The sequence below is a fragment of the Rhinatrema bivittatum genome, chromosome 1 (assembly GCF_901001135.1).
Source record: "Rhinatrema bivittatum chromosome 1, aRhiBiv1.1, whole genome shotgun sequence".
In the NCBI taxonomy this organism is placed as follows: Eukaryota; Metazoa; Chordata; class Amphibia; order Gymnophiona; family Rhinatrematidae; genus Rhinatrema; species Rhinatrema bivittatum.
Genome location: NC_042615.1, coordinates 144,819,984 through 144,880,931, shown reverse-complemented (window position 1 = coordinate 144,880,931; position 60,948 = coordinate 144,819,984). Strand labels below are relative to the sequence as shown.

At 44.7% G+C, this 60,948-nt stretch overlaps 2 protein-coding genes across 2 annotated transcripts; both read left to right on the top strand.

The window, feature by feature from the left end:
• Positions 1-920: 920 nt before the first annotated feature.
• Positions 921-20,067, top strand: SLC10A4 (solute carrier family 10 member 4). The gene is given in 4 exon segments (XM_029588066.1): positions 921-1,347; positions 1,350-1,608; positions 4,096-4,306; positions 18,287-20,067. Coding segments are annotated over 4 exon segments (1,161 nt in total). The 5' UTR covers positions 921-1,175; the 3' UTR covers positions 18,806-20,067.
• Positions 20,068-21,163: 1,096 nt separating this feature from the next.
• ZAR1 (zygote arrest 1) lies at positions 21,164-22,965 on the top strand. Its single transcript, XM_029588051.1, has 4 exons — positions 21,164-21,916; positions 22,238-22,330; positions 22,423-22,497; positions 22,642-22,965. Exons 1-4 carry the CDS (start codon positions 21,188-21,190, stop codon positions 22,783-22,785), a joined length of 1,041 nt encoding a protein of 346 aa, XP_029443911.1. The 5' UTR covers positions 21,164-21,187; the 3' UTR covers positions 22,786-22,965.
• Positions 22,966-60,948: the final 37,983 nt, after the last annotated feature.

The following is a 60,948-nucleotide window of genomic DNA, read 5'->3' as shown; positions in this document are numbered from 1 at the left end:
CTTTCAATAAATGTCCTGGTCCTCTGGGATTATTGCTTATTTTAAAAGCCTCCAAACAATGATCTGGGAATTCTTTAATCTTCTTGGCTAATGCCCAACATTCTATTTACCCTAAGTAAAAAAAATTATATATATATTATTATATTATTATTATATTTTATATATATAATTCACTCTGAGAGTTTGAAAACACTACTTACACTGAAACAATTCATTTTTATAATGTATTTTAAATGTGAAAATCCAGGGGGGGGGGGGGGGTGGTGTTAGTAATAAAGCGTCTCCCCCGCCCCGTCAGGTATTTCCTGTTAATACCATGAAGAGTTATGGCCTCACATTTCTAACTCCTCCCATTAGGGCGCCCTTCCCCAGTAAATGACGTCCTTGCTAGTGAGTGCGTTACTATTGTTTAATTTCGTTATCCTTTTGAATGGCTACAGAAAATGAATGATATCATGCAGGAGGGCAAAATCAATCAAATAGAAATCTGGCACGTATCCCAGTTATTGGGTGAAAGAGAGGGGGAGGTGAACGGGCGGCTGTTTCCTCTGCAGTAGCGAATGTCCTGCATGCAGCATAGGGGGATAAGTCAGCCCGCGCCAAAAAACCAAGATCCAATGTCACAACTGAGAGAGCAATAAGGAAAATGTCACCTGCTCGATGAGTTTGGAGAAAAAAAAACAAAAACGTGCGACACAATTAAATAAGTTACCTATTGCTAGTATTTAAAAATCAGCAGCTACTGAATGCATGCATTTCAAAATTAAGAATTGTCCATGTAGAAGTTTTCCAAAAAACAGTTTTGCACAGAAAAGAGAGCGAAATTGTGAGGCTCCCGGGCTATGTTTGTCTAGAGCCCAAGCCTAAGGACTTTGGTTGATTGGAGTTTTTTTTCCATAGGCACTTAATGCGATCTGAAAGTGGGCACCCGGATCCCTCCTGAGTGGGAGCCCAGGACATCCCGCGAGAGAGCGGAGGGAGGCTGTGTTTGCTGCCCCCGCGGAGGAGAGCGGGAGGGGGCAGGGCAGGGAGCCTGGCTCGCTCCTTCCTGAGGGCTGGACCAGCAACTCCTCTCTCTCACCGCGCCCCCCGGCTCCCAGCGCTGGGGCTGGCGAGGAGATAGAGAAGAGGAACTGCGCCAGGAGACGGAGCAGAGCCGCGCGGATCCGCCGGAGATGGAAAACAGCAGCACGAGCCGCGAGAGCCCGGGCTCCCCCGCGCCGCCCTGGGGCTCGGAGCCCGGCACCCACCTCCCAGGCGCGGCCCGCGGGCTCGGGAGCCCGACGGGGGGGCCGCCGCCGCCCTTCTGGGCTTCCCCGCTGAGCCAGGGCATCAGCCTCCTGGTGGGGCCGCCCTGTGCACGGCCATGCTGGGCCTGGGCTGCGCGGTGGAGCTGAGCCAGCTCGGGCAGCACCTGCGGAGACCCGTGGGGCTGCTGCTGGCCCTCATCTCCTCCTTCCTGCTCATGCCCCTGGTGGCCTTCCTGCTGGCCCTCTGCTTCTCGCTGGACGAGGTGGCCGCCGTGGCCGTGCTGCTGTGCGGCTGCTGCCCCGGAGGGAACCTCTCCAACATCCTGTCCGTGCTGGTCAACGGGGACATGAACCTCAGGTAGGGGCCGAGGGGCTGGGATGGGCAGGGATGGCAGAAGAGAGAGAGAGAGAGAGAGAGAAAGCAACAGATGCGAGGATAGAAACTTGCTTGGCTACGGCCAGCCAGGGCATCAGTGGATGGGTGAAGATGCTCCAGCCCTGCGGGCATGGGAGGGAGGGAGAGAGCCTGCCCCACTTCACTTTTCCGCTATGGACTTGCATCTTCGCTCCTATATGCCGGGCCCTTGCGGTCGCTTTTTTTTTTTCTCGACAGATCAAATTCATAAAACGCTGGTGAGAAGAACACCCTAGAAAAGAATTTCTAGTTGGAAAAACAATGCCAGAGGGTCTCTGCTTGTGCTCTTTTATGAAACTGGCAATTCAGTTTCGGAATTCGATTCCCTTTAGAATTAAACGAAAAAAAAAAACAAAAAACCCCAACAGATTTTAGGCATTCCAGTCCCATTTTTCGTATCAATAGCACTTATTTGTTTCAGCTAGGAAACGTGAAACGATATAAATGACTCCCGAGGGCAGGGGAACTCCTCGGGTTACCGGTAAAGCTGCTACCGTCGCCCTAGATGCTGCGTTTTGGTGAAAGTGTAGCCCCTAAATGCAGAAATGCAAATAAATAAATACAATCAAGTTCGCTCCTGCGAAATTCGCTTACTCCCGGTTTGCGGTGGAGTGGGACTTGTTTGCGTGGGCTCTCCATGGACCCGATCACCCGTGATATTTGTCACTTTGATCGGATCGCTCGCTGTCTTGATGAATTTTGTAAAGCCAGACAGCAAGAAGCACATCGGGACTAGGTGAAAACCGTTTCTCTCCCTCATAAAGGAAAACGTGTCCTGCTTTTCGCGATGTATTCTTATATGATTATACCTCTCCTAATGGCCGAGCGATCCTATTTTAATGTTGCCGGTAATCATGAAATTGCAAAAATCAAACCTTAGTCTCCGGTGAAAAAGTATGGCAGGATAACCGGTGACACTGCCATTTGTTCTAATATATGGACCCTAAAATCCGTGCCGGTGCTATAATTTATTAGGACAATTCCCATTCAGATCTAATTTTTTTTCAAAAGCTTTTTTTTTGTTTCACTCTGAGCTTTAAAAACTAGAATCAGGTCTGTCTGGGTGGCTGAGGGTGGGGCAGTGGGTCTCTGACTAGTCTACACTAGAGATGTGAATCGTGTGATCGATCGTCTTAACAATCGATTTCGGCTGGGAGGGGGAGGGAATCGGATCGTCGCAGTTTGGGTTTTTTAAATATCGTGTAAATCGTGTAAATTGAAAACCGGCACACTAAAACATCCCTAAAACCCACCCCAACCCTTTAAAATAAATCCCCCACCCTCCCGAACCCCCCCAAAATGCCTTAAATTACCTGGGATCTAGAGAAAGGGTCCCGGTGTGATCTTTTACTCTCGGACCTCCGTGCGTTGTAGAAATGGCGCCGGCACTACGTTTGACCTGTCATATGACAGGGCAAAGGTTGCGCCAGCGCCATTTTGTTTTTTTGTCCCCCGACGGCAGGCGCGTAGGAGATCGCTCCCGGACCCCCGCTGGACCCCCAGGGACTTTTGGCCAGCTTGGGGGGCCTCCTGACCCCCACAAGACTTGCCAAAAGTCCAGCAGGGGTCCGGGAACGACTTCCTGCATGCGAATCGTTTTTCCGTACGGAAAAACGATTCGCGGCAGGAGCATAGGAGATCGCTCCCGGACCCCCAGGGACTTTTGGCCAGCTTGGGGGGGCAAAATGGCGCCGGCCGTACGGCAACACAATTCGACTGCAGGAGGTCGTTCCGGACCCCCGCTGGACTTTTGGCAAGTCTTGTGGGAGTCAGGAGGCCCCCCCCAAGCTGGCCAAAAGTCCCTGGGGGTCCAGCGGGGGTCCGGGAGCGATCTCCTACCGTGAATCGTTTTTCCATACGGAAAAACGGTTCGCGTGCAGGAAGTCGTTCCCGGACCCCCGCTGGACTTTTGGCAAGTCTTGTGGGGGTCAGGAGGCCCCCCCAAGCTGGCCAAAAGTCCCTGGGGGTCCAGCGGGGGTCCGGGAGCGATCTTCTACGCTCCTGACATCGGGGGACAAAAAAACAAGATGGTGCCGGCGCTACCTTTGACCTGTCATATGACAGGTCAAAGGTAGCGCCGGCGCCATTTCTACAACGCACGGAGGTCCGAGAGTAAAAGATCACACCGGGACCCTTCCTCTGGACCCCAGGTAATTTAAGGCATTTTGGGGGGGTTCGGGAGGGTGGGGGATTTATTTTAAAGGGTCGGGGTGGGTTTTAGGGTTGTTTTAGTGTGCCGGTTTTCCCGCCCTCCCCATTCCCCTCCCCCTTCCCCCGATTTTTTGACGATAAATCGGGGGAATTGTTATTGTATCGCGGCTCTAACGATTTTTGACGATTTAAAATATATCGGACGATATTTTAAATCGTCAAAAAACGATTCACATCCCTAGTCTACACTATAAGCGGATCTGCTTTGCTTTCTTACAGCATCATCATGACCACCTCCTCTACTCTGCTGGCCCTGCTGCTGATGCCCCTGTGTCTGTGGATCTACAGCCGGGCCTGGCTAAACACGCCCCTGGTACAGCTGCTGCCTCTGGGCACCGTGAGCCTGGCCCTCTGCAGTACCCTGCTGCCCATAGGTCTGGGGGTCTTCATTCGCTACCGGTACAGCCGGGCTGCCGACCTCCTGCTCAAGGTAAGACTCCCCCCTCAGGACATATCTGGCATTGAACCCTGCCTTGCCCTTCCCCCACAGTCTCCTGCCTCAGCTTTCAGGGGACTGGAGTCACCCAACCAAATGATGAACTTGACTGTAAGGAAGTAGATGAGGTCAGTCCATACAACTAGGGATATAACCCAGCTGCCAGCAGGAGAGGCTGGACTTAGCTCTATAATTCATTGGACTGTAAGGAAGTAGATGAGGTCAGTCCATGCTGCTAGGGATATAACCCAGCTGCCAGCAGGAGAGGCTTGACTTGGCTCCATAATTCGTTGACTGTAAGGAAATAGATGAGGTCAGTCCACACTGCTAGGGATATAACCCAGCTGCCAGCAGGAGAGGCTTGACTTGGCTCCATAATTCATTGACTGTAAGGAAGTAGATGAGGTCAGTCCACACTGCTAGGGATATAACCCAGCTGCCAGCAGGAGAGGCTTGACTTGGCTCCATAATTCATTGACTGTAAGGAAGTAGATGAGGTCAGTCCATACTGCTAGGGTTATATATAACCCAACTGCCAGCATGAGAGGCTTGACTTGGCTCCATAATTCATTGACTGTAAGGAAGTAGATGAGGTCAGTCCATACTGCTAGGGATATAACCCAGCTGCCAGCAGGAGAGGCTTGACTTGGCTCCATAATTGTTGACTGTAAGGAAATAGATGAGGTCAGTCCACACTGCTAGGGATATAACCCAGCTGCCAGCAGGAGAGGCTTGACTTGGCTCCATAATTCATTGACTGTAAGGAAATAGATGAGGTCAGTCCACACTGCTAGGGATATAACCCAGCTGCCAGCAGGAGAGGCTTGACTTGGCTCCATAATTCATTGACTGTAAGGAAGTAGATGAGGTCAGTCCATACTGCTAGGGTTATAACCCAACTGCCAGCATGAGAGGCTTGACTTGGCTCCATATTGCTGCAGCAGTTTAGATGTTAATATTCCCTGTTTGGAGCAGAAAGAAATCTGTGACTCATAACAACACTGGCAACCCCCAGCAAGTTGACTGTACCTATTTCTGGGCAAATCCTGTTACGGACAGGGTCTTCCTATCCAAATTGCCTTTCATGCCTAAGGGAAAGCAATCCAAAAGCGAAACACAACTTGCACTCCTACAGGTATATCGCCCATTAGTGCACTCCTCGGTATTAGAAAGGTTGGGTCTACTCTACAGTGCCAGACTTGAGAGGGAGGGAGAGCTCTGCCTCTTGCAAAGTGCAATTAAGCACCCGGGGAACAAGCAAAGCCCGCTCCGATTCCACACAGTGCGGGGTGGGGATCACTGAGAAGCCACAAGCGATGCCGACGCGGGAAGCCCTTTCTTTTCAGCGGGGGATTCGGGTATTAGAGCTGCGCAGCGTCACATCGTCTTCTCCGGAGCGGCGGGGGGGGGGGGGGATGTGACGCTATAATTTAAGATATGCCCGGCGCCTGAAAAGATTGCTTCTGCACTTTCTGCTTAATATATAAATATATATATATTTCAAAATGTTTCCTGTCGGTTGAACTTATTTAAAATGAAACTATTATTATTATTATTATTATTTTTTTTACCGGCCGATGTTATAAGCTAGTGTTGTCAAAACCAAACTAAAATTTGGATTTAATGTGTGAGGAAGGAGAAGCTCTTTTTTTTTTTAATCAAACTCCACTCTTGATAAGGCTCAGGGCGTGGACGCCTTAAGGAACAGAGCCGAGGCTGCAATAAAAGGCAGGAGGCGGCGTTACCCCGCGGCGCCGAGAGATTACTCCCCACATTTATCAGGGATCCCAGATGATGCAAAGACTTAGGGTTAGCAAGGAAATGCTATTGCACAGCGCTCAACCCGGGGATTCGTTTTCTTACTACGGTGTCGGCAGGTCCCCCCAAGGTTGGTTTTCTTTTTTTTACATTTCTTCAGAACAGAATTATTTATATTTCCGTGCACCATAAGGAAAAAACCTATCGTGTTGTGATTCACTTTCTTAAGTATAAACAGTAACTTCGGGATAAAACACAAAGCGCTCCCTTTTAGGGCACCCCAGTGTGCATCAGACAGACAGACAAGCAAATAAGGCTAAGGCTCCTCGTCAGATCTTTACACGGCAGACAAGTCATAAACCAGAGAAGCGCACGAGAATGATCGGGAGCTGCAAAGCTGTGCTTGCAGGCTTGAACGTAAGAGAAAATCAAAAGACAAAATGTGTGCTACCATGATACTTAAGAGTGGACTGTAACTGGGAACAAGCCAGGTAAATGGAGATACAAACAAGGAGAATACAGAATAACGAATGTTTGAAAAACAAATACTGCCTTTAATTCAAGAAAGAAAAACGTGAATTTAATTGCTTGTACAATAGTCGCCTAAATAGATGTTACCGTGTTCAAGTCTTACCTTCCAAGAGGCAAGAAAACAGAGAGTGAAACAAAGCTTAATAGGCCTGTAAAGCTGCCCCTCACATTATCTCTGCACTAGGATTACTCCGTGTTTGCCGGAATTTGGATATTGCATTTCATTGCTACCTTTGCAGGCCCAAATTCAAGGTGTTAGGGATTAGCTATAGCAGTAAAAGGAGGATAGCTCTCTGTTCATAAACCAGCAGGATTTAACCATAGCAAGGCTCCCACTATCCTGCAAAACCATGGTAAGGGCCACAGATTTCTGTTCTGTTCTCCTATTTATATCCTGCTCCCCTCCTCCCACCAGGATAGGGCCTGACGTGATTTAAGCATAAAATTAACTATTTACATCAGGCAAACCTAATCCTTATCTCATCCCCACTCTTGTTAGGGGATAAGACAGGTTACAATAATAAATGCAAAGATAACAAAATTAGATACTAAAGGTAATTAAATCAATACCTAAGAAAAGAATCTAGACGTCATCATGGATAATATGCTGAAATCCTCTGCTCCATGTGCAGCAGCAGCCATTAAGGCAAATAGAATTATAGAAATTATGAGGAAAGGAATGGAGAATAAAACAGAGGGTGTCATTATGCCTCTGTATCACTCCATGGTGAGACTGCACCTTGAGTATTGTGTGCCGTTTTGGTCATCACATCTCAAAAAAGACATAGCAGAATTAGGAACCTTACAGAGAAGGAAGACTAAAATAATAAAGGGGTGAGACAATTCCCATATGAAGAAAGGCTAAAGAGGTTAGGACTCCAGTTTAGAGAAGAGACGGCTGAGGGGAGATATGATAGAGATCTATAAAGTAATGAGTGGAATGAAATGAGCAAATGTTAATCAGTTGTTTATTCTTTCACAAAATACAAAGACTAGGGGACATTCAATGACGTTACTAGGTGATACATTTAAGTCAAATAAGAGAAAATATTTTTTTTTACTGAATGCATAATTAAACTTTGGAGTTCGTTGCCACAGGATGTGATGAAAGATGTTAGCGTAGCTGGGTTTAAAAAAGGTTTAGACAAGTTCCTGGAAGAAAAGTCCATAAACCATTTTTAAGGAGGGTTTGGGGAAATCCACGTCTTATCCCTGGGATAAGCAGCATGGAATCTGTGTACCCCTTGGGATCCTGGCAGGTTCTTGTGTCCTGGATTGGCCACTGTTTGTTAAACAGAATACTGGGCTTGATGGACTTTTGGTCTGACCCAGTAAAACAAGTCTTATGTTCCTGTCCCAAAGAGGGCTTATGATTTAAGGAACTAATTTACTGTTTTTTTTCCCTATAGACACAAAAAGGGCAAAAGGCCTTCGTAAATCAGGCTCTAAATTTGTACTCAGGGTAAGGGAGGGTGAAGAGATTTACCCAAGGTCACATCAAGAGAAGAAGCAGGATTTGAACTGTGCCTTCCATGGGTTTCAGCCTTCCGCTCTAACCCCTCAACTATTCCTGGTTAGAGTTAAACAAGTAACAACTGGCAATTCCTACATTCAAATCCTACTTTATCTTCTTTGTTCTTCATTTCAGACAGTTGTAAAAGTGAATGAGGATAGTACGACTAGGAATAACCACTGAAGCTTCTGCTGCAACCACAAGGCTGACTCTAAAGGGATGCAGGGCCTGGGACAAATGTGCCTGAGTAGGCTGAACCCTCCCCCAGAAATTGAAAGGAAGGGGATAAGAGAGTGGGTGGGGTTTCCTCCTCACCTTGCTGACCTGTGCCTTAGATATTGCCCTGAATGTAATCCATTTTGAAGTGGCTTAAAAGGTGGAATATAAATACATATTAATAAAAATAAACAAACTTGGATGCAGCACTAGCCAGGCTAAGCTTGGGTTTTTTTTAGCTACTTGGTTGAGGGTGGTGACCCTTTAAAAGCCAACATCTTCTGGACAGTAGGGCTCTGCTGGCTCTAAAGTTTATTTCCGGCCAGCATCTGGAAGGCTGGCAGAAGGAGCAGGAGCAATGGGGAGACCACAGAGGTAGGGTGGGATTTAAGATTCTGCTGCCCCTGGGCACTTTTGTTGCTTTCACCCTCCTGTAAGGGACTGTTACAGAGTAGCAGAGGGCTGTTCAGTGATGAATGAAATCCAGCAGAGCTGGAAGGCAGCAAATCTTAGCCGGGCTGCTGCCCCTAAATGTTTGCCGCCCTAGGCACAGGCGTAAAGGGTGCCTATTGACAAATCCAGGGCCGCCGCAGGGCTGACAGTGGCCAGGTCAGAAGGAAGGGAGAGAGAGAAAGAGGCAGCAGCACCTGGCCGGCCAGCCGGTCTGGGAGGGGGCACAATGGACAGCCCCTGCCCTCATCAGCTCCAGCCCACTGGCTCTCCTGATGTGATGGCTGGAGGGGTCCAAAGCCTAGGGCCAGGGGAAATTGACCTGGTTTGCCCCCTTGTCCCCCCACCCTCCCCCAAAGGATGGTCCTGTTTACAAGTCATCATGTAGCAACTTTATGCAGCTGTGACATCCACCTGAGAGGTGGCTGCAATGGGATCTCGCTATAAATCCCAGTGATGGCACGCTACAAATCAGTTATCATTGCTATTGCTGCAATTAATCCTTAGCAATACAAAATAGGAGCCGATGAGATGATCAACCTCTTCTTGTCCTAGCATTGATTTCTGATCTGACTGACAGCAGCTTTGTGACGTGCTCGATATATGCAAATGCTGAGCTCTTTGCGATTTACTGTACTTTCTGCCTTCTAGTGCGTATCTTGTTCACTAATTTAATGTCTTTCCTGTGTGCAAGAAATTATGCACAGTCCAAACATCTTTTTAGCAAAGATGTTTGGACTGTGCATAGGTAGTTAAGCTTGAGAAAAAAATGCCAAGGAGCAGATATGTCTAGCTAGTTGCTGCTTATTCAGAAAATAGAGCCAATATTTGCTCCAAAGGATGGTCTTTATTTTCTTCTCTGTAGTGTCTGATCTTTGTTTCATAGCCAATTTTAATGCCTGTGTCCCGGTCTCCTGTTTCCAATATGTCTTTCAACTTTGTATTGCCTAAGGAAGTTTTCTTGTTCAGAATTGGAAAAACCTCTAAAGGCTCTTGTCCATGTCCCCTTTCTTTCATTTTATGAAAGCAAATTCTTCCTAAGGGTGCGCAGAGAAAGCATTTTTCATTTTGCTGTGTCTTCTTTGATTTGTTTTTATTCATTCTCCATTTTGTTTGATATTTTTATCATTTCATTTTGTTTATCAGAAATGAAATAAACACCCCAGGCAAAAGGAAAAGCTAAACACAATAGGAAAAGAGGGACCCTAGCTCCACGCTAACCCCCCCCCCCAGCAGCCCCTGCTTCTCCCACTCTCCCCGGATGCCACTTACCCAGTCTCTGGGATGCCAGGAGTGGAAACAGGACTTGCTCCTGCCCCACCCGCTCTGCTTTCAAAATGGCGGCGACCGGCCTTGAGGCTGGTGCTGTTTTCGTGCTTGGCTGCTTGCGGTAATGCCGTAGGTTTTTGAAAACGGACCCAGTGGGATCTCACTGCTGCCTCATTTCGACTACTCAAAGCCCCAGAGATGAGGTAACGTGGCATCCGGGGATAGAGAGGAAGGCCCGGGAGAGGGGGATGTAATTTAATTTTTTAATGTTGGTGGGGATGGGGTTTTTCATTTCTGAAACTAAAAGAAACAAATTTTGGCAGGGTTTTTATTCATTTCATTTTCTATAAAAAGAAAATGCATTGTTTTTTCATTTGGTTTGAAAACAAATGCAACTCCGTAAATGTTACGTAAATCTTACATAAATCTCCCAAATTACATCAAGCAGGGAATATTCCTACTTTTCACTTCTTATGTGTCCCATTCCAAATGAAGGAACAGTCTCCACAGACAACAGCATCCAAGCCCCATGGACTTATGCTGTCTCATAGCAGAGACCCATAACATTGCATTTAAGCATGCTTGGGACCGATAATGAGGGCAGTGATAAAAGCAGGGTGGAAGTGAGGTAGGGAAAAGAAAGAGGGACTGAATGTAGATCTAGATGTGGAAAGCTATAAGCTCAACCACTCAAAAGAGCAGAGGGACACAAAGGGAGGTGACAAAGCTGATTTGCACAGAAGATGGCTCTGTCAAGCTCCCATGAAAAGGAAGCAAGGTCAACCAGCACGCAGGGCTGGTGCTCCCATTAGGCCTTGCCTAGAGCGCCAAGATTTTGGGGGTGGCAAAATCCTGCCACTGTGATGTCTAGAAGGGAGCTCTACCACAGCCAATGCCATCAAAGAAGTGAGTGCTGTGCTGGAGCCAGGGGAGGGGTGTGAATGGCCAAAGGTTCGCCTAAGGTGCCAAATATGCATGCACCGGCCCTGCCAGCACGTAGCAATTGCAAGGCTTTTGATTCCTTCTCTGATGTAATGGGGGGGGGGGGGGGGGAATGGAAAGTTTCCCAGCATGGGCAGCTGGCTGACTTGGCTTTTATCTCAGCCAAGGACAAAAAGGAGGAGAGATTTTCTGCAGGAGATTCAGCTGGTTTAGCTGGCAGTTGGGAGATGACCTTAGATACAACAATGTAGGCAGCCTCAACCAGACAAGCCAGTGGGAGGCCAAATGGTTCTTATCTGCCAGCATCTACTATGTGATGAATTATATAGAACATGTTTAAGCCCCAGTCCATACTTGTCCTGTACTCAAGGGCAGGCCTCAAACCACATACTGCCTGAACTCAGCTCGGTAGTACATTAGTAAGTTCAATCCTACTAACAACACGGGAAATACTGAAAGTGCTCCTATCCTGTTACTATGGGCAAACAGAAGGAAAGCACACCTACAAAGGACGCTTTCACAAAACAGCTTGTTTTATTATTTTATTTTAAATGCCTGCAGTGCAATCTAAAGCCCTGGCATGTGGTCCACTTTGCTGCTGTGTTTTGAAGGCCCCTTAGATCCTGCTTGCCTGCATTTCAGGTAAAGCTCCAGTTATTCTTTGAGGAAATTATTGAGCACAAAACAGACCACAGCAGCCCTGGCAGCAAGACTGTTTGAAGGGTATTTCTCAGCTTTGCAGACCGAGTCCTTTCTCAGGCGCAACGGTTGTCATCTATGTCCAAGATTTCAACTTTTTCTATGGCATTTATTGCACCCAAACCATCGGAGCCTGATGCATGAACGGTTTTCATGATAGGCACAAAATGAGAATTGATATCTCAGGCTCTTTGGGCTGATCTGCCCCTGATCTTTTGTATTTCAAAAAAATGGACATTTTGTTGTTGTTGGGCCCTTATGGAACTAATCTGAATTTAAACTTTATATTGCTTCTCAGTTCTCCTCCTATTCCCCTACTCCCAATAAATCGTTACTAAATGTAATTATAAAATCTGTCTGAATGGTATCAGTGTCACTCACCCAATGGGCTGGACTCCTAATTGCAGTGCCTGCACGGTACTAACTGAGATTGATGAAATGAAGTTATTTCAAAGCATGTATAGCTTTAAATAGCATGCGCGACTTTCATAAGTTTCTGACAAGCCAATCTACAACTAAGAATGCCTTATGACCAACGATTTATGACTTGTGCTTTTATGACTACTGATGCTTTGTATATAGTTGTTATTGTACGTTATATTTATAGTCTCCACTATTTATTGATCTATTAATTTGCATTCCCTACTCCCCTGGTTATTTGTATTGTTATCGGTTATATGTAAGGGTGCTGCCCAAAGGTTTTTGTTCATTGTGAACTGATGCGATGTGCGAACGGCCATCGGTATATAAGAGACTTTAAATAAATAAATAAATAAATAAATAAATAAATCTTCTTGGTGCCTCCTGCCAGAGACTGCTCCTGTCTCCTTGCCCAGGGAAATATCTTACCTGTTTTTTAGGACTCATTCCCATAGACCACAGCTTGCTTATACCATAGAGGGAAGGCACATTTTCTGCACAATAATTTTCCAAGATGGGCCTTGCATGTCTTTTGTGTGCATTAAGAATGTTACTGTAGATAAGCACCACAATTATCTATCATGGGAGGCACTCATTTCAGAAACAGCGTCTGATATTAAAAAAATGTACTTTTCCCTTCGTTGTTTTTAAATTTTGTATTTCTCAACATTATAAAGATTTGATGGTGAAGATTCAGAGGTTGAAGCAAATCAAACCAGGAAAATGTAATAGAGCCAACTGATAAACTAAAGAATAACGAATCACTGGGTATAGATGGTATACATCCCAGTGTTCTGAAAGAACTAAAAAATGAAATTGCAGACATAGTACTAGTAATCTCTAACTTCAGCTATGGTACCTGAGAATTGGAGGGTGGCCAACATAATGCCCATTATTAAAACGGGTTCAAAGAGGTGATTTAGGAAACTAGAGACCAGTAAACTTGACATTGGTACTGAGCAAAATGGTAGAAGGTACTCTGAAGAACAAAATTACTGGATAGACATAGATTAATGGGGCAGAGCCAACATGGATATAGCAAAGGGGAAATCTGTTAGATTTTTTTGATGGGTTTAATAAAATATGTGGACAAGGGTGAGTCAGTTGATGTAGTTTATCTGGATTTTCAAAAGATGGTTGACAAGTCCCTCATGAGAGGCTGATCAGGAATTGTGGATTGGTAACTGGAGACTAGGATTCAATGGTCATTTCTCTCAATGAAGAAAGGTAAACAGTGGAGTGTGCCAGGGATCTGTACTGGGACCAGTACTTTTTAATATATTTATAAATGATTTGGAAAAGGAAATGATGAGTGAGTTTATCAGATTTTCAGATATCAAAACATTATTCAAAGTAGTTAAATCACAAGCCGATTGTAAGGAACTATAAGAAAACCTTGAAGACTGGGCATCTAAACAGCAGATTAAATTTAATGTGGACAAGTGCAAAGTACTACATATAGGGAAGAATAATTGAAACTATAGATACATGATGCTGGATTATGAAATAGGCATCACCAAACAGAAAAAGGATCTTAGTCATGGTGGACAATTCGTTGAAATCCTTGGCTCAATGTGCAGTGGCAGTCGAAAAAAGCAAATAGAAAGTTAGGCATTATAAGGAAAGCAATGTAAAATAAAAATGTTGAGTACTGTGTTCTGCTCTGATCACCCCACCTCAAAAAACAGATAGTGGAACTGGAAAAAGTGCAGAGAAGGGCGACCAAAATGATAAAGGGAATAGAACAGCTCCCCTGTGAGGAAAGACTAAACAGGTTAGGGCTCTTCAGCCTGGAGAAGAGACAGCTGAGAGATTTCATTAAGGTCCATAAAATCATGACTGTGGTGGAACAGGCATACAGGGAACAGATACTGTATTTACCCTTTCCAATAGTACTAGGTCTAGGGGACACTGCATGAAGCAAATAGGTAGCACATTTAAAATAAACTGGAGGGTGGGAGTTGCCATATTATTGCATAAATCGCTATACTTTCAGCATATTGCTACCACCATTGATCCTGATGATTAAAGGGACTTTACAAGGGCAGCCGCTCACTCTTTGAAACGTTTATGCCCCAAATCAATACGATAAACAATTTTTTCTCTTTCTCTTCACCGGCTGCTGCAAGATGCATCATCTACTTCTCTGGTCCTTGGGGGTGATTTCAATACAGTATGTGATCCCCAGTTGGACCAATCTCATCCTAACCCAGCTGAAAGACCCTCACCCCATAAGGGTCTTCTCTTGCTATGTAAACATTTGAGCCTTTTAGACGTTTGGAGGAGATTACACACATTTCCCGGGCCCATGCCACACAGTCGCATCTGGATTATCTTTTCTTTACACAAAATGTTTTCCCCAAGTGCTGACTGCAGAAATCGGCCCACTAACAATATCTGACCATGCCTTGATTTGAGTGGAGTTTCAATGGGGGACTGGCTTGCAGGGCGTTTTCCCTCGTTTTTGGCTAAAGATGTTTGTTTCCAAGAATTTTTATAGCAGCGATGAGTATGCAGAGCATAATAAAGCACATGTTGACACTCCCACTCTTTTTTGGGATGTGAGCAAGGTGGTGCTCTGAGGTGAGATCATCGCCTATTTAGCTCATAGGCGAAAGGTGCTAGATGCCAGACTCCTGCAGTTGGAACGACAAGTACGTAGTAATCGGCAGCATCTGGGTCAGGGATACTCTGATCAGGCTAGGATGAAATCTCTCACCTCTTTGATAACTTTGAACACTCTCCTACATCAGAGCATGGTCAAATCTATGTTTTATTATAAATTTCAACTTTTCCAATATGGTAGTAAAACAGGGAAATTATTGGCCAGCCTGGTTAAGCATAAACTGGGGGCTAAGTATATTGTGGTCAATTCACACGAGGGACGCAGTGATGCCTTTCTCACCTACTTCCAACAGATTTAGTGGAATATAACATGGTGTGTCTACTATGCCACGTGAAGGACTGGTTATTTAACTCCCAGCATTTCACCCCGCTAGACTTGAAGAGGGAACTGATCCATCCCTTACATCCGGTTTGTCTGCCCCTTTCTCTTTGTGGTAATTTTATTTTTACTTCGCTGTGCAAGGTTTGGACTTTTCTTTGTTCTAGGATAAGCCAATATCCTCATGAATCTGGGCTCCTGCCTTAGGGGGAATTCGGGCTTTACCCCTGGTCCTCAGCTCTCATATTTCTCTCAATGGGAGCAAAAAGGTGTGTCTGCTCTTTCTCAGGTAGTGGACTCCAAGGGAGTCATACACTCTTATCAAGATCTGTCCTCACATTTTGTGCTCTCCCCTAAATCTTTCTTCGCATATCTCCAACTCAGTCTGCTCTCTGCAAAAATCTCATCTTCGGGATGCTTTTATAGATCGATTGGAGGAATTTTTCCAGCTAGAAATTCCGAGGCGGATGGGAATCTCTTGTATCCGTAAATCATTGCTTAACACTGCCATGGAGATCCCTTGTGACGATCTGCATTCGAAGTGGAAGGCGGATATAGCTTCCTTGACTGATTTCTCTATCCTATCTACTATTAAGAGAATACCCGAGCTGACAGAGGATTCTGACCTGCGGGAGATGCAATACAAGTTTTTGCGTAGAGCATACCTGTCTCCAGCCTGGCTGCATAGGCTGGGTTATTTAAACTCTGATCAGTGTAGTAAATGTCAGATGGACAGAGGTTCCCTCGGCCATTGTTTCTGGGGCTGCGGACGTATCCAAACCTTCTGGGGTACGATTTGCAGATACTTATCTCTTGTAGTAGACCAACCAGTGGTTTTCATAACTGAGGGTGCCCTTTTTGATGTAACTTGGAGGACGGGACAAATGACTTTTATTTTGGAAAGCCTGCCTGATTGCAAAAAAGGCACACTGTTGCATTGGTGGGTTCCTGATCCTCCGAGCTTCTGGCTTTGGTGAAACAAGTTACACGCCCTTATGCAGATGGAGAATCAAACCACCGCATGCTCATTTAAATCTAAACAGGTCTTTATTGATATTTGGGGTGTTTATTTACAGCGATTATCCCCCAGAGCCAGAAGTACCCTGATCAATTACCCCTGATTGCACTGGAACCTTCTAAATAATAGTCTGATCCTGTACCTCAGCTGTATTCTTGGTTCAGATATCTGCGTTCAAGGGGCGGGTTGGGTGGGTTACTAGAGTTTGGGATCTTATGGAGGGATGAAATATAAAATGGAAAAAGCTAGCATGACTGTATTTCTTTCTGTAGTTTGACATGCTCCAGAGTCCGGTATGTTAAACATTTGTTCTATTTTTGCAATAAACAGCCTTACATATAAAATAAATTGGATACATTTAGTTTACTCAGTGCACAATTAAATTGTGGAACTTGTTGCTAGAGGAGGTGGTGAAAGCAGTTAGCATAGTTGGGTTTAAAAAGGGTTTGGACAAGTTCCTGGAGGAAAGAAATCCATAAACCATTATTAGCTGTCTTGTGCGGTCTTAACTAATGTTTTTATGTAGGGCACATTGTACTCTGCGCTGAATGCTGTTATGTTGGAAGTAGTGGATTTTAAGACTTTTAAATAAATAAATAAAGCTGCATAGACTTGGTAAAGCCACTGCTTATCCCTGATTATGAGCAAGAAGGATTGAATCTATTCTTTAGGATCCTATTGGGTACTTGTGACCTGGACTGGCCACTGTCGGGGACAGGATGCTGGGCTTGATGGGCCTCTGCTCTGACCCAGTATGGTATTTCTTATGCTCTGTAACAAACCATGAAAGAGCAGGAACTCTAATGCAAATCTAAAGAAACAAGGCAAAGGTTCCCAAATAACTGATTGATTTAAAAATAAATATTCAAAACCTACGAACACAGCATCAGATGTGATATAGGTGCTTTTGATGCAGTCCACCCACTCTTGCCGTGCAGTGGGCTGCAAACAGTGTCAGAGAAACGAACCCGTTTTTCATTCATTTGCCGGTCCCTAAAAAATTGCATAGCGTACCTAACTACCCATAACCTAGTCTTCTAACAAAAATAAAGAGCCACTTAGCTCACCAAACTGTCCATCACAGTCAACTGATTTAAAACTGTTGTGTTTGAAAAATATGCCCAGTCCAGCACAGGTCTATGTTTTGGTGTTCCACCGCCTGCCTCAGGGATACGAATAACTTATTCCAAAAAATTTGAGGAGATGTGGTATAAAAGTTATTCGTATCCCTGAGGCAGGCGTTGGAACCTTTTTTGAACAATTTGAGGAGATGTGGTATAAGGAATTTGTATCCCTGTAAGTATTTAATTAGAATTCATTCGTATTCCGCTGTATATATTTTTTTATAAGAATAGGTTACGGGTAGTTAGGTACACCATGGGATTTTTGTGGACCAGCAAATGAATAAAAAACAGGGTGCATTTCTCTGACACTGTTTGCAGCCCATTGCGTGGCAAGAGAGGGTAGATTGCATCAAAATCACCTGTATCACATCTGATGCTGTGTTTGTAGGTTTTGAATGTTTATTTTTTAAATAAATCAATCAAGAGAATTACAGTTATTTGGGAATCTTTCCTTGTTTTTCTTAAATTTCTTATGTTCTTACAAGTAAACCATACGAAAACACAACGTAACATAAAAAAAAGGAAACTCATATTGCAAGATTGCGCTAAGCCCACATAATCAAAAGCCTCTCTTCTTTTTTTTTTGTAATGTTTTTCTTGTAATTGATTCCAATGGTGTCACTGCAGGACTGCGTTTCATTGTATGGAACTGCAGTGATGTCACTGCAGGGTTATGGATCCTTATATGGAACTACAAATGATGTCACTACAGGATGTGGCTCCTTATATGGAAATGCAGAAATGTCACTGTAGGACAGGCTGACCCCTTATATGGAACTGCAGCAACATTAGAAGCCAAGTTGCCACTATCAATCAGAGAACTACATTAAAAATCTAAAGGACTGCCCTTTTTAAAACAGATGCAATTTCAAAGTCACAGGCTCCTGTTGTGATTACCATGTTCACTTACAGTAATGTTCTTTCAAAAGTAATCCACCATAGCCTCTCTGTAAACTTTGATTCAGACTAGCATTGCTCCCTGCTAGAGGTAAAATAGCCCACAGACAACAAGAACAGGTAAATAGAAAAATGACTCTATTCGAAATACTGGATGATGATTTCAATCTGTATTTTATTTTTTTTTGTTTAGATTTCCCTATGGTCTTTGTTGGTGAGCCTGGTGACCCTCTTCATTCTGACCAGTACTATGCTGGGACCTGAACTTCTGGCAACAATTCCTCCCTCCGTCTATATCGTGGCCCTCCTCATGCCATTGGTGGGCTATGTATTAGGGTATGGCCTGGGGTCTCTGTTCCACCTGCCCCCTAACAGCAAGAGAACAGTATCCCTGGAAACAGGCTGCCAAAATGTCCAGCTGTGCACAGCTATCCTCAAACTTACCTTCCCGCCTCAGATCATAGGCAGTATGTACATGTTTCCCTTACTGTACGCCCTGTTCCAGTCCGCAGAGGCGGGGATCTATGTGCTCGCCTATAAGGTGTACCGAAAAGAGATCCTGCACAAGCAAGAGCCTCTGGAGGAGGAAGAAGACACAGACATCTCTTACAGGAAGCTAAAAGATGAGGAAACAGCAGATGTCTCTTACGGCACAGTCACGGGAGAGGAGCCCAGCCCTGGCGTGATGGAGTCCACAGAAACCGCCCTCTAGAAAGGAGACATCCGCCGAGCGATAGTACGGGCTGCTTAAACCATGTCCAGATCCGCACTCATTTCCTTCACTCGTATGATCGGTTTGCCTTCTTTATCCAGGATAATGGCGCCTCCCGAAGGCAACTTACTGCAAAGTATCAACAGGAGGAGTGGCTACAGGAATGACCCCCCGCACCTTGCAGCATAAATAAGCAAAATGCTGTGCAGGGAAGAGGTTAGAAATCGTAACTCCACCGACACGTTATATCTGGATGTTATCTGGAGGGATCTGATCCTCCCGATGAAGCCTCAAGGCGAAACACGGCGGTGTTGGGGGGACGAATTCTTGTTTTGTATGACTGAATTTATTTGGGATTGATGAAGAAATAAATCACTTACTTGTTGGATCTTTAGAACCCTTGCTGTGAACGGGTGATTTCTAACCTCTTCCCCCGCATAACTTTTTGCTTATTGTACCAATTAAGCAGCCAGAGAAAAGCAGTATTTAAGCAGCCTGCGGGCCCTACTCTGAGCCAGACGTGATGGCAGCTCTGATGGACGACCCTGCAAAGTAAACAGTTGTCAGTTCATTCATAAAGGCAATTCAGAACCCCCTGGCATTAACTCAATTTGAAACCGCACTAAGTCACTGTTTGCAAGTGAAATTTGAGGGTAACAGAGCCCAAGGAAGACCTGAATCCAGTGCTACCGTTCTGCTCTCCCCTAATATACTGTGGTGTCTCACTCTCTAGTGCTCTTCTAGTTCTGGAGAAACTGGAGTGTCAGGGAGTTGTGAGGCATTTTAAAGGACCAAGTAAAAATAAATAAATAAATAAATAAATGAATGAATGAAGTTGCAATTCATAAACTTTGCAGAGCCCCAGAGTTCCCTTCTTCAGATGTTGCATCAGTTCAAATGGAAGGGTCAAGACTGCAGACCCCACGGTGCTCTGCAAGCAAGCTCAAAACCCAGGAATAGCCAAAGAAAGAGCTGTCCTCCAGCAGCTAGGCCATAAACCAGCGTCGGCAAGGGCATTCTCAAGTCTTACGGAAAGTACTAGAAGCCAATAAACGCTTTCTCAAAGAAGCTGCCTTTGCATTCTCCCCCCTGTCTGGACACCAAATTAAACAGAGTCTGTAAATTATATATTGTATTAATTGTAAATAAGACAAATATAACCTGTGTTGTTCAGACTACAAAAACATGGGGAACCTGGCAGTCCTGCTGGGTATTGATAGCTGATTAAAGTGGTTTGAAAGCAAGCTTAAGAATTAAAAGTTAAGTTATACTTGTGGAGTTTCTTGAGTTTTTGGGTTTTTTTTTTCAAATAAGATGCATAAAGTGTTCATCAAAGGCTCAGTGAACTGCAGACATTAACAGAGTAATAGCTGGGGACATTTTAATCACCAGTACTACATACACATATGAAAAGATTCCCGCACACCTTCCTTGGTCACTACTGGGGCTCTTATTCTTGCGTCTCCTCTCTGTAGCTGTTTTATTCCTTGTAGATCTGGGAGTTGTGGGGGAGGGGGAGTTATTGGTGAATTGAAAGACGTGCACCTATAATTATGATCATGACTGTTTTAAAAAAAAGGAAATACAGGTTAACAAGGAACCCCAAACATAATATAAGCCGATACCTTTTCACTACATTTCCTGACCCTTATTTCCGTGCACTCGGGCTAACAGGGAAAGCACGCGGCTGTCATGGGTCCCGGCGGCAGCCGCTGAGGTGCCGCATCCACTTCACATCATCCCGGCGACAGCGCCCTAATTGCTTTTCATTTCTGGGGACGGCATTGGCTTAAGCAACAGGAGCTCGCAAAAATCATTACGCGCTTTCCTTAGGAATGAAGTCAATATCAGAAACAATAAAAAGGAGGGTTCTTTCAATTTCTTTTTTTTCTTTCTTTCTATGATCGGATTGAGAAATGTGTGGTTTTTGGACGACAATAGTCTAACGACTATTTCACTAATTTAGAGAGAAAATGGCAATGACTCTTAGAACACAGAAAGTTAAAAAAAACAAAACTGTGAGCATGAGCGTGACAAACGTCAGTGCTCCGGGTATGTCGTTCCAATCTGCTGCCCCCCGATTGACATAAATAGTTTTGCAAACTAAAACGAATGGGGGTTTATTCGGGGCAGGGGTTTCACTGCATAATTAGTTCCCTGACCTGCTGCTGCCACCAGCCTGCCAGTTCCTCTGCTTTCTATTCTGCAGCTTCCCCTTAAAACAGTTTACTCGCTTCCAGAAGGAAATCAGCTGAGAGGAACCACTCCAAGACTGAAAAATCAGCTGCCTCAACACCCCCTCATTCACACCTCCCCAATTAAGCAGCCTGCGAAAAGCAGTATTTAAGCAGCCTGCGGGGGCCCTGCTCGGAGCCAGACGTGATGGCAGCTCTGATGGACGACCCCATGGACAGTTACATGTATTCCTCCTACAATCCATACGCCTACAGGTATCTGAACCCCAAAAGTAAAGGGGGGAATTGGAGGCAGAGGAGCTACTTCTCCACTTATGGAGACGATTATTTTGATAACTATCAGAGGGCCCAGCTCAAAGCTATCTTGTCCCAGGTGAACCCCAACCTGACACCACGCTTGAGAAAAGCCAACACCAAGGATGTGGGGGTGCAGGTGAACCCCCGGCAGGACGCCTCGGTGCAGTGCTCCCTGGGGCCCCGCACCCTGCTCAGGCGGAGGGGGCGAGGGGCCCTCAGGAGGCCCGAGGAGCAGGACCAGGAGCAGGACCAGGATCTGGGGACCCCAGCCACGGCTCCCCTCAAAGCTGTGCGCTTCCCCCGGACCCTGGCAGTCTACTCGCCCTTGGCCTCCAGGAGACTCACCCCCTTCCTGGAGGAGGAGGAAGAGGAGGAGGAGGAGGAAGAAGAGTGTCAGGAGGAAATCAAGGAGAACAAGCTCCCCGAGAAGGAGAGCGTCCCGCCGGAAGAGGAGAGAGGAGCAGAAGCCAAGGCGGAGGAGAAGCAGCAGCAAGCGCCGCCTCCTGCTCAGGAGAGCAAACCGCAGGCGGAGGGAGAGAGAGAAGAGCCCCCCAAGGCTGAGAAGGAGGCGGAGAAGCAGCAGCAGGGAGCCCCCCAGGAGAGCCGCCCCAGGTTCCAGGTGAGAGCCAGCCCTGGCCAACGGTGGGGACGCCGCTCATGGAGCAGTGCCTGGGGGGAGGGATCAGGGCTGGGGTAACGACTTCCCAGGCCGCAGGCTCTCCCAACTAATTTAGACTTCATGTGCTGGGAGGGAGACTCCAAAGCTGGTCGGGGATGTCGCACTTCCCACCTGACCATGCGGGGTGGGATCTATAACTTATTTTCTGTTACTAGATTGCCAGCTTCTTATCCGATCTTTTACGTGTTGGTTGGGGCTAGGCTGTTCTCCTCCTCCTCCCCGCTGGGACCTGTCTCTAGCGGCGCTTCTTTGCTCTTGCAGTTTCTGGAGCAGAAGTATGGCTATTACCACTGCAAGGACTGCAACCTCCGCTGGGAAAGCGCCTACGTGTGGTGCGTGCAGGGCACCAGCAAGGTAGGAACCGTAGGCCTGATCTCTAGGCCCTTGATCTCTAACCTCCCCCTTCCCCTTCCGGGGTCTTACGCGGCTGCTCTTATTCTTTCTAGGTCTATTTCAGGCAGTTCTGTAGAACTTGCCAAAAATCTTATAATCCGTACCGAGTGGAGGATATCACCTGCCAGGTAAGTCTCTTTTTTTTTTTTTTTAATGCATGCCTGGCGCTGTTGGGTTGCTCTTACTCTCGGCTGTTCCTTGAGCTCTCGCGGTGCATGGCTGGGATTGCCCGCTCTTGCTGGCTGAGCCTGCTCTCTTGCTTCCCTCCCCAGAGCTGCAAGCAGACGAGATGCGTCTGTCCGGTGAAGCTCCGCCACGTGGACCCCAAGAGGCCCCACCGCCAGGATCTCTGCGGGAGGTGCAAAGGCAAACGCCTCTCCTGTGACAGCACTTTCAGTTTCAAATACATCATTTAGCCCAGTCTTCTCTCTTCCCCCCCCCCCCCCCCCCCCCTCTTTTTTTTTTGTTTTGGTTTAACGGATCCTGCTGTACATAGTCTAGCGAAGAGGATGGGAAGTGTGGTTTTTTTTGTTTGGAGAATTAAAAAAAAAATGGCAGTCAGCCTGTCTTAATCAAATAAAGATGCTAAAGCAGTATCTAGTCGTAAAATATTTTCTTAAATCTAAAACGTGACTTGCCTTTACTCTTCCCCAGCCCACAATATGGTCTTTTTTTGAAGATGGGCAGATTGATATTTAAATCAGTCTTGGTCCGAGATCTCTTCTCCCCCCCCCCCCCCCCCCCATTAACAACGAGGTTCACCTCTTTCTTGCTTCACAGGTGTCCTGGCCTTTTCAGAGATGTTAGGGATCACATCAGCACCCAGAATTTCCCTTTATAAAAACAGATGGGGACTCCCCAAAGTCCATCTAGTTTGCTAAATTGCATTTTTTAATGCCATAGACATCAGTGTGTAGGTTCTTTCCAAAAGACTTTAAATACAAATGCACAGCAAAATCATTTTTAAATGATAAAACATCTTTACTTTTGCTTTAATACTAGCATTTTAAAAGTTTGACTTTAACTGCCGCATGAGTAATGGAGGATGTGGAGTTGGTACTGATTTTAATTCACCTATAAACATTTTGCAGGTTTAATGAAGTAGATAATTCCTATTGGGTGTGCATCTTCAAATGGGAAGCAGCTTATCAACCTCATTCATGGGAAATCTTTTTTTAACTGTATTTTGCTATTGTGAGTCACTTTGAGAGCCTTTGGGCAGGCTTGAACTCTTAAACTGTACAATTGCTTGGACTGCTGCTAGAGCTCCCAAGGGAGGTAAGATCTTGGCCAATGAGAGAACTGCATCACAGATGTAGCAAGCTGTCAAAATCAATTCCTGATTGAAATGTAACAGGACTAAGAATTGGGGTGGCAAACTGTCCTTGAGAGCCACAAACGGGTCTGGTTTTCAGGATATCCAACAAATATGTATGCAGGAGACTTGCATGCAGAGTCTAAACTATAAGCAACTTTCATGTTTTGATCATTGTGGATATCCTGAAAACATGGCCTGTTTGCTCTGTGAACTGTACCTGGCCATCCCTTCTCTAGGCTCTCACTACTTAAACACAATCATATTACTGCCACCTTGCTAGCAAGGGCCTCTTGCTAATTTTCATGAAACTTAAGGTTTTTCTGGGAGAGAACCTCAGCTACTCATTCATGGCTTGGACTAACTTATTTTGGGTTTACTTGGTTAAAAATTGCTGCTGGTGTCTTGCTATGGGACTTAGAGGAGCAAAATAAGACATTGGCAGTTCTAGCATTTTTAAGCATGACTAAATGTTTTATAGGTACCTTACTTCTGAAAGATTTCACTGCCTATCATGCTGAAACTATAGCATAAATGCAATTTCAAATCATATTGCTCATCTGAGCAATCTACCTGGTAAGCAAGCTGAGAAATGGTGCAGTGGCATAGAGATGCATGTTCAGGCTGAGGTGATGCTGATGTGCTAAAAATGTGCATCCAGCTGTTCTGTTAACTTTTGGGGCTCCTCAAGACTTAACACCAGCACTGGGGCTGGTGTTTATCTTTGAGGATAAAAATGTGCACACCAGGGGCACACTATTACATAAGAGAATAGCCTCATCAATATGGCACCATGGCATTTGCATGTGATGAGCAATATTGGCTGCATGCTGGTTTGGATGTACTAATCTCCTTATTGCATAAAGGGTTATGGATGCATGAGTTAACCTGTCCTAGCCTAAGTGCATGGTATGGCATCAGCCAACTAGTCAATAGATGTTCGGGATATCCATAATGAAAATCCAGGGGACTTGTACCAGTGTATGTAGACTTCCAATGTATATTCATTGTACATACCTGGAAAACCTTCAGGCTAAGTGTCCTAAGATTTCTATATATATTACAACTTTTTTTATATTTTAATTTGACCTATATTCCAGTTTTCAGGACCTTAAAAGCAGATTATACAAAGCTGGGGTGAGAACCTCTGCTCTAAGCGCTATGAAGAGCATCATAAGTGAGGTAGTCTCAAAGTAGTACCCATTTACCAGATCCATGAAAGACATCTTTTTGGAAACAAGTCAGACCTTTTCTTTTTTTTTTTTTGCCTCTATGAAAAGGGGATACTCTAAGTGCTTGGATTTTTTTAATTAGAGGAAATAGAGTAGCTGCATGGCTGTTGTGCAGCCTCCATGGAGCTGCACCTATGATGCAGGAGTCTGAGCTATTTTCCTGTTTGGGGAGGGAATGTTACCTTTCCATAATATGGATAACTAAGGAGGCTTGCTCTTGTATTTACAGCCTTTGTTCCATATCCATGATTGCCATTAGCACATTTCTAAAGTGCTTCTCATACAGTTCTATATCAAGTCTCAGAGCTTATCCTAGTCAAGAGCCTGCATGACCCAGTCTAGGGGAATTCTTACCTGTAGAGAAGTGGCTAGCCTTTAAAAGCCCCTTTCAGAAATCACAAGCAAGGTGGCAAACATGGAGGCAAGTGGCAGTTGGAGGTCACCAGTTTGGCTAGTTGAAACTTATTACCTCAATAACATGGAATATGAAATGGTGCATAGCCATCAATTCATGCAAATCTTTCATGAGCATTAACCAGTTTCCAGGCTTCCTAGTGCAATAGTTGAGGAGTGGATTGAGAAAACACTGTAAAAACCTATTGATTTCTGGCTCTCCTTCACTACTTGTAAGGATAGTTTGTAGTTGGTCTAAGTTCTTTCCTAGCTGTGTGGCCTGTTCAATATGTATTTGCTACCCTTTTCCTATAAGCTACCACATCCCCTTTCCCCCATCTTGCCACTGGATTTCTTACAAGTACTCACTTTTAACTTTTTATTGTCTTGATATCTTATCCAGCTCAGAGCTATCAGGAAAATAAGGCTTTCCGACCCTGCTGCCAGTCAAGGTATGAGAAATTGTGTCCAATGTAGGCAAGTCTTATCAGGAATCGGTGTTGCTATCCTGCCACCATGACTGGTGCCCTATTATGTGCTTAGTGATTTCTTTTTAGTAAAAGACTTTGAATAAGAGCTTGAGGTCTAAATCTATTAACAGGACACTTTTTTGGCTACCGCTGTAGAAAATGGAGCTATGCTCATGTACACAGCTATAGCACTAAGGCTGTGTAAAGTAGTGCACCAGTTTCAGCATATTGGGCCTTAAAGGGAACAACTCGTTCTCCAGGAGCATCGGTGGTGGACAGGGGAAGGGGAAAAGCTATTCTAAAGCAGCACTCCTGCTGGAGGGCAGTTGGAAGGAAGCCTGAGCTTTACTGCAACCTCTATAACTCAGTTAAGAGGGGTGGAGCTCTAGTTTTAAATATGACATGAGCCTGTAAGTGCCAGTCCTACAGTGCCAGGCCCAATGCTAGCTGAGTCTTAGGCCATTTCTTAGTTTTTTTTTTTATGGTCCAAAAACCACTTTCTCTTATAGCTCCTTTAAAGCACGCATAGTGTGAATTACGTTCATTTGGATGATGAGGGCTGCATTCACATTACAGTACTATTGCTGCATGGTTTTATGAAACAGGACTGCACTGTGTGTGCAACCAGGGCTGGGGCAAGGGCATTAGGTGCCCTAGGCACCTTGTGCCATCCCAGCCCGGACTCCTACCTCCTTGAGCAGTGGAGACGCGAGACCCCACTCCTCTTTGCCCCGTCACTCATGGCTCCAGAGCAGCAGCAGAGAGAGGGAGCGTCGAACCAGCTTGATGCCTTGGCGCTGTCTGAGGGTGGAGGATGTGGAAAACCTCACGGCATCCTTTGACGGCGATGAAAACCTTCTTACCACGTACCCATCCTGCAGGGAGAGGAGGGAGAAGCTCTGTCTAGCCTGCCACCTGTCCTCTCCTCAGCCTGCCACCCAGAGAGAGCGGCTTGTTTTATCAAGGCAAGAGTGGATGGGTTCCAGCACGGTGGTGAATGCTCCAGAACCTGCTCTGACAGGAGTTCAAGGTGGATTGTAAGTGGTAGGAAAGAGGAGTGGGGGATTTGAATCCCCAGTCCTCTCTGCCTTCACTTTATACCCCTAATGGTGGGTGCTCTAGGCCCACGCCTAGCTTGTGTAGTGGTTCTGTTAGCCCTGTCTGCAGCCAGAGATCTCTGCAGATGGATTTTGGTATGTGGCTAGATTGGCTGTCATCTGTAAACAAAAGTAAACTACAAGTGGTCAAAATTACACATGACTCTCAAATATCATATTAAGCAACGTGAATGAGAGCCAATCTTACCTTTTTACTATACAAGAATTCAAAATATCAATGTTCATTAAATACCCCACATAACCATATACTTTTACACCACATCCATCTGTCTACCTTGTAACAATGTTTATATTCTATCACACACAAATGGAAAATGCAAATAAAGTCACAAAAACAGTTTTTGTATGTTGATACAGGTAGAGACAAACTATTCTTGTGGACCAATCCAAATAAAGACAAATTTTTATGCATATAAAACTTAGGCAATACACTTTAAATCACACATACAATTACCCCATACGGGCTACAGACCCCTTATATGAACATAAATGACATATGTAATGTCCTTTTTTTTTGCTTCTCAAAGCATACAAAAATTTGCATAAAGGTGCCTGTTACAGCTATAATCTGGGCACAAACCGTGGTTTGATGTCTCTACTTTCAACTTATACCACTACCTCGGTACTGTGGCCATACTCCACTCTAGCAGTAACATAACTTTAAAAAAATGAAGGAAGTATGGAGTCTCAGGCTTGGTGCTGTCATTACTAGGGGCAGTTAAAGTGGTGGTAAGTTGCTCATGGTCATAGCTGCTGTTCTATGCAGGCTACACCCTGACCCCCCTCTTCCAACATCTAGGTCTAGGCATCTGCAGTGTTTATCCCATGTGCTTTTGAATTCATTTATGGCTTTTGTCCTCACTACCTTTTCTGAGAGGGTGTGCTAACCATCTATTCACCCTCTCCCTAAGGAAATATTTCCTGATGGTCTGTCATCCTCCCTGGAGTTTTGTTTCATGACCCCCCCCCCTAGGTATACACTTTCCTTTCCAATAAAAGTTTCAAAGTTTGCATCAATAATACCTTTTCAGGCCTGTGTTGTATCTCCCCTGCACCTTCTCTCCTTCAGGGTCTACATATGTAGATCCTTTCGCCTCTCCTCTTAAATCTTCTGAAACAGACCCCTCACCATTTTGGTCCCCTTTCTCTGCCCACTTCCATCCTCTCTACCTTATTTTAGATCGTCTCTAGAACTGAACAGTGTGCCACGTGAGGTCTCGTCAAGGACCTTTAGAAGGGCATTAGCACACTTTTTTTTTTTTTTTTTTTTTCTTTTTTTCTTTCTTACTGGCTATCCCTCTGTGCAGTCTGACATCCTGGCTTTGGCTCTGTGGGTTGGGGCTACTGTTGCTATGTGTGGGGCAGGGTGGCATGGGCCCTCGGGCAAGGGCAGCTGAAAGCTGCCAAAGGTGCTGAAGCAGTGCCTGCTTCCAAGCTATTTAAATCATGGTGGCAGTGGCAGTTGCCTGTACTTAAATGCATTGATACTAGGGATGTGCAGCCAGAAAATTTTCGTTGCATTTGTGATGCATATTCTTTGGGGGTCATTTCCGTTGCAGTCGGACGTAGGGAGCCCCGCTACATTAATACGTGAATTCGGTTTCTGGTTCCCATTAATGGGGGAAGGATTTCCAGCCTATTTTTGGCTGCAGAATTGGGGTTTTATTATCAATTTTGATGAAACTTCTGGGGAGCAATCATCAGAACAAAAGAGCTCCAAGGTACTTAGACTGTGGCAAAGTGGCATGAATAGCCTAAGGCACTTAAAAGTGCAAAGGGGTATCAGAAGTGGCAAGAGTGCTTTAACAGAGGCACAAAGCAGCAGCGTGAGTGTCAAAAACACACCACAGCTTCAAAAGAGAGCACCAATAACAGTTGCATGAACCCTTGAAGGCAGCACGACAGGCAAAGTGGCAAGACAAGTGGCATTGACATCCTACAGCACAACGAAGGGGGAACATAGCAAGCAGAAAGACTAGCACCAACACACTGAGGAACCATGATAGTGGCAAGAATACCACAAGATGTTGAATGAGTCATTTGGTGATTGGCAGCAAGGCAGAGTGGCAGAACATTGAGAGGGGCAAGACAGGCTGGCAGAGCTGAGGTAGTCATCTTGCTGTGGTTTGATAAGGGAAAGACAAGGAGACAAGACAAGGCTTAGCATGTGGTGGGCCTGTCAACTGGGTGTACTGTGCACCCGACCAGTCTTGAAACAGGGACCAGGGAGTCTTACACAAGTGCTAGGACCTGAAACATGATGAACTATGCCTGGGTGGAGTGGAGCATCTGTGGGTGCCGATTTTGGTGGTAGTAGCAAATATTCAAACAAGAGCCCCGGGGAGAGTTCCCTTTCCTAAGAGCAGGAAAGGGCTTCCTTGGCATGGGTTGTCCCCTAGAGTGGAGCACGAGCCTTCAAAGCATAGCGACATGGAGCAGGGTCTAACTGTTAGCATGGTCTCACTGTGATTACCACAGTCTAAGTACCTTGGAGATCTTTTATTGTTCTGAACATGAGTCAACAGGTACTAAGAGAGAGGCTGTAACAGTGGGAGAGTTCCCTTTCTTTGAGCAGGAAAGGGCTCCCTGGAATGGATGGGCCACTAGTGTATAATGGTACAAATTGTTAGGATTTAATCATTTACAAACAGATCATGACTTCATAAGCAAGACGGAGGAAGTTCTCTTCTCTGCCCTGAAACTAAAGAAAACTGTTTGTTTTTATTAAGGATCCATGCTGTGAAGGATTACTAGTTTTAATTGCCAGAGACTGAGGTTTCCCTTTGCACCGAGGGTTCAGTCGTTAGGACTGGACGTAAGACCTGGACAAACAAGCACAGCATTCCAGGACAGAGGTCAAACACTTGTAGGAATATAAGGTCTGGACGGACAGGCACAGCAGTCGAGGACAGAGTCAATCCTACCTAGGGACATCAGGCCTGGATGGACAGGCACAGCAATCTAGGTCAAACACTTGTAGGAATTGCAGGAAGACCTTGTGAGCTGGGAAATTGGGCATCCAAATGGCAGATGAAATTTAATGTGGATAAGTGCAAGGTGATGCATATAGGGAAAAATAACCTATGCTATAGTTTACATAATGTTAGGTTCCATATTAGGTGCTACAACCCAAGAAAGATCTAGGCATCATAGTGGATAACACATTGAAATCGTCAGTTCAGTGTGATGTGGCAGTCAAAAAAGCAAACGGGATGTTGGGAATTATTAGAAAGGGAATGGTGAATAAAACAGAAAATGTCATAATGCCTCTGTATCGCTCCATGGTGAGACCGCACCTTGAATACTGTGTACAATTCTGGTTGCCGCATCTCAAAGATATAATTGCGATGGAGAAGGTACAGAGAAGGGCTAACAAAATGATAAGGGGAATGGAACAGCTCCCCTATGAGGAAAGACTAAAGAGGTTAGGACACTTCAGCTTGGAGAAGAGATGGCTGAGGGGGATATGATAGAGGTGTTTAAAATCATGAGAGGTCTAGAACGGGTAGATGTGAATTGGTTATTTACTCTTTCAGATATTAGAAAGACTAGGGGGCACTCCACGAAGTTAGCATGTGGCACATTTAAAACTAATCGGAGAAAGTTCTTTTTTTTACTAAACGCACAATTGAACTCTGGAACTTGTTGCCAGAGGATGGGGTTAGTGCAGTTAGTATAGCTGTGTTTAAAAAAGGATTGGATAAGTTCTTGGAGAAGAAGTCCATTACCTGCTATTAATTAAGTTGACAGAAAATAGCCACTGCTCTTACTAGCAATGGTAACAGGGAATAGACTTAGTTTTTGGGTACTTGCCAGGTTCTTATGGCCTGGATTGGCCACTGTTGGAAACAGGATGCTGGGCTTGATGGACCCTTGGTCTTCCCCAGTATGGCATGTTATGTTCTTAGGAACATAGGGCCTGGACAGACAGGCAAAGCAGTGAAGGACGGAGGTCAATCCCACCTAGGGACATAAGGCCTGGATGGACAGGCAGAGCAGGGTTTTTTTCCTTTATCTTGCTATTTTCAAACATTTCCAGCACTTCATAGTCTATTACACTCAGGTACTGTCGGTATTTCCCTATCCCCAGAGGGCTTACAATCTAAGTCAAACCCTTGTAGGGACATACAGCCTGGGCAGTGGACGGTCAGGCACAGTGTTTTGAGGTCTGGCCCTTGTAGGGACATACAGCCTGGGTAGTGGAAGGTCAGGTACATGTGCTGCAGTGCTTATATTAGCTGGAGCATAGGAGACAGTTGCAGCTGCTGCAAGGCTTTCAATTGCTTTTATTCATCTTGCCATTCACCGGGAAAATTTGGAAACCCAAGCAAAAGCAAACCCCTTTCAAAAACACTAGCATTTCCATCAACTCTGCTGCCAGCCTTGAGCAGTGAGGGCTCATGATATCCCCTGTCATTGAAAAGACACGTTCACTGGGCACACTGGTTGGTGGACATGACAGATATTGCTGAGCCACTTTGGCTAGGTGTGGCCAGACAGTGGACTTGTGTACCCAATTTGCCAGCGGATCTGTCTGCATGTTCTCTATCGGCTCTGAGAGATACTGTGTCACTGACAGCTGTGCTGGTGTCTCCTTTGCTTGGGCAGGCTGAGAGTCACTCATGCCAGCTGCTTTCTCTCTCGCCCGTCGTATAACAGATGAATTTTTATGGGCAGCATGCCTTGGGTGTTCTGAAGTGGAGGAGGAGGTACTATCTGTCACTGACATAGTGCTGCTCCAGCTTGGGCTAGTAGCACAACTCTGTCTTCTGTGCCTGCTGTTTCCACTTTGCTTCAAGCCTAATCTGTCTCTGCCTATGGCGCTCCTGTTCACGGACTTTTGCTAACAGCAGGTCCTTCACCAATAAGAGACAATCATACTGTAGGGTGAGTTTCCCTTTCACATGGGGATCACAGACTGTGGCGAGCATGTATGTGTGGTCTTGTGTTAAAGGCGTTAATCTTTCACCTGCTGCTGCAAAACATCCAGACAATCCAGCACCTCAACTGTCATTCCCTCTTCCTGTTTAAAGGCCTCCAAATGTTCATCCAGGAGATGAACTATAGGGATGATGTCAGCCAAGGTGGCACTTTTGGAACTCAGCTCCTCCGTGACATCCTTGAAGGGCTGCAGGATTTTTACCAGCTGACTCATGCCTAACCAATCATGATGCCCTAGGGTATACTGCACACCTATGTCCATTGTACCAGAAAGTTCATGAAGGGGTTATGCAGCTCCACTAACCTCTCCAGCATCATAAAGGTGGAATTCCACTAGGTGGCAATGTCTTGAATGAGACGCTTGTGAGGCATCTCCACATCAGTCTGTTTTTGTCAGAGAACCTGCCCCGCCTTGACACTTCTGTGGAAGTGCGCTGCTATGTTCCTGCACTTCTGTATTAACCTATGCAGGTATTGATTCTCTTTGTCATTGGAATCCAACCCCAGAGCTGTCTTCACTACCAGGTGCAGAGTGTGTGCAAAAGATCGGATGTTCTTAAAGTGCCCGTTGTTTATTGCCTTAACCATGTTTGCACCATTGTCTGTGACAAAGAACCCTGCCTGAGTTTTCCTGTCTCGCTGGTGTAGTTGCCAGCCCTCCTGCATTTATCTGATGCATGCTAGAATATTGGCTGCGGTATGAGCCTGGTCCATCAGGTGCGTGTGCAGTAAAGCCCACCTCTACCCTGATACTTGTTCAGTAATAAAACTGCTGGCTGCCCCTGCCTCAGCCAGGTCCCACCAGTGTGCTGTCAGAGAGAGGTAAGAGTATGCAGCATTCATGGCGGTCCAGATATCGCAGGAGAAATGCACTCCCCTCTGCCTTAGCTAGCAGCGCTTACATGCAACTGTGACACTTCTTGTACAGGCTGGGGATGACCTTTCTACTAAATGTGGTTCTGGAGGGGACTTTGTAATTTGGAAGTACAACCTTCAGAAAACGCTTGACACCCACATTCTCCACTAATTGCAAGGGCTGGTCATCAAGGGCAATCATTTCCCTAATGAGTAAACCTGCCTTTGCTTGGGTTTCCAAGTTTTCCCTGTGAATGGCAAGATGAATAAAAGCAATTTGAGGCTGCCTGCCTCCTACCCTGGGATAGCGTTACCGCACTCCACCCCATTTCCTCCTTGGTGGGTTGTTGCTTCTGCCGCATGTAAAGGGGGTTGCTGGCCTGCCACCTGACTGCTAGAAGGGGATGAGGCCGTGGGCTGACTCTGCTGCTTTTGAACCACTGCACACTGCTTGGAAGGGGTCCCCCGACTGGTACTGCCACCATCCCCAGATGGCAGTAATCTTGTTGGGTGTTGCCTCTTCATATGATGGTTCATGCCAAAATTAGATAATGTCCCATTTGCTTGCCTCTGCTAATAACCCTGGCACAGTAATTACACTGAGCAAAAGGCAGGTCTTCTGTCACTTTAAAGTGGCTCCAGATCAGAGATGTCTTTTGTGATCCTCCCCTCTCTAAAGCCTTGGGGGTGGAAGCTGCCACTGGAGCTGAGGTAGTGGGTGCACCCTGAGAAGCAATGCCAGGGGACTCAGTCACCCTCTGTACCTGTGCTGACTGCTCTTCCTCCTCCTCATCACTTTCATCTCTCCCCTGCTGCACTGAAGTGGAAGCTAAGACAGGACTAACTGATCCTCCCAAAGATTCTTCACCTATTACTACTTCCGTTTCTGATGAGAATCCCACACAAGAAGATTCATCATCTGAATCAGAAGCAAACAGTGACTGCGCTACCTTGTCAACGCCAAGTGTTAGTCGAGACTTCTGTCCCCCTGCTACTTTTGGGTGTCGATATTTTTGTCTGGCATGACTCTGCCTCCCCTTCCCTCACCTCCAAAACTACAGGGCCAGAAACATGAGGTGGTGATGGCGATGCATCATGGTCAGATTTCATTTTTTTTTGGGATGGAACTGCTAGCCCCTACAAAGAGTTTAGATTGTGACAGGTGCCTTTTTAACTTTACTGGGGGAGTTGCACTAGTGTCTTTTGAAGTGCCTCCTCTGCCAGTCCCAATCACTTGACTACATCTAGCTTTCCCTGACATTATGGATTTAATGTCACTGAGTAGTGCCTACCCACTGTCACAGTGCCTTGCTATGCAGTAATGTAAGGTGTGGTGTGCACACAGACGCTGCTTGCTTGTAAGCACAAAAGAGGCAGACTGGAGATTTCACTGCACAGACCATCCCAATAATAAGGTTAAACTAACCACTACCCACTGAAGCCCAGTGCACAGGGAGACTAAGTGACTTGAATTAAAAAAACTCAGTTTAAAAAAGCTGGAATTTTTGTCACACCAGTAAAATGGATGAAAATATCTCTCCCAGCCAGCCTGCTTCTCTCCCTGGCACAGCGTCTCAGTCAGATCACCTAAATAAACAGCTTGAAACAAACAGAAACAGGACTAGTTGGCACTGGCACTGCAGCAAAATAAAGAATAATTAGCTTTTTCTTTCTCTCTACTAACTAGCCTCCTTACACTGACCCCAACTCCCCACAGCACCGCTGTAAAGAAAATGCATGGTTCTCCTTGTGTTGATCTTTATATAGTGCTGGCTCATCAGTAAAATCCACAGAGAGCACTGAATGACAGTGCGATTGGCTGCATTCAGTGCATTTCCCAGGTCGGCATGGATTTCGGAATGTAGGGCATGGGCTCTGCCATTTTGTGAAATCATAACTAACTAATGGGGGCAAAGAAAAGCGCGCGCCACAGGGCGCACCGAATTAGACAGATAATAAGTTATATGCGTGGGGAGTTGCAATGCGTTTCGCCTCCCCACGTATATAACAAATAGTGCAAGATACGTTGCGGATCGCCAATACGGCGAAAACAAATGCACACCCCTAATTGATACTAGATCTGATGCTTACCAATGGAAATTGTTTCTGATGTTAAACACTTCCCATAGATATATTGGTTGTGGGGGCTCTTTATTTTTTTCTCCTTGCCCTAGATTGTAAGCTCCATGGGTGACTGAGTTTGATGGTGTGGCTCAGTATTAGAGTGTAGGTGATGAAATTCATTCGCAGGTAATGATCCTAGGCTTTAGGCCCAGAGAAGAGTTAGCTAGAGGGGGGAAAGCTAGGGTAAGTAGAGTAAAGGAAAAAGACTACTATAGCTAGAAAGAAGTAGCTGAAAAGTTAAGGAAAAAAGGCTAGCATTCATATTCTGTGTGTGAAAAAAAAAAAAAATATATATATAATATGCAAATGGAAAAAAAACACCTTAAAGCAGAGGGGCAAGGGTATTAGGTTTTTTTATATATATGTAGATAGCATCACTATTGAACAGTAAGACTGATTTGGGGGGGGGAGAGAGAGAGGGGTAGGGGTTGAATAAGGAGAAAGAATTGCTTAAATATCTGTGCCGTGATCATTGTGGAAAGACCAGAGGGCAGGGCCCCTTAAAACAAACACAACTAGCATAGGAAAGCAGGTAATCAATCAACTTTCAGAAAAGTGTGCATTGAGGAGGAACTAGCTAAACTTAAAGTAGATAAAGCAAGGGGGTGGGATACAGGTGAGGATATTAAAGGAGCTTAACTTACTCTGGTAGCTTGTTTTGTTTTTTTTGTTTTTGTTTTTTTTTTTGTTGCTTTAGAAGCTGGTGTAATTCTGGATGATTTGGGGGGGGGGGGTAAGGAGGATGGGCACTATAGGCTTGTTAGTTTACACATGAGAGGTCAGCCTAATGGAATTGCTGTAAAAATAGTCCAACTCTTGGAAAGGGATAGATTACAAGAGCCAAGATGGCATGGTTTTTTGTTTTTGTTTTTTTTTACCAGCGTGAGGTCTAGGGCCCAAGCTTCTAGTAGGTGAACCAGCCCCTGGCCTAGATCTCCTACCTGCTGGGGGCTAGCAAAAGTGCCAGTGCTGGGTCCAAAAAAAAAAAAAGGAAAATGCCTGCTCAGTGTGCCAGCAGAGCCCCTCTGAAGAAAAAAGGGAAGGTGTGTCTGGGGATGGGAGGGCCCAAGCCTCTAGGGCTGAGCTAGAGTTATCTCCTACCCTTGCACCAGCCCTGTAAAGGTCTTGTCAGATAAATCCGATCTTTCTGGCTGGGGAAAAGGCTAAATGTGCTGTGACTTGCCCTTCCCATGGCTCCATGTAAGTGCTCTATAAAGAGATGGGCCCCTAAAGTAAGTGACTGGTTTAAAAATGGGGGGTGTGGGATGTGGTAAATGGGCGAGTGCCGTTACGAGCTGTTTGCTGCCTTGAGTGCACCTTGGCCCACTTCCTTTCAACACTTTGTTATATTGTGGAAGAAGGGTTTTGGAAAGGCTTCTTTTTGTGGATGAAACCAAAATCTGTCACAGTAGACAGGCAGGCACTTGTGGTAAACCTGAGGAAGGATCTAGTGAAATTCAGTGCTGGTACCTACTTTTTTAATGCTAAAAGTGCCAGTGTGTATTTAGGATGCACCCACGCAAGGGAACAGAATCGTAATCGCTGAAATTCTTCTAAACTTGAAACAAGAGTAGGATCTGGGCTTGATTTGTATCTTATTGTAAGATGGCCAAACAGGTGCACAACATAACATAAGAAAATGCCATACTGGGTCAGACCAAGGGTCCATCACGCCCAGCATCCTGTTTCCAACAGTGGCCAATCCAGGCCATAAGAACCTGGCAAGTACCCAAAAACTAAGTCTATCCCATGTTACTGTTGCTAGTAATAGCAGAGGCCATTCCCTAAGTCAACTTAATTAATAGCCGTTAATGGACTTCTCCTCCATGAACTTATCCAATCCTTTTTTAAACCCAGCTACACTAACTGCACTAACCACATCCTCTGGCAAAAAATTCCAGAGTTTAATTGTTTGACATTTTTGGCAATCTATAAGTGCTTGATCTGCGTCAGTATTTGTTATGGGAAATATTAAAGTGGGTCCATTTTAGCATATTTATTTATTTAGCACTTTTATATACCGATATTCCGGTAACAGAGTTACCAATCAAGTCTGTTTACATTACAACAATAACCATGACATGAGAATGTCTTACAATAAACAGGATGAACGAACTTGGATACAACAAAATGGTTTTAACAGAGTAAATAAGATAGGAAATCGGAAATAAATAGTAGGACAAAGGAATCAAGATTTCACTACATCGGGCAAACAATAGGGCGAGAGATTCTCTTGAAGGGGTTACCAAAGACTAAGATCACTGGTGTGAAATCTAATATGATATTGAGTTAGGAGAAGGCTTGGTTGAACAACCAGGTCTTGAGTCTTTTTTTAAAGGTGATTGGGCATTGTATTAGCTTGAGGTCTGGTGGAAGAGAATTCCAATGCTTAGGGCCTGCAGTGGAGAAAGCTTTTTTGCTTAATGATGTTTTGATCTGTGGGGCCTGAAGATTGTCTCTGTATGCATGTCTCACCGGTCTGGAGGAGGGTACGAGGTTGAAGTGGGATCCTAAGCTCCAGGGGGGTGATGTTATGAATCGCTTTGTGGATTGATGATAGAGCTTTGAACAAGATTCTAAATTTGATAGGGAGCCAGTGCAGGTTCTTCAGAATGGGTGTTATATGGTTTCTTTTGTTAGTTTTGGTTAAAATCCTTGCTGTAGCATTTTGTAACATCTGTAAAGGTTTTATAGTGCTCGCGGGGAGGCCGAGTAGTAGTGAATTACAGTAATCAATTTTAGTGAAAATGATTGCTTGTAATACTGATCGGAAATCTTGGAAGTGGAGGAGGGGTCTCAACCTTTTCAAGACTTGTAGTTTGAAGAAGCAGTCCTTTACTGTGTTGATGAAAGATCTGCAGTTCATTTGGTTATCCAGGATGACTCCCAGATTTCTGACTTGGGGGGATAGAATTAATTGAGAAGTGAGGCTTGAGTTAGATAATTGGTGATTCCCTTCTTGGGTGATGAGTAGGTATTCTGTCTTGTTGTGGTTGATAATCAAGTTGAGACTTGAAAGCAGATTGTTGATGGCTTGTAGGCAGGAAATCCAAAAGTCTAGAGTTTTGTGAAGTGTGTCAGTAATTGGAATCAAAATCTGAACGTCGTCAGCGTATAAATAATGGATTAGATTTAGATTGATGATTGATATTATCTGCACCCAAGTGACCTGATGCCTCATGTGCATATTCTCCAGTGCAAACAGCTGCATATTGATCAGCAGTCTGATTATGAATGCTCTCTCCATCTCTTCCCACATGTCTGACAAAATCCTGTATTTCCTGACAGTTTTCAAATCTCTGGCCACAAATCTTTACCCAAAATTGGTTTTCCCTTAATGTGCCAGGCATCTTGATGCCACCTGGCCATCCAATGCAGCAGATCCTTGTACATTGCCCAAGAATCTGTGTATAAATAGCAAGTATTAGCACCAACCTGTTGAGCTAATTGCAGGGCAAGTATTGATCAATTTAACTCAGCCCAATCTCTTCCCTGCTTTTATGCAGCTGCAGAGCAGGGGAATGCACCACAGGTTTCCACCTCCTTTGTCCTTGACTATCAATAACTGCCTTTAGTAAACCAGGCAAGTAACTTTTTTGTTCTGAGGGCACAGTATCAAAGGGTGGGGCCTCTAAGACTGTGATGAGCTGCTGTCAAATACTAGGAGTACCACTGTGATAGTAGGGGTGTTCATGACTTCCTAGGCCCTGCCCAGACTCCACCCCCAGCCTGCCCCTTTTTGCAAAATCCTTTCCAATGTGCGTACCAGGAGATACGCGTATGGCTGCAGGCCTCTTAAATCCGCGTGGCCCGCATACATCCCAGTCCCACACGTATCTGCTGGATTTGTTGCATGTAGGGCTTTTAAAATTTGCCCTTTTGTGTTTTGCTTTTTTTCTATCCTTTGAAAACCACACTTCTTTTTAGAAAGGGTGCAATAACAGAGAGATGCAGTACCTGGGTTCTCCAGAAATTAAAAAGCACCACAAGCTTGTTGGACTTTCTGTGAAGCTGGGGTTGCCAATTGTTGGATTTTATTAATTACCGAATCAGGAATACAGCATTGGCCTCCTTGCCAGTGTATACCCAGAAACTTTACATCCTGACTCAGACTCTGTATTTTTGTCTGATTTGACAGCCCACTTATCCTTTTCCAATACCTAACACACAAAGGCTAATGCATCTGCAATCTCCTAAAGCTCTGTTTCTTGTAATAGGATATCATCTACATAATGGTGTAATTTAACTGAGCATGGTAACTAGGATGACAGATGTTCTAGAGTGTGTGCCACCTTTTCGTGACACATGGTCTATATCTGTGGCAAGTGGGTAAAAGTATGTCACCTGAGCCATGAGAAGGCCAGCATGTCCTGACTAGACGATTCAAGAGGAATGCTTAAAAAAAGCATTGAGATATTTATTATAGCATACCAGGTAACTTTGTGCTTCTGAATTGCATGTACCAAATCAGCCATAGTGGAACACCAGCATGAAATGGGGTGAAAGCATTCAATTTATGGCAATTTACACTCAAATGCCATGAGCCGTCCTGTTTTAGTACTGGCCACACAGGACTGTTAAATTGAGACTTTGCATGTGTCATTATCCCAGCCTCCATTAATTAATCAATAGTAGTCTGTACAACTGCGGAGGCACCTTTTTATCTTGAACCGGTCAGAATTTACAATCCATATTGTAAACCGCCTAGAAGGATTATTTTAATCTTATTAGCGGTATATAAAACTTTTTAAATAAATAAATGTGGGATTTGAGAGTGATAGAGGATCTGGAAGGCAGCCCATGTGAGATGGCAGAAACAAACTTATGCTTTGAGCAGATAATCATCTGCCCATGTTTTACTTTTTAATCAAACTGTTTGATAAAATTAATACCTAATATGCAATCCTTTTGGGGAGCATTAACAGGAAGAGACAATCTGTGACTATCCTCAGTAGTTAAATGTGCTAAGACCTGCACCCCTCTTGTAATGGAACCTCTATATCCCTCCAGCTGCACTGGTTGCCCCCTCTACCTGCATAGATTACCCCTAATAATAGTGACCTCTGCCTCTATGTCCACGAGAACATTGATCTGTTGCCTATTTTCCCCTTTCCATGAAACATTTATATTTATTTGGGGCTGTTGATTAACTGCAGGGGAGTAATGTTTTAATGTGGCAACAGAGGCTTGGCCAGTTTCCTACTGGAGGTTAGCTGAGTCCAGGAGTTAGGAGGTCTGAAGGACCCCCAATGCCTGTAGACTCCTGACTGTCCAGTAACATCTGTATCAATTGTTCAGTGGGTAACCTGTCCATATCATTTTTTCAACACCCAAACAGGTGAGGGCACACCAGATTTTACCTGGAAGGGTGACTTATGCAAATAATCCTGTGCAGAATAAGGAGTAAGGCCCCTCTCTTCGCGAATCCCCTGTTTCCATGGGAAAAATGCCCTTGCAATTTACTCTGATGAACAGTACCATGATGTAGCCAGGAACCAGCCCACCATCAACCATATCAGATCCTTATTTTTCTTAAACATAATGTTAATAATTAACACTCAATAAATGTTACTTTGATGTAATATACTTTTTGTGATACCAGATGTAAATGGTGGAATGAGTGAATGGTATATTATGTCAAAGAACACACAAACATAAATTGTAAAAGCAAATATTTGGTTTACCAAATATTATAAATATTGTAAAAATCAGCAAAGCCAAATAGTATCATAGTAAATATTGCATAAATCAAAGGCAAATAGCACTGCAGTAATAAAAGATTAAGATTTATACAGAGATACCGCCCCTACAGTCTTCCCGTTTTGAGTTAAACATATCTGGGAATAGCAAGAGACATACAGGCCTGGAGAAAATCACGAGATGACAAATGTCTCTCTCTGGTGATCTGAGGAACACTGTTAATTACAATTAACTTATTCTCTTATCTCTGGCTCTAGTCCAGGATTTGCATGTGAAGCTATCATGTTTTAAAAGTCTTATGCTAAGTTCTTGCAGAGTTCATATTGATCTGTATTTAAATCATTTATTTATTGGTGATTGTTTTGTTCCCTTATTCCTACTGCACATAAGTTTCTTTATGTAAACTAAAATAACTTCCTCTGGTTCCCACACGCACTTGCCTTCTACTCCTGCAAGTTAACAGCACCAGAGAAGAACTGACATATGTATAATAAAGATGGAATTTGAAGAATGGTGCCCTCTTCTGAAGGGGGCATGGCACTAAATCCAAATATTCATAGAACTCAATAATCTAGAACTTCTAAAGGCCACCCAAAATATAAATTCCAGATGAGCAATAATCATTTTGTTTTTCTCTGTTTCAACTGGGACCCTGACCTATCAGCCAGAATCCCAGAACAGCCAGAGAGGGGGAAGAACCATCTGACAAGGAGACAATGACTATACTTAAAGCTAGAAAAGGTAGAGAGAGAGGCAACCAAATGATAAAGAGGATGGAACATGGAATGATTCCTGGATTTCACATTGCTTGTGGTCTCTTATCAAGGTACGCAGTTTACAGCATGATTTTTTGAGAGAACCAGACTACTGGACATCCTGAACCACTTATCTGTTTATCATACTCCAAGCTAATGGATGGATAGAAAAAATAAATCAAACCTTTGAACATAACTTGAGCCAGACACTGTATCTGGTGCCACATTACTATTCCTCATAAAATATCAAACAATAACATAGAAATATATATCATGAATCTGAATAGTAAAACCATACTAATAAATAGAAAAGATATCTTAAAACAACTGATGAATAAAACATTCTATAAATTAAAAAAGTTATACATTTCCCAAAATACCAATAGAATATTTCAAAGCAGCAGAAACCTCAAATAACACTCAATAATTAAAGCTTATAAGGATGAAAAAATCTCATGCTTTCCATAAGTGGGATTATTCGAGTTCCAGTTATCCTGAGACTATCGTGGATTGGGGGAGGTGAGGGCCGCACAAACTGTATCTTCTTTGTCTCTCTCTCTCACACACACACACACCCCTACACATTCATTCTCTCACAATTCCCTCTGCCTCATAGAGCAATTGATTTAGGAACAGATGAGAGAGGGAGCCATTTTAAATCTAATTCGTAGTGGAACACAAGATTTGGTGTGAGAGGCAATGGTGATCATAATTCGATCAAGTTTGACTTAATGACTGGAAGGGGGACAATAAATAAATCTATCATTAAGCTTTCAAAAGAGAGACTTTGATAAAAATGAGAAAAATAGAAAAAAACTGAAAGGTGCAGCTACAACGGTTAAGAGTGAACAACAGGCTTAGACATTGTTTAAAAATAGCATTTTAGAAGCATAGTCCAGAAATATTCTTCACATTAAAAAAGGTAGAAGGAAGGCCAAAACGACTGCTAGCATGATTAAAAGGCAAGCTGAACGAGGCTATATTAGCCAAAGCAACTTCCTTCAAAAATTGGTAGAAGGATCCATCTGAACAACACAGGACAAAAGCATAAACATTGGCATGTTAAATGTAAAACATTGTTAAGACAGACTAAGAGAGAATTTGAAAAGAAATGGCTGGAGAAGCAAAAACTCATAAAAACATTTTAAATTATAACTGAAGCAGGAAGTCAGTGAGGGATTCAGTTGGACTGTTAGATGAATGAGGGACTAAAGGGGCACTTAGGAAAGATAAGGCCATTGCGGAAAGACTAAACAAATTCTTTGCTTTGGTGTTCACTAATGCGGTTGTTGGGGAAATACCCATTCCAGAAACTGTTTTCAAGGTTAATGATTAAGATGACTTGAACCAAATTATGGTGAACCTGGAAGATTGACAAACTGAAGAGTAGCAAATTGTTCGGACCAGATGGGATGCATCCTAAAATTCTGAAAGAACTCAAAAATAAAATTTCAGATCTATTACTAGTAATTAGTAACCTATCAGTCAATTGTCCTTTGTACCTGAAGACTGGAGGGTGGTCAGTGTAACCCTGATATTTAAAAAGGGCTCCAAGGGTGATCTGGGAAATTATAGACCAGTGAGCCTGACATCTGTGCCAGGAAAATTCATAGAAACTTTTCTAAAGAACAAAATCACAGAACATATAGATAGACTTGGTTAAATGGGATACAGCCAATATGGATTTAGCCAAGGGAAGTCTTGTCTTACAAATCTGCTACTTTTTTTTTTTTTTTTTTTTGAAAGAGTTAATAAACATTTGAATAAAGGTGAGCCAGTAGATTTAGTGTATTTGGATTTTCAGAAGGCATTTGACAAAGTCCCCCATGAGAGTCCTAAGAAAATTGAAAAGTCATGGGATAAGAGGCAATGTCCTTTTGTGGATTGCAAACTAGCTAAAAGATCGGAAACAGAGAGTAGGATTAAATGGTGAGTTTTGTCAGTGGAAACAGGTAACACAGTGGAGTGCTTCAGGGATATGTACTTGGACCGATGCTTTTTAATATATTTATAAATGATCTGGAAAGAGGAACAACCAGTGAGGTTATCAAATTTGTAGATGACAAAACTATTTTGAGTTGTTAAATCATAAGTGGATTGTGATAAATTGCAGGAGTACCTTGCAAGACTGGAAGACTGGGCATCCAAATGGCAGATGAAATTTAATGTTGACGAGCAAAGTGATGCATATAGGGAAAAGTAACCCACGATATTAGGTTCCATATTAGGAGTCGCCACCCAGAAAAAAGATCTAGGCGTCATTGTGGACAATACATTGAAATCCTTGGCTCAGTGTGCAGCAGCAGCCAAAAAAGCAAAACAGAATGTTGGGGATTATTAGGGAAGGAATGGTAAATAAAACAGAGAATGTCATAGTACCTCTTTATTGCTCCATGGTGAGACCGCACCTTGAATACTGTGTACAATTCTGGTCGCCGCATCTCAAAAAAGATATAGTTGCACTGGAAAAGGTTCAGAGAAGGGTGACCAAAATGATGAAGGAGATAAAATGGTTCCCCTATGAGGAAAGGCTACAGAGGTTAAGGCTTTTCAGCTTGGAGAAGACAGCTGAGGGGAGATATGATAGAGGTCTATAAAATCACGAGAGGATTAGAACAGGTAAATGTTATTTATTCTTTTAGATAATACAAGGATTAGGGGGAACTCCCTGAAGTTAGCAAGTAGCACATCTAAAACAAATTGGAGAAAATTATTTTTCATTCAATGCACACTTAAGCTCTGGAATTCATTGCCAGAGGATGTGGTAAAGGCAGTAAGTATAGCTCAGTTTTAAAAGAAAAGTTTGGACAAGTTCCTGGAGGGAGAAGTCCATAAACTGCTATTAATCAGATTGACTTAGGGAATAGCCACTGCTATTACTGAAAATAGTATCATGGGATTTATTTACAGTTTGGGTATTTACCAAGTACTTGTATCTTGAATTGGCCACTGTTGGAAACAGAATGCTGGGCTTGATGGATCCTCAGTCTGACTCATTGTGGCCCTTTTTATGTTCTTATATACATGACCATGTTCACACATACACTCTCTCCCTCTTATTCACACACATACTTACACATCCCCTCTAACATACACATACTCATACGTACACAGGCTCTCTCTCCTTCACACTCACACACACACACTCACCCACGTATGCATGCAGGCTCCTTCACGCTCATACAGGCTTTCTCACATGCACTCTCTCACTCACACACACACACAGTATCTTTTGTAGGCATGCTCTGAACACACGCACGCTCAGGGCCTCTCCCTTCTGCTGCTGCCCTATCTGGTCTCTTCTTTCTTCAGGCCATGATGGGAAGGGCTCCGTCATGGCCCCTCTTTCTTCAGGTCATGGCAGAATGGGCTCTGGCCGGGCCTCCTCTTTCTTTGGGATGTGGCAAGATGGGCTCTGCTGTGGTCCTGCAGGCACTTTAATGATCATGTTTTGTGGTAAGGTGAAGCGGCTACCAAGAATTTGTTGGAGACAAGGGTGGATTGGCCTAGCGGGGGATTGGGCATCCCCCCGGTGGGCCGGTCGCTCCAGTCACGTGGTTTGTTGTGTTTGCGGCCGTGACGGAGCCGCGCTCGGCAGACCACGTGATGTGTCCTGGACCGGCCTGGGCGGCAAATTCCCGGGCCGGTCTTCCTCAGGAATCCGCCACTGGTTGGAGAGGGGATGCTAGCACACTGCACCAGCACCTCAGGTTGGTGGTGCCCTGTCACACAGGTTGCACACCTTTTAAGCCAGTTATGCCAATAACTTGGATGACTCCACTAAGAACTTCTGGATAAACCAAGTCTTAAGGGGTCAATAAGAGGGGAGAGGTATGCTGTTAGGATTGCTGGGGTTAAACTGGCAATATTTAGAGGGCAGAGGCTGGGAACTGCAGAGGAACCATGAGAAATAGTTGGGGGAAAGCCAGTGGATATTTAGCCTCCATTTCCAGATACTTAGAAGTGCTCTTGTAAGGTCTGATTAGTTCAGCATAGGGTGTGCCCTGATGGATGATGATTTCTCTTATTACGTACTGAGGCACACCTTTTGCTGGTACAACAGCCTTCTGGGATAAGTCCTCCAGAACCTCTGCTCACGTGGCCATGTTTCTGCTCTGCATCAGCGCTGTAGTCCTCCTCCACACCTCTCTCTCCTGGGTTCCTGATCTGAACCTCCTACAGCTGTATGCCGAGACTCCACCCAAGCTAGGTCTGGCTTTATCTGTCCTTGTCTCAGCCTTTATCTAGCTTCTTCAGGCATCCTGAACATACTGCTAGCAAAAGGATGTACTCCGCCAGTTGGTAGCTCAGTTAAAGGGACTTAGATGGCTGCCATGTTTGGGTCCCTCTTCCTCCCTTCCCCTCACAAGACATGGTTATTTTGGGCATGTGTTGGTGGTGAGCTAAGATATTATGGGGCGGATTTTAAAAGGGTTACGTGTGTAATATATGTGCGTAACCCTTTTAAACCCCTCCTACGTGCGCCGAGCCTATTTTGCATAGGCTTGGCGACACAAGTTGCACAAGTGTGCACCCCCTTGCGCGTGCCGACCCCCGGATTTTATAACATGCGTGCGGTTGTGCGCGTATGTTATAAAATTGAGCGTAGATTTGTGCGCGCCAGGTTGCACGCAGAAATCTACGCCTGCACGTAGGTTTGAAAATCTGGCCCTATATTGGGCTATATGCCGAGGTGCTCAGCACACATGGAAAGGAGTTGGAGGGAGCACATCCTGGAAGATATGGTTTTAGCCTAATGACTTTACATACTGCAGAAACATTTTATTTAATTAAAATTTGCATGTGTCGTTTTTTCTATTGCTGGATATTTCTTGTAGGCGACCCCTGTCTTGGTTCATTAAAGAAAAAGATAAGTGTAATCACTAGAATTTCTCATTTTAAATTAAATACATTGAGAAAAAGCACAAGTGAAAAAAAAGATGATGTTTGAAATCTATGATTATAGATATTTTCCCCAAAAAAATAGTGTGGTGGACAGCGAATTTTGATGGTCTTTGACAATTGAGGCGTTGCGTTTTGAGATCCTCCAAGGTGGTAGACTGTGCTTATGGATTATAGTTATTCTATAGAGTGTGGTCAGTATTTTTTTGTATTTTCACTAGAAAGGTGACATTCAGTAAAACTGTAGAACTTTTTTCCTATGGTAGAAGGTTCAGATGTGTGTATCTAGTTTTAGGGAGGAGAAATATTTGCCGCAAGGCAGGAGCTGGGGAGAAAACCTGTTGAGTTCTGCTGGAGTGGGTGAAGGGAGTCTATTTATATTCTGCTTTTTGGCATTTCAAAACAAATTACATTCAGGTACTATAGATATTTCCCTATCCCCACAGGGCTTACTGTCTAATTTTCTGCCTGACACAACAGAGGGTAAAGTGACTTGCTCAAGGTCACAAGGAGTAACAGTGGGATTTGGACCCTGGTTTCTATGGGTCCTAGACTGCTACTCTAACACTAGGCTACTCCTCCACTCAAATTTAAATAAACCTACTCTGGAATGGCTGGTACCAACTGGGAGGATAAGGACCCCTCCTCAGTCTATGGGGACACCTATTCTGCCTGAAGAAACCCTGATTTGAGAGACACTGTGTTTTGCTTTCAACTTTCCTCTCTGGGGACCTGAAGGCTGGGGGTCTCAGTGGGAGATTGTGAGGGAGGAGTTGTGGATTGAACTGGAGAAAGTTGAGTAACCATTGTGGAAGTTTTTGATATGACAGAATTATGAGCGTTGGAACTGTAAATGTTTATCTGAACCTTTTTGGACTATCTTCTTTATTGGAAATTATTTTTTCTGTTTAGAAGGCAACCTCTGCATGGGGCCAGTATGTGTGAGGCTCCCCTTGGACTGCAAAGCATTCTGCTATTCCCAGTTGAAGGCTTCCTGTCCCGGGGCTGCAGGCAGGCTTTTACTAGCCCTGCAGTTGGCAAAGGAGATCCTTGGCAAAGGGGGTGGTGCATTTATGTATGCACAGAGGGACTTGGTTCCTTTGTGAAGAACAACCAGAACAAATAGGTTTTGTTACATATCTTTGTGAATGCCACAATTTGATTCTCTGGTTTTAAAACATCTGAATATTGTTGTATGGATTCCTCAACATCTTAATTTGCCTGTTCACTGGCTCCAATGCTTTCTTAGAATTGATCTTGCATCATCCTCACACATTTCAGCAAAGAAAATTGCATTTTTAAAAAATCTTTAAGCATCTTTTCTTTTTCTTCATGGTAGATATCTGGTAAGTATATCTTCAGTCAGTTGGGTCCTTCCAGGAACTGCACCATCATTCTGACCTCTGCTGTTTGAAAAATTCCCTTGCAAGTGGCTATTCACTTTTGGATGATAGGATATTTGCACCTGCAAGCGTCTTCACCCACACTTTACAAATCTGAACGAGGAAGATAGAACATTCTTGAGTGCCCTTATCCAAGGTAACTCACATTAAATAATAAAAATCCCATGAAAGTGAAGAGACTTACATCCACCCATTCTTTCTTTGCCTGCGTTTTGGTTTTCAGTGTACGTGCGCTGGTCTTCTGGAGTTTGATTCCTCTATCCTGTTGAAGCAACATCTTCCTTCAGTTTGTGTTTTTTGGATGCAAGGTGATCCAGAATCATAGAGTGGCGGTCACGATTGAGAACAACATTTCAGAATGTGCAGAATCATTTGTTCCCGTCTGCATGCAGTTTTTCAGGGAATTCTCAAACACAGATCCTTACGTTCTTGATGCAGGTGAAGGCCGATCGCAATGTTGTGGAAAAGAACAAATGTCTCTGTTTCTTGATGACTTCTGGGCTTGACTGGCTACATTGAGTATTACATGGTATTCACATATTTCCCATCTGGTTCGTAAATGACTGTTATGATGAAGATAGTATTAGTTCACTGTCCATAAGGCAAGGTTGTTCTTGAAACACAATGAAGAAAAATACTTATCCTCTTCATTCAACTCCCACCCTCTTCAATTTTGCAAGGAGATGGCAGAGCAGGGACAGTTTTGGCCTGATATACTAAGGCTTTTCTCTTATTCTGTGTCTATGGGAAAAATGATTAATAAATGAGGCCCTAAGTTTGTTCCTGAGGCAATGCAGGGTGAAGTGATTTGTCCAAGGTTACAAGAAATTTCAATGGGAAAAGCTATATTATGAACTATGACTTTCCTGGTTCTCAGCACATTGCTCTATGCATTAGGCTGCGGCTCCTGGCACAGGGCAGTGGTAGTTTTGGGTGGGCCTTGCCCCATTGAGTTCTGCCTGGAGCTGCAACAATGCTAGCACTGTGTTGGCAAACAAACTGGCTTTTCTTGTGGCTAGCAGGGAGAAGTACTTGCTTCTTCAGCACTTATTTTTATCACTTCAGCAGACTTCCTGACTTCTGCTCTGCTCCTCAAACTTGAGAGTTCTTCACCGTACGCTTCTATCATGCACAGGTCCTGTCAGGAGGAAAGTCTCTTTCACAGGAAAGAAGACGCTAGAAAAAGGGGTCGTAGGATGAGGGTGAAAGGAGCAGAAATATTTCTTTCCGGAAATATGTGGAGATAAGGACACGCCCAGCCTTCCACCCCACTTCCCCAGTCCTGGCAACAGAAGGAAAGACTTCAGCCCAGCACCACTCATCCGCAGTGACACTGGCTTCATCTATCAGCAGTTACGGCACCCCCCTCTGAGTGTCCATGCCAGGGCCCCTTCACTGCATGGGCTCTGATGCAACTGCATCGACTGTACCTCCACCTCAGATTGCAGTGGAAGTAACTTGTCCAATGGCTGCATCATACACTGCTCTATGGGAGTCTTGGGATGAATTCCCCCCATGCTCACTCTCTCTCTTTCTTACATGAAATCAGACACAATCTTTCTCTCACATACCATCTCTTACACACATGTCCTCACACACATACCATCTCTCACACACACACACAGACTCCCAGGCAAACACCTACCCACCCATATTGGCTCACAACAAACACATAGGCTCACACAAAGACTCTCAGGGCCAGGGCATCTTCTTGCGCCGGCAGCAGGATGAGGTCCACTGGCGGTCCCCTGGGTCCTCTCTCTTTCACTGCAGTGGGGGTGGGGTGAGAGAAAGTAAACAGGGACAGAAGCAGAGGTGAAAGGAGATTCATATTTCCATTTGTACTAGGCCAGGAGTCAGCAACCTATGGTATGGCACTGAACAGCTGAGCAGACAATGACTGCCACCGCTACTGAATCAGGAAGCTAGCTCCAAGTCTCATACGCAGCAGCAGGAGTCACGTTTAACCAAACGTCACCTCCTGCTGCCGTGAAGCCAGTCTTGTGCAGCAGCTGACCTTTGGTTAAACATGATTTCTGCTGCCACATATGAGGCTTGGAGCTAGATTCCTGATTAAGTAGCGGCGGAAGTCAGAATCTGCTCAGCTGTCTAGTGCCGTGGCACCCACGCCAAAGGGTGTGGACCTCTGGCCTAGAACCAGTGGAAATGTGAGTCTTCCCTTCACTTCTGCTGCTGTCCCTGTTTATCTCTTCTGCCCAGGCATCACCCACCATTTATTCTCCTTCTCCCTTTGAGCATCGTCATCTCATACATTTACAGCCCATTACCCTCTTTTTCATAGACTGTGCAGTAATAATATGCTGCACTCCACTCTCGAGTCTACAAGTTACCTGCCCGGTGGTAACGATGAAGGCCCCTAACCAGGTCTTGAGGCAGGCTCACGGACCTAGGCTGTAAGCACAGCTGTGCTGCCTCCCGCGAGCCTTTCACATGCTTCCAGGGATCATGCAGTCTTTTGGTTTATGCCTTTCCTTTTCCAGCTCGCAGAGCCATTGTTGCCATGATTGTGCCTGCGATAGCGTTCAGAGTGGTAGTGTGGCCTGTATATTCTGCAAGCTGAAGGGGGGATTCTGTGGAAATTCTGGACGCCACTGTAGCACAGACTTGCCCCAGGAGGATTGGTTGTCCAGTTTGGGTCTTGTTCCAGTATGTTGTCGTGCCCTGTCTGTTTGTCTCTGCCTAACTCCTGGCTCTGACTCTTGCCTCGGACCTGACTTCTCTCTTACCTGCTGCCTAGTGCTGACCTTTGCTTCAGAGCTGACTACTCTCTTGGCTGAGGACTGGTACTGACCTATGCTACAGATACAAAGTACTCCTTTGGACGTCTGCCTGCCCCGACCTTCGCCTGCTCCTGGATACTGATTTGTGCTGCCTGCTCCGACCTCAGCCTGGACCCAGACACTGCCTACTCCCTGCCAGCCCTGACCGCTGCCCAAAGCCTTACTCCATCTGACCCCTCCTTACAGGGCTCTACCTGTGGGGAATGGGGCTGGTATAGGTGAAGTTCCACCTCCAGTCCCAGTAAGGCCCATGTCAACCAGCTGTCAGCATGGGAATAGTCGGTTTGGCTGCATCAACCACCCCACAGCCCAAGGCCTCATATCCGTGACACCTGATCAAATCTGCCGCAGAAAAGTCACTGCTGCCTGATGCTTGGATCTCTGCTCTTAGTACCTTGCAGCAAAAAGAAAAGCCAGGGGTGGATTTTGCATATGAAGGAGCTCCATTCTGAGAACACATGTAACCGTGCATGCCTCCTCTTCCTAGCTATATACACAGCATGCATCCTGAGTATGGTCATTATCAGCTATCCATGCCCTGCACGCGGCCCGGGCCCCACTTCTGTGTAGCACACACATTGCACAGTATCTCCTCCTCATCCTTATTATATACACAGCATGCAGCCTGAGTATGGTCATTATCAGCTATCCATGCCCTGCACGCTGCCCGGGCCCCACTTCTGTGTAGCACACACATTGCACAGTATCTCCTCCTCATCCTTATTATATACACAGCATGCAGCCTGAGTATGGTCATTATCAGCTATCCATGCCCTGCACGCTGCCCGGGCCCCACTTCTGTGTAGCACACACATTGCACAGTATCTCCTCCTCATCCTTATTATATACACAGCATGCAGCCTGAGTATGGTCATTATCAGCTATCCATGCCCTGCACGCGGCCCGGGCCCCACTTCTGTGTAGCACACACATTGCACAGTATCTCCTCCTCATCCTTATTATATACACAGCATGCATCCTGAGTATGGTCATTATCAGCTATCCATGCCCTGCACGCGGCCCGGGCCCCACTTCTGTGTAGCACACACATTGCACAGTATCTCCTCCTCTTCCTAGCTATATACACAGCATGCAGCCTGAGTATGGTCATTATCAGCTATCCATGCCCTGCACGCGGCCCGGGCCCCACTTCTGTGTAGCACACACATTGCACAGTATCTCCTCCTCATCCTTATTATATACACAGCATGCATCCTGAGTATGGTCATTATCAGCTATCCATGCCCTGCACGCTGCCCGGGCCCCACTTCTGTGTAGCACACACATTGCACAGTATCTCCTCCTCATCCTTATTATATACACAGCATGCAGCCTGAGTATGGTCATTATCAGCTATCCATGCCCTGCACGCGGCCCGGGCCCCACTTCTGTGTAGCACACACATTGCACAGTATCTCCTCCTCATCCTTATTATATACACAGCATGCATCCTGAGTATGGTCATTATCAGCTATCCATGCCCTGCACGCTGCCCGGGCCCCACTTCTGTGTAGCACACACATTGCACAGTATCTCCTCCTCATCCTTATTATATACACAGCATGCATCCTGAGTATGGTCATTATCAGCTATCCATGCCCTGCACGCTGCCCGGGCCCCACTTCTGTGTAGCACACACATTGCACAGTATCTCCTCCTCATCCTTATTATATACACAGCATGCATCCTGAGTATGGTCATTATCAGCTATCCATGCCCTGCACGCGGCCCGGGCCCCGCCTCTGTGTAGCACACACATTGCACAGTATCTCCTCCTCATCCTTATTATATACACAGCATGCAGCCTGAGTATGGTCATTATCAGCTATCCATGCCCTGCACGCGGCCCGGGCCCCGCCTCTGTGTAGCACACACATTGCACAGTATCTCCTCCTCATCCTTATTATATACACAGCATGCAGCCTGAGTATGGTCATTATTAGCTATCCATGCCCTGCACGCGGCCCGGGCCCCACTTCTGTGTAGCACACACATTGCACAGTATCTCCTCCTCATCCTTATTATATACACAGCATGCATCCTGAGTATGGTCATTATCAGCTATCCATGCCCTGCACGCGGCCCGGGCCCCACTTCTGTGTAGCACACACATTGCACAGTATCTCCTCCTCATCCTTATTATATACACAGCATGCAGCCTGAGTATGGTCATTATCAGCTATCCATGCCCTGCACGCGGCCCGGGCCCCACTTCTGTGTAGCACACACATTGCACAGTATCTCCTCCTCATCCTTATTATATACACAGCATGCAGCCTGAGTATGGTCATTATTAGCTATCCATGCCCTGCACGCGGCCCGGGCCCCGCCTCTGTGTAGCACACACATTGCACAGTATCTCCTCCTCATCCTTATTATATACACAGCATGCATCCTGAGTATGGTCATTATCAGCTATCCATGCCCTGCACGCGGCCCGGGCCCCACTTCTGTGTAGCACACACATTGCACAGTATCTCCTCCTCATCCTTATTATATACACAGCATGCAGCCTGAGTATGGTCATTATCAGCTATCCATGCCCTGCACGCGGCCCGGGCCCCACTTCTGTGTAGCACACACATTGCACAGTATCTCCTCCTCATCGTTATTATATACACAGCATGCAGCCTGAGTATGGTCATTATCAGCTATCCATGCCCTGCACGCGGCCCGGGCCCCACTTCTGTGTAGCACACACATTGCACAGTATCTCCTCCTCATCCTTATTATATACACAGCATGCATCCTGAGTATGGTCATTATCAGCTATCCATGCCCTGCACGCTGCCCGGGCCCCACTTCTGTGTAGCACACACATTGCACAGTATCTCCTCCTCATCCTTATTATATACACAGCATGCATCCTGAGTATGGTCATTATCAGCTATCCATGCCCTGCACGCTGCCCGGGCCCCACTTCTGTGTAGCACACACATTGCACAGTATCTCCTCCTCATCCTTATTATATACACAGCATGCATCCTGAGTATGGTCATTATCAGCTATCCATGCCCTGCACGCTGCCCGGGCCCCACTTCTGTGTAGCACACACATTGCACAGTATCTCCTCCTCATCCTTATTATATACACAGCATGCAGCCTGAGTATGGTCATTATCAGCTATCCATGCCCTGCACGCGGCCCGGGCCCCACTTCTGTGTAGCACACACATTGCACAGTATCTCCTCCTCATCCTTATTATATACACAGCATGCAGCCTGAGTATGGTCATTATCAGCTATCCATGCCCTGCACGCGGCCCGGGCCCCACTTCTGTGTAGCACACACATTGCACAGTATCTCCTCCTCATCCTTATTATATACACAGCATGCAGCCTGAGTATGGTCATTATCAGCTATCCATGCCCTGCACGCTGCCCGGGCCCCACTTCTGTGTAGCACACACATTGCACAGTATCTCCTCCTCATCCTTATTATATACACAGCATGCAGCCTGAGTATGGTCATTATCAGCTATCCATGCCCTGCACGCTGCCCGGGCCCCACTTCTGTGTAGCACACACATTGCACAGTATCTCCTCCTCATCCTTATTATATACACAGCATGCAGCCTGAGTATGGTCATTATCAGCTATCCATGCCCTGCACGCGGCCCGGGCCCCACTTCTGTGTAGCACACACATTGCACAGTATCTCCTCATCTCCCCTGTTTTGAGCCCTTCTAGCCTCTGTTTTATCCCCAGGCTGAGTGAGAAAGGGGAGCAGCCACAAAGCCCTGGCTGTGAGCCTCTACATGGTGGGAGTAGCTCTGGCAGCTCAGTGCCTGCACCACATTGATGTTTCTCTTCACTTGTTTATAGAGGGAAGTGGACTCTTGTAATGGGCTCGTGTGTGTCTCTCCACCTGCTCTCTACCTTTGTTGTAAAATTTGGAAAAGACTGGTGGGTTTTTCAGTGCTTGTCTAGCTCTTCCTTTGTAAAAACCAAAATCTACTGCACTAAACAACTTTCACAATATCAAAATAAAGTATTGGTTTCAAATTTAGAAAAAGGTAAAAATGCACTTAACAACAATCTGGCCAGTGTTTCGCTGTGTTGGCTGCACCAGGGAGATACGTTTATATGATCAAAGCTCCTTTGTCAATGATTCTGATTTCTCAAAGATATGCGATACTTATCAGTGACCAATGTCTACTCGACATTGTGCATTTTTTTCCTTTTTCTAAATTTAAGGACTGCACATTAAGAAGAAAGTGTTTCAGAATACTCTTGATCAGTTCTATTTTTATAAAAAAGAAATATTTTCTTTAAAAAAAAAATGAACATTTCATTAGAGTTTTGGATAGAAATAAAGACTGAATATTTTAAATTAAATTCCAGAGGTTTTTTAGACTGATGATTTAGCGGCAGGTACAATCGTCAGTGGATGTCACTGTTGATTTGGTATTTGAAGTCTTTTCCTCCTAAGTAATTATTTTTGAGAAACCAATACTTTATTTTGATATTATGAAGTTTGTTTAGCGCAGTAGATTTTGGTTTTTACTTTGAATGAACCACACAGAAAGTCTATAATTGTTGAGATCAGCTCTTCTTTTGGCTAGATGAGTCCTCTCCCTGTCTGCAATGCCTGTTGGGTGAAGTTTAGTGTGTGCCACACAACTTTTTTGTTAACGTATGAGTGCCTTAAGGCTTAAACATTGGGAAACACTAGTCTAGGGTGAGGTGTTTTTCACAAACGTTTAAGGAACCATAGCAATGTATTTTACCATATATGAGTAAGCACCTCTCACAAGGTGGCCCCTCCAGTGTCCCATAGACAAATTGGCCTTATAACATTGGTGTCTGATCCCACCCCTCTAAACTTTCCCTTTTTGAACCATTCATCTACTTTCACTCAGATTTGTGCTAGAGCTAGTAGAGCATCCAGCATTCCCTGGAAACAGGTTAGGGCAACTTAGCTAAAATCTCAGGAAGGTCTGAGGACAGTAGGATATTATCAAACATTTCTAAAGCTGCCCTGCCATTGGCTCGTGTCTACAGTCAGCAGCTGCTGCCATTTCATGCCTAATTTTCTTTGTTTATATGAATTTGTTATATTTATATCATTAATGAATATTATAACCATGCCCAAATTGCAAAGGAGGAAAGAAAGCATGACCCAATGTTCCTACAACTCTTTAACAATTTGTCACTTGGTTCATATTGTGTGTACTTTATTAGGCTCAAACTATGTCTTCACCTGTTGTCCTCATAAGACAGTGTCCCTTGTTGTCATTGTAGGTTGATTAGCTGTAAAGTATACAGTGCCACCACCACGGTTAAATAGGGTCAGCCCAATGTCTCACTGGAAAGGGGGGAGCTCTGCCCACGCAGAGATCTGATTTGGTTTTCCAAGCCCACGTTGTTGGTCCTTGAGTTGGAAATAGCACCGAAATGGTCAGGTAGCCCCCACTGTGATAGCCTCAGCCTTCACATAAAATTGATAGCTAGTGCCCAGGGTTAAAGGGTGTTGGATGGAGCCATCGTTTGTGGAGTCTGGCCAGGACTATTGCAGTGATGGGTGAGTGAGAAAGTTTTACAAATGGTAAGAAGCCTCAGGTAGGTGGATGTGAAAACTCATCCCACAGTAGCCAAAAAACAAGGCTGTTTCTAAGTGAATAGAAAGCAGGAAGAAATCACAGACCTAAATAGCCTGGTAAATAACATTTTTCATAAATGGTTGTGTTTCTGATTTGTAGTTAATCTTTAAGCTGTCTTCCACCTGCTCTTCTATATCTGACTCGCTTCATTTCTCTCTCTGCTTTCCTTAATATAATTTTCTTTACTATGTTTTCGGTCATTTGTTTACATACCACAGCCACACTCGCTGAGAAGATATAATGGTCCGAAGAATATTCGCTGCTGAAGGAATCTAGAGTTACTAATTTTCCCACGTTTAGAAGGAAGTGCCTTGTTTAAGCTACAAGCATTACCAGTTTCCTACTCACTTAAATGGCTCCCGGTACATTTGAACTGGAAATTATGGTCTTGGTCTGATCTTCTCTTTTCTGCTCTATTTCTCTACCTTGCCTTAGCTTATATCATTCCCAAAACTCTTTATGGCATATCCTATCACCAATATAAGCAGTGCCCACAAGTCTATATTGTGGTGACAAGGAAAGGGGTGATTGGGTTATCCACCCCAGCTCTAGCATTAATGTTACATGAACATAAGCTGCTGGGAAGGGAGGAAATTTATTTCACTGGGTCCTTCTTGAAGACTCTTGACAAAAATCAAGACAGCTTGCATTCCCAAAAGGTGAGGGGTCCAATATAGCCCTGCTCAGCTGCCAGCAGTTGAAAGAAATATTATGGTTTGGCTCCCAAGAAATGATTTAATGTGGCTTCCCAGCCCTTGATAAGATGGAAGGATTAGATATAGTCTGACCGCACTAATAAAGGATCTTTGAGACCATGTGCATCCTAACCCTCCCTGTCCAACAAGGCAGGAAGAAGCCAGAATTTCCCAAAACCACACCATGTAAGAGCAAGAATAGCTTGCTCACCCTCCTGGTTGGCATTAACTGGTAGGTAACCCAAAAGGTAATTACAATGAACATGGTACTTGATATCAAACTCTCATGTATTGCATGAGTATATATAATAAAACAGAACACAATATCAATAAAAATAATACAAAAGATATCAAAATATTTATTACAAATAATGTATAAAGGTACTTACAAAATGTATAATATCCAATATCAAAACAATGCATATAATTGATAACAATGTTTGTACCTAGCGGTGATCCTGTATCTATTATACTTCTCTTGCTGATGCGAAATTGAGCACTGTTGAGTTTGATACACTCTTGAAAGAATTTTAGATGACAACTGAATGCCCAGTTTGTTGTGGAATCTGGCACAGACCCATATCGGCACAATTATAAAGTTGACTTGTATCCCTGAAGAAGTCCAGCTGGGTGAAACAAGGGTCCCTAGTTTGCTTTGGATTTTGCCGTGAATACATCTTCAGTAGAGTTCGTAGGATTTTGCCATGAATAAATCTTCAGTAGAGTTTGTAGTGGATACACCGGTTGGCATATTGTTCTGAGTAGCCTTTATTCATTGAAATATACATCAATGGAGAGTTGAAGCAACAAAGTGAATCGTGGCTATATACATCGGTGTGAGAGTGAGATTTGTGCCATTAATACATCAAAGTGCACATTAATTGGGAGTTGAATCAACAGTAAATTGTGAACATTTTGGCAGATTTAGCCTGTGAGACCATTTATTTATTGGGACAACCGTTTGAAGTATCAATTCAATATGATTGAATATCTCATGAGTGTTTCATACTTGACAAGGGTGTATTTTCTATTATTGTAGCTTAAAAAAGGGGAAGTTTGTATGAGTGGCATATTTAGGTATGGATGTGTTGGTATGGTAAGTGTTTTTAATTGATATGAGATATACATCAGGGTAGTGTGTGTGTTTTAAAGTGATTAGGATTGTTTGTCAGTTCTATGATGAGTATCTTTAAGCAATAAGTATTGTTATCAATTATATGGATTGTTTATATGATATATGCATTGTTTTGATATTGGATATTATACATTTTGTAAGCACCTTTATATATACTTTGTAATAAATATTTTGATATATTTGGCATTAACTTGTGCCAACTGAAAATGATCCAGACTGTTGTGAGACTAGTAAACTGACCAAGGCATAATGTGCCAACTTGGCTGCCATGTTTGGAGTGAAAGAGCCATCATGGCTCTGCTGCTGGCAAGGGACTGCAGACAAAGCTGCTATCCCTGTAGTCATGAGAAGGGATGAGAGGAAAGCAGAAGGTAAGAGAGATAAATGAGAGACAGAGATAGAGAAGACAGGATCAGTTTAGGGTGGGAATGGAGGAGGATTTGGATATGGGGAGAGAGAGAGAGGTGGTGTCCTGAGGGCATGTTTGTGAAGGATGGTGAAATGGAGGTATTTGATGGATTGGGAGGGAGTGATGAAATTGCTGCTAAGAGACTACAGACAGCTGCTGTGCTTGTGGTCTTGGAGAGGGATAGGAGAGAGAGAAAGGAGCAGCAAGGAGAGGGTAACAAAGGTGGGGTAAGAAGTGGATTTGGGTGTGAGGAAAGATTGAAAAGGAGGACTGGTAGTATAAGCAGGAGGCCCATGATTATCACTGAGCCTGGGCCCTCTCTAACCTTGATACACCACTGCTCCTTCATCTTGGCCCATGTTTTCCAACCACTGTGCCTTTGGACCTGATCAGATGTGCAACAGGAATGTCACCACTGCCTGATGCTCAGGTATGGACCAAGACCAGTGGATCTTAAGAACACAGAAGACCCTCTGAGCACGTGTAGTCACCTTCCTGGTATAAGGGGGAGGGAGGGGAGCAGGAGGTTCTGGATTTGCCCTTTACCGGTTTTAGAGTCTGTAGACCCAACAGACCTTGCCAGTAAATAGTGAGACTAGAGTAGGAGTGTTGAGATGTTTAAAGCCTCCCAATAGGAGAAATGTCACAAGTTTAACAATTTCTGTGCCCACATGACTACAGGGAGAATTTTGGGAGCCTTTCCTCACAGAAAGGTGCTGGCTGGAGTGCTTTCAACAGAGTGGTGCTGGGTGTGTGGGAGAGGTCAATGGCTTGGGCTCTCTCTCAATAGAAGGGCACCGGAAGTAGTAGCCTGTCTTGGGAAAGAGGGCTGGGGGCCCGAGGTCAGGGGGCCCAGCTTTTTGGGAATGGGACAAAGTCACATAGAGTTTTAGAGAGAATCCTGAGAGCTGATGACAACAAAGGTGCAAGTCCCTACTCCTTATCTGTCAAGAGTGCTTCAGAAGTTAAGAGAAAAAAGATTTTGCCTTGGGGGAGTGAGAGGGAAGACTGCCTAAGAGAGGAAGGTTCTGAATTGACAAAGGGAATCGGCCAGAGCTTCATCTGATTTTGAGGAGTAAGAGGAATTTCAGAGAGAAGTATAAAGAGCTGCATTCAGAAGTAAGTATCAGGGAAGAGTCAGGAGAGAAGGCTTCCTGCCCTAGAGAGCTTACAGGGCAAGGTTGTGCAGTGTGTGCTAATGGGCGGGTTTCAACTATTTTTGGTTTTTGTTTTTCTGAATTGTTTGGTGCACTAAGCAATGGTACATTACAGTGGATTGTGCTTTTCCTGCCATCAGTGATTGGTAAAGAACTTTATTTATGGAGCTCTAGTATGTGCAGTGTGGAATTTTACTGTGACTGGACTGGTGTCAGAAGAGCTCCAGCGGTAAGAGAAACTTTAAGGACCTTAAAAGATAGACTCTTTCCAATCTATGTTAGAAGAACCCACAAGAAGCATGGGTCCTGCTCTGGCCATCATACACTCCTAACCCCCTGTGCCCAGCCAGAAGTCAGGGCAGGAGCTATATGAAGTACAGCAAGAGCTCTGGAGGGTGAGAATTAATGAGAACCCAGGACATGGATAGCTGGGCCCTGCTTTCTACAGTACATATAGCACCGCCTTCTCCTGAGTCCTTCCAGCTTCTGACTTGGCCCCAGGGAGAGTATGCAGAGCTGCAGATATGACTCCACAAGATAACTAACCAAAGCATCTGCCCACAACATACAGATATTTGCTTTCTCCTCCATGCAGAGAAAGCTGGAATATGGGAGTGGGGAGGTCCATTCACACCAAAGAACTATGGGGATGGGATAGAGAGAAGGAGCAGGAGGGCATTATGGGGTCAAGAGAGTGAAGTAGAGAGCAGCAGAAAGATCTGATTTCTTTACTGGTCATGCTGAGCTGTTAAAGGGGAAAATAGCTGTACAAATTGCACCCATCTAAATCCTGAATGGGCTGAGTTATCTCAGCATGTTCCCCAGGTATACAGTACTATTTCATGCACATGGGTTTGGCCGTGATAGGTATGTGGACCAAGGCCTGCTTCTACTATAAATCATGGCCAAGATGGACCCCTGTCTTTATCCCAAACCCAAAGGTATTTTACTGTAAGCATGGTAAAAGGTCAATGCCAATGATATATTCTCTGATTTCAGTAATTAGTACCTGATATTCTTTGGGTGCAAGGTCTGCAATTTGCATCTCTAGTCTCACAATCATAGCAGTGGTTGTTCTCCCACCAAGTCCTTTAATTAAAACTGAATCCCCATGAAAGCATTTTGGATTTTCATGAATTAACAGCCTGCAGTCCTGTGCCCACTAAAGTTAAAGTTCTCTATATATTGTCCCTTTCCCAGAAAATTCTCAATGGGCCATGTGCTCACTGATCAATTCTGGATATTTGCACAGGGGTTTAGCTTTATTGTTAATTCAGGGAAGATGCTGCTTTCCATTCAGATTCTGAGGGCTCCAGGTATGTCTGCAGAGATGACTTAGCTGGAGGTGATGCAGGGGCCACTCAGAGCTGGATTTAATATTGTGCACCCATAGGCAATGCCAGGGCAATTAGTGCCCCTTTGAAGTTGTGCTGGCATATGGCACCATAGCAAGCAGAAGTTGGCTTCTTTTTGGCCTGGCTATTTGGTACCTTCAAAATTTGGCATCCTAGGCAAGTGCCTATTCCTAAATCCAGACCTGGCTCCACCCCTTCTACTGACCCAGCTTGCTTC

Coding starts and splice junctions, on each gene's coding strand:
- ZAR1 (XM_029588051.1), top strand. CDS start 21,188: ATGGCAGCTCTGATGGACGACCCCATGGACAGTTACATGTATTCCTCC. Junction 21,917..22,237: donor AGAGCCGCCCCAGGTTCCAG/GTGAGAGCCAGC, acceptor TTGCTCTTGCAG/TTTCTGGAGCAGAAGTATGG. Junction 22,331..22,422: donor GCGTGCAGGGCACCAGCAAG/GTAGGAACCGTA, acceptor TATTCTTTCTAG/GTCTATTTCAGGCAGTTCTG.